This window comes from Cucumis sativus, chromosome 5, assembly GCF_000004075.3.
Source record: "Cucumis sativus cultivar 9930 chromosome 5, Cucumber_9930_V3, whole genome shotgun sequence".
NCBI classification, from domain to species: domain Eukaryota; kingdom Viridiplantae; phylum Streptophyta; class Magnoliopsida; order Cucurbitales; family Cucurbitaceae; genus Cucumis; species Cucumis sativus.
The window spans coordinates 5,190,402-5,262,277 of NC_026659.2; the positions used below are offsets into that span (position 1 = coordinate 5,190,402).

General features: G+C 30.7%; 7 protein-coding genes and 1 pseudogene across 10 annotated transcripts in view; 7 read left to right on the forward strand and 1 right to left on the reverse strand.

Moving 5' to 3' along the window:
* The first annotated feature begins 333 nt into the window (after window positions 1-333).
* Window positions 334-9,867, forward strand: LOC101216830 (cucumisin). The gene is made up of 10 exons (XM_011656668.2): window positions 334-484; window positions 681-784; window positions 931-1,025; window positions 4,287-4,533; window positions 5,648-6,161; window positions 6,783-6,886; window positions 6,998-7,219; window positions 7,349-7,460; window positions 8,386-8,599; window positions 9,103-9,867. The coding sequence occupies exons 1-10, from the start codon at window positions 389-391 to the stop codon at window positions 9,636-9,638; spliced, it is 2,244 nt and encodes a 747-aa protein (XP_011654970.2). The 5' UTR covers window positions 334-388; the 3' UTR covers window positions 9,639-9,867.
* A 2,473-nt stretch (window positions 9,868-12,340) lies between these two features.
* On the forward strand, window positions 12,341-17,283 carry LOC101215626 (cucumisin). Its single transcript, XM_004149899.3, has 10 exons — window positions 12,341-12,466; window positions 12,944-13,032; window positions 13,160-13,254; window positions 13,369-13,615; window positions 14,077-14,590; window positions 14,859-14,962; window positions 15,299-15,520; window positions 15,639-15,750; window positions 16,066-16,279; window positions 16,576-17,283. The coding sequence occupies exons 1-10, from the start codon at window positions 12,344-12,346 to the stop codon at window positions 17,106-17,108; spliced, it is 2,253 nt and encodes a 750-aa protein (XP_004149947.2). The 5' UTR covers window positions 12,341-12,343; the 3' UTR covers window positions 17,109-17,283.
* Window positions 17,284-23,469: 6,186 nt separating this feature from the next.
* Window positions 23,470-30,563, forward strand: LOC105434397 (annotated as a pseudogene).
* Window positions 30,564-33,778: 3,215 nt separating this feature from the next.
* LOC101216595 (cucumisin) lies at window positions 33,779-40,894 on the forward strand. Its single transcript, XM_011657881.1, has 9 exons — window positions 33,779-33,858; window positions 36,318-36,412; window positions 36,494-36,737; window positions 36,999-37,509; window positions 37,622-37,725; window positions 37,884-38,102; window positions 39,044-39,155; window positions 39,234-39,447; window positions 40,252-40,894. Exons 1-9 carry the CDS (start codon window positions 33,779-33,781, stop codon window positions 40,785-40,787), a joined length of 2,115 nt encoding a protein of 704 aa, XP_011656183.1. The 3' UTR covers window positions 40,788-40,894.
* Window positions 40,895-41,033: 139 nt separating this feature from the next.
* Window positions 41,034-44,233, forward strand: LOC105435461. Of its 3 annotated transcripts, XM_031885031.1 has the most exons (7): window positions 41,034-42,050; window positions 42,176-42,376; window positions 42,752-42,818; window positions 42,990-43,159; window positions 43,471-43,546; window positions 43,627-43,680; window positions 43,886-44,233. In XM_031885031.1, exons 2-6 carry the CDS (start codon window positions 42,245-42,247, stop codon window positions 43,641-43,643), a joined length of 462 nt encoding a protein of 153 aa, XP_031740891.1. In that variant the 5' UTR covers window positions 41,034-42,050; window positions 42,176-42,244; the 3' UTR covers window positions 43,644-43,680; window positions 43,886-44,233. The 3 variants fall into 3 exon arrangements, with proteins under 3 accessions (XP_031740891.1, XP_011654972.1, XP_011654971.1); XM_011656670.2 differs by having other exon boundaries at window positions 41,034-42,376; window positions 43,794-44,233; XM_011656669.2 differs by having other exon boundaries at window positions 41,034-42,376.
* Window positions 44,234-64,884: 20,651 nt separating this feature from the next.
* On the forward strand, window positions 64,885-65,868 carry LOC101215391 (thioredoxin H-type). Its single transcript, XM_004149898.3, has 3 exons — window positions 64,885-65,092; window positions 65,203-65,325; window positions 65,545-65,868. Exons 1-3 carry the CDS (start codon window positions 65,006-65,008, stop codon window positions 65,674-65,676), a joined length of 342 nt encoding a protein of 113 aa, XP_004149946.1. The 5' UTR covers window positions 64,885-65,005; the 3' UTR covers window positions 65,677-65,868.
* Window positions 65,869-67,870: 2,002 nt separating this feature from the next.
* On the forward strand, window positions 67,871-70,404 carry LOC101216349 (pentatricopeptide repeat-containing protein At4g18975, chloroplastic). 2 transcript variants are annotated; one of them, XM_031885062.1, is made up of 6 exons: window positions 67,871-68,134; window positions 68,221-68,327; window positions 68,430-68,517; window positions 68,624-68,767; window positions 69,578-69,790; window positions 69,901-70,404. In XM_031885062.1, the coding sequence occupies exons 1-6, from the start codon at window positions 68,084-68,086 to the stop codon at window positions 70,099-70,101; spliced, it is 804 nt and encodes a 267-aa protein (XP_031740922.1). In that variant the 5' UTR covers window positions 67,871-68,083; the 3' UTR covers window positions 70,102-70,404. The 2 variants fall into 2 exon arrangements, with proteins under 2 accessions (XP_031740922.1, XP_011654973.1); XM_011656671.2 differs by having other exon boundaries at window positions 67,873-68,134; window positions 68,430-68,526.
* A 1,251-nt stretch (window positions 70,405-71,655) lies between these two features.
* The window catches only part of LOC101215147, a 2,038-nt gene continuing 1,817 nt past the window's right edge, over window positions 71,656-71,876 (reverse strand). Inside the window, exon 5 of the mRNA XM_004149897.3 lies at window positions 71,656-71,876. This exon is cut by the window's right edge and continues 292 nt beyond it. The gene's annotated coding sequence lies outside the window, so the exon portion shown is untranslated.

Genomic DNA, 71,876 nt, shown 5'->3' on the forward strand with positions numbered 1-71,876 from the left:
CCATTTGCGATTCAAAAGAACGTCTTTATGAGAACGTGGTTCAGTATGGTTCAAATCAGATAATACAGTAGCAATTCTCAAGGGGGGCTGTTTCTTCCATCTCTCTAAGTCTAGAAAGTTTAAGTTCTTCAATATAATATGATAGACTAAAGCAAACAATAATGGTCGAAAAAGTTGGCTAAAGTTATACCAATTTAATTGTAATAGACCAAGAATTTCGAAGATGATTCGGCAAGAATAATGTTTAGTCATTAATTGGATATACGACTTTCTTCAAGCTTCAATGAATGCCGTCATTATTTTCTCTTTATTTCCTCAAATTTCTTTTTAAACTTATCATATATATATACATAATTTTTCCAGTTATGACAAATACAAGAAACGCATCATGTGTTCTTCTCTTATCTTCAAGCTCATTGTCGTCCTTTGCCTCATTTCTGGCCTACTCGTTTCTTGCTCTGGTTCCGACCATGATGCTCGAAAGGTACAAAACATTGCCATGGACGCATACTTTTGAATTTATATAATTTTGTTTTGTTGATACTTTTGTGAGAGAACTAGGCAATTCAAATAATGAATTAAGATCATTTTTTTAATAAGTTATAAAGTTTATATATATATATATATAACTTTATGTTCTTCAATTAAGATGGCGAGTTATGTCAAAACACTCTGTTCAGGTTTATATTGTGTACATGGGGGACAAGCTACATGATACAGATTCCGATGATACAGATTCCGCTCCTTCCCATCATAAGAGAATATTGGAAAAAGGCACTAGCAGGTTCATATTCGATCCTTTTTATGACTGCCATCACAAATTTCACGCTATTTTTAAATGAACCAAAATATTTACAAAAATATCTAATTAGTTTTGTCATTTAAAATAACTTTTCTAATTTTCAACTTTTTTTTTTTTAATGTTTTTAGCAATTTCGCTCCAGAATTCCTACTACACAGCTACAAGAGAAGTTTTAATGGATTCGTGGCAAAGCTCACCGAAGAAGAAGCTCAAAAGATTTCCGGTATATTTGAATTTATTGGTATAGGATTAAAGTGGAGTTGCACAAAGAAGGGTGAAAAAAAAAGTATTTTTATGCATTATGAGATACACCCATCTTTTTTGCCACTCATCCAAACATCCAACCATAATTTATCAGGCATCTTTCTAGCATCAGGGTATGATAAAGGTGTTAGAAGGGAAAGAGTGTGAATGAAAAAAGTATAGAGAAAGTAATTTTTTATTTAACTAATCATGCCTTTGTATAGGCTTACAAAAAGTAACTATCAAATTTCAACGATAAAGAAACCATAAATATTTTAACTCTTATAACTTTTAAAAACTTCCAAAGAATTCAATGGACATAATTTAATATAAAAATCAAAAGTCACAAATCAATTTAATTCCTTATAACTCTTCAAATGCTTGCTAATAATGAGTCTTTTATATTCTCAAGACCCCCTTCAACTTGATTTGTTACACCTAGGTAAACTCCTCATAGACCAATTTCGTTCTTTGAATTGTTTGAAAGTGCCTCCATTTAATTGAGCAATGAGGAACCTTGAGCTGACGCCTGATCATTTAACTGAGATGATAATGGAATGGTCAAAATTTCAGCCATTTCATTTTTGATCCGTTATTTCTTCTTCAAATTCAGGAATAATATCATACTTCTTTTGTATATTCCAATCCCAAGAAGATTCTTCATGGAAAACATCTCGACTATTAATTACCTTTCCATTAAATGGATTATAGAGATGATAACCCTTCAAACTTGCATAATAGGAAATGAAGATGAGTTCCTCGCTTCCATTGTCAAGCTTGGTCCTTTTTTTCTTTGACACATGAGCATATGCAACACTTCCAAACATCTTAATTGAGTGACCAATTTTGGATTTTCTTGCATTTCATGCTTCTCGAGGTGTCTCATCATGCACACTTTTAGTTGGTGATCGATTTGTTAAATAGATCATACAAGCTATGGCTTCCTCCTAAAATTTCTTTCACATCTTTTTTGTCTTTAACATGCTTCGTTCTTGCTATGTTTAAGGTTGTTCTATTTTTCCTCTATGCCACACCAATTTTTTTGTGGTATCCTTGGCACTGTTGAAGGATGTGGGATGCCTTTTTCATCACAAAATTGTTTGAACTTCATTTGATGTGAATTCACCACCTCGATCTGTTTTCATGGCCTTAATTGAAAAGGTTTTGCTTTCATTTTCTACGTGCACCTTAAATTTCTTGAATATTTCAAATACTTATGTTTTTTCCTTAAAAAGGTACAGCTATATATGTTTTTTCTAGAAAAATCATTAATAAAGAGAATGAAATATTTACTTTTACCGTGAGACTCCAGTTTGATTGCTCCACACACACATCAGCACAAATGAGTTCTAGAGGCCTATTGGCTCTTTTCATAGACTCCTTAATTAGGAAAACTACTCTAATGATGTTTTCCGAATAAAGCACCCTTCATATATTTGGTTCGGCTTGTGTATGTATGGTAAGCCTCACACCATTTTCTTCTTTGATAAGTACTCTTCTAGACTTACAAAATTGAGGTGTTCGAACCATAAATGCCATAGTCAAGAAAGACCATCCTAGCACAATTTCAAACATTTTTGGAACATCGTTACAAATATTGAGAGGAAACATTCGGTTTTCTTTCATGAAGACTTTAGCAACAAGTCTCTGATGGTTGTCTCTCAAATATAAACAATTGTTTTTCATTTGGACTTCAAACCCTTTCTCAAACAATTGTAATATATTGATTTTCTCCATTTTCTAACTGAATGAGAATTTTACCTATTCCTTTGATGGCGGCCAAGGAATTTTCTCCAAAGGCAATATTTCCTTTTTCCATCTTGTTTAACCCTGCAAACATCTCATGATTTCCACACGTGGTTTGACGCTCCAGTGTCAAGATACCATTTGCTATCTTGACTTTCTTCTCCTCCCTTTGAAACCATGAATAATTGGATTGCCCTTTATGACCTTTGGATGTATCAGCAGTTGACCGGTCTTGTTGCTTCCGACCCATGAGTAACACTTCTTTCACATAATGTCTATATTTGTTACAATTATAACATTTTATCTGAGATTTATTTCTCCAAGACCTTGCGCCACGTCTTCCACGCGATTTTGACCTCCTCTTCCTCTTGAGGGTTCATTTAAATTTTGAGAAATGCCAGTGTTGACTTCACCTCTGCCACCATGGCCTTGATCACCGTGACCTCTTCCATGTCCCCGACTATTCTTGATGAGTTTGAGTTGGAGAAGTTGTTTAATAGTCTCTATTTCATTTCTCTTTTTTTTTCTCCTCATAAGCTTGCAATGAGCCTGTAAATTGTTCAATAGTCATGGTCTCAAAATCTTTTTTGTCTCTTCTATTGTCGTAGCAATGATCTCAACTTGGTAATTAGGCTGCACAGAATCTTTTCCATGACACGAACATTATATCCTTGATTTCTTCGTCTTTCTTTCTTGTCTCTTTTAGCGCGTCTCTTTGCACTTGGTCAACTCTAGCTTCCACCTCTTGGAAATCGTTCTCCACGATCTCCCACAAATCTCGTTGCTCCTAGTAACGCTTTTATCTTGATGTTCCAACGGTTATAGTTATGTTTGGTAAGCATCAATAATTGAAGCGAATTCATCCCACTGTGGCTATATTTTTTCTCTCAAATTTGTTGCAGAGCTTTGACATCACTTTGTTAGAAGAGAAAGGTTGTGGATGACACAAGAGTGAAGAAAGTAATTTCTTTATTCATCTAAACATGCCTTATATTGCTTAGAAAAAGTAACAATGGAATTTCAATATGGTTAATAAACTAAATATTTTAACTCTCATAACTTCTAAAAACACCTAAGAAACTAGTCAATGGACATAATTTAATATAATTAAAACCAAAGGCCACAAGTCAATTTAATTCGATAACCCTTCAAATTTTCATTAATAATATGAACCTTTTATATTCTACAAAGGGTGTTGAAGAGTTGTGAAGTCCGTTTAGATGTTTCAGTGCTAATGGTTTCACTTATCTAGTATTTTTTTTCAAATAAATAAATAAAACTCTCCTTTATTTTTTTCTGTAAAAGATATTTTAAAAAAGTTTTTCCTGTCATGTGGTTGGAGTAAACCATATGAAGGTTTGGGTGGACTGCAAGATGCACTGAAGCATTGATCCACATATAATAATTACAACTAATTCATCCTATTTAGGCCTCAAATAAGTTGTATTCCATATAATTATTTGGGACATCTATATGTATGTGTATGAATATTCAGCAATGGAGGAGGTTGTATCTTTGTTTCCAAATGAAAAGAAGCATCTTCACACGACAAGATCATGGGATTTCATTGGTCTTACAAAGGATGCTCCTCGTGTAAAGCAAGTCGAAAGCAACTTGGTGGTTGGAGTTTTTGACACAGGAATATGGCCAGAAAATCCAAGCTTCAGTGATGTTGGCTATGGCCCTATACCTGCTAAATGGAAGGGCACTTGCCAAACCTCGGCCAATTTCACTTGCAACAAGTAAACACACTTATTAAGGTTTCTTAAAAGCTTTTTAATTTCATTTCATAGGCATCTAATTCTTTTCAACTAATTTCTTAGGATCATTAATGGTGTTATAATAAATTAGGTTAAATAATTTCTCAATAGATTAAGTTTAAGTTTGATGCTGGTGTCTATTTGATCATATTAATCTTCCAAAACTGTTTAAAAAACGTTGAAACTTACGCTTTTGTGTGTGCTAGCACTATCTTCAACAATCAATTTTGGGATGTGACACCTAAACTTCTAAATTGTGTTTATGTTTACTGGATTTGCATAGTTTTTAAAAAATATCAAAGTTAGAATATGTAATAATTAAATGGGTCATTTAAAATAATTTTTCAATTGTATTTTCAATTACTTCAATTTTTCTTAATTTTTATTTAATAAAAGTAAAATTGGGGTCCTTGCAAAAATAGCAAAAAAAAATTATGATAATAGATCTCATGTCACTTACATTTTCTAAATTGCAAAAATAGCAAATTTAAAAGTCGATAACCCTATTATTATCCATTGATAGCCTTCCAATAATTTTATTATTACCATTTAATAGCAGTCTAATATCATAAATTTTATCATATTCGCAATATATAAAAAGGTACACTTACAAAAGTGGCAAAACAAGTTATAATAATTAAGTTTGTAGCATATACACTTTATTATTTGCAAAAATGACAAAAAATAAAGTTGAACTCACACATATAAAAGTCTGGATTTGATTATTTTTGCTATAATCGCAAAATCACAAAGCTTAAAGACATTTTTGTAAAGTACCTGACTAATTTACCATCTAATACAATTTTCGATAAAAAAATAAGTGTCCTAAATTGTTTTGTTCTAAAGGATTTTGTCATTTGATGCCATTTTTGTTCCAGTAAACAAACTAGTGCAATATATATGATGGCGGGACTACTTCGTCTTTTTCATCATCAAACTAAAATGTAGAAAAAGTCAGTGCATATAATACATTGTTTAGAAAAGAGAAAGAGACTCAGATTTGATATTGGGAACTAAAATATATGTTTTGATAAGCTGGTTGAATCTTATGTTGGAATAACTAATTAATTAAAAATACTTCAAACTAATTGTTTAGAAAAATCATTGGAGCTCGAGCATATCGCAGCAACAACGATTTTCCTCCCGAAGACATTCGAAGTCCAAGAGATTCCGACGGTCACGGGACACACACCGCATCGACAGTGGTCGGTGGTCTTGTGAATGAAGCAAGTTTCTATGGTCTTGCAGGCGGCACAGCTAGAGGAGGGACTCCTTCTGCATGCATTGCTGTGTACAAGATCTGTTGGTCCGATGGGTGTTACAGTACTGACATTCTTGCGGCGTTCGATGATGCAATTGCTGACGGTGTCGATATGATATCTATTTCACTTGGGTCACCCCAATCGTCTCCTTACTTTTTAGACCCAACCGCCATTGGAGCTTTCCACGCCATGAAGAATGGAATATTGACCTCAACCTCCGCTGGGAATGAAGGCCCTAACTACTTCTCCGTCTCAAATGTCGCTCCATGGGCTCTTTCTGTGGGTGCAAGCACCATAGACAGAAAGTTGGCGTCCAAAGTGGAGCTTGGCAATAGGAATATTTATCAGGTCTCTCTCTTATTACCTAATCCTTCAACATGAATTTGAAAGCATAGCTCATAACATCCTCTCTCATGAAGCATGCAAAATGTAATTGTTTTTACGGTAGATTTGATAAATGATACGAACTGTTTTTTTTTTTTTAAATAACTAGGAGTATGAGATGATTTGTAGGTGGATGGAGATATCTCAAAAAGTAAAAACAATTAATCTGAGCTCAATAAATTTCCATATTATATTTGGTTTTAACGATATTTTTTCTTTTCAAATTGTCATGAACAATTGTTCTTGATATGACTGATAATTAGACTTGTGAATACAACACTTCAACAACAGGCCAACCCACAAATACTATAGTATGTAATTAAGTAATTGTATAGAAATTAAAGAAAAAGAATTAGAGAAAACAGTTTGTGTAGATAAATAATCAACGATAATTTTATTATTAGATATTTAATTACAAACAGTTTGTTCATTGTTTTCAGGACAATTGTTTTAAATGACAATTATTTTTTTAAAAAAATTAATGTTAACGTTATATCCTGTGAAAGTAAAATTTGTAAATTGTTGGTTCGATTTGAAATATCTTGTTTTTCTCATAATATATATTTGAATTAATATTGAACACAGGGATTCACAATTAACACATTTGATCTTGAGGGAAAACAATATCCTCTAATTTATGCTAGAGATGCACCCAATATTGCTGGAGGCTTCACTGGCTCGATGTCTAGGTATCCAAAAAAGGGACCAAAAAATTCATGATTCTAATTTACAAATATCATTATGGGAATGAGTACTTTTAAAATTTGTTTTACTAACATTTCACACATTGTTCAAAATAGATTTTGCTCTGCAAACTCAGTGAATGCCAACCTTGTGAAAGGAAAAGTCCTTGTTTGTGATTCCGTATTGCCCCCTTCAAGATTCGTTAATTTCAGTGATGCAGTCGGCGTTATTATGAATGACGGCAGGACGAAGGATAGTTCAGGATCCTATCCCTTGCCTTCTTCCTATCTTACGACGGCAGATGGGAACAACGTCAAAACCTACATGTCTTCAAATGGGTGTGGATGCATGCTTCAACATTTTCATAAAATGGAAATCTTGATATTAATGTTAACATGGTTAAACTCTTAACAATACTGTAACATATATGTTCTGATATTGCCTTTGATTGATCTTGTGATTGACAGAGCTCCGACTGCAACAATTTATAAGAGTAATGCAATTAATGATACATCTGCTCCTTTAGTGGTTTCCTTTTCCTCTAGAGGACCCAATCCCCAGACATTTGACATTCTCAAGGTATGTGTATCTCTTGATTTTTTTAAGTATGCTTGTAGAGAGCAAGGAGTGATTTGCAACTGTTGAAAATTTTGTATAATAGTTGAATCATGTTGGGAACAACCTCCCACTTCAAGAGGAAAAAGTAAACTCCCAACTTGATTTTTTTTTAACCTTTTGACTACTCATACATAACTAGAGAAAACAAAAGAAATATAATCAAATTTAGCACACTAACCTCAAAAGTGTCTCTAACTAGATAACTTGAAACTAAAACATAAGCTCTTTATAGACTTGGAGCTCATCCTCAACTATACAAATTTTGGTTCCATAATTTTCTTCCTATAACTAAAAAAAATACTCACCATTCTTTTATTATAATTCCATTGAAAAAAAAGGAAAGGAACACTTAACAATACTCCATAAATAAGTTACTCCTCTCGTATCCCATTGATTTTGGAATAAAACATTTAGATGCACTTGTTTTATCTGATAGGATATCATTAATAAATTTAACGATGAGGGTTCTACAAAGATGTACACTAAATGAAGAAGTTCTGGTGCACCTATTGATCTAACCGTATTTTTTTCTTAGAAAAAATTGATAATAGTATCAGCCCTCATACAACTCAAAAGTATAGCATGTAAAAACAATTAGGATCCAACCTAAATATTATAAATATAAAGAGACTTCATCATGAAGATGTGGTTTACGATCAGGATCCCAACGTTGAAAAGATGATCGGTTCAAAATTTTAATAAGATGCATCTCACATCATTGTAGATGAAAATATCTCACATTCTACCACTATTTAACTACTTCTCTTATTTTTAATTAGTAGGCATTGGATAATTAAAACTCCATGTGTGCATTATTGTTCCTATAAATTTTATCATATTTTGCTTAAGATCCTTATTTGTTCTTCACCAACTTGTATGTATGCAGCCGGATTTGACAGCCCCAGGAGTTCAAATCTTGGCCGCATGGTCTCCTATTGCACCGGTCTCAAGCGGAGTAATAGATTCGAGAAAAACACTGTATAATATAATCTCAGGAACATCAATGTCTTGCCCGCATGTCACTGCAGCCGCTGTGTACGTTAAAACATTCCATCCCACTTGGTCTCCCGCTGCAATCCAGTCAGCTCTCATGACTACCGGTAATGACAATAGCATTAATTTTCATAAAAACATCCATTATTTGTTTTAACTCACTTCTTTCAGCTAAAGTGGTGATATAATGAAATTTACCATAACTAATGATCAGCTTGACAACTTTAACTTTTGTTGAGAATTATAGATTCATATTACTAATGCGAATTTGAAGGGTTATAGAAATTAAATTGATTTGTGACTTTTTGTTTTTAGATTAAATTGTCCATTGAGTTCTTGGGGAGTTTTTTGAAGTTACGAGAGTTAAAATATTTATGGTTTCTTAACTATTGAAATCCATTGTTACACTTTGTAAGGCTATATAAAAGGCTATCCAAGACATGTTTAGTTGAATGAAAAAATACTTACACCACACATTTGTTTCATCCACACCCTTTCTCTTCTGACAACTTTTTGGGTCAATTTTGATTTTGATCATCTTAGCACATGAGATGTAGGTCTTATGTTTCTAATAATATGTGATTTAACGACCCATTTTCTTTTTCTATAGCTACTCCTTTGAGTGCTGTACTCAATATGCAAGCAGAATTCGCATATGGTGCAGGCCAGATCGACCCAGTAAAAGCAATAGATCCAGGGTTGGTTTATGATGCCGGTGAAAGCGACTACGTGAAATTCTTGTGTGGTCAAGGTTACACCACTTCCATGGTCCAACGTTTCTCCAACGACAAAAATACTGTTTGTAATTCTACTAACATGGGTAGAGTATGGGATCTAAACTATCCTTCCTTTGCACTTTCTTCCTCTCCTTCAAGACCCTTCAACCAATACTTCACAAGAACTCTCACAAATGTTGGATCAAAAGCATCGACATATACATCTACGGTTCGTGGCACTCCACAAGGACTCACAATCACAGTGAACCCTACCAGTTTGTCATTTAATAGCACTGGACAAAAAAGAAATTTTACGTTAACTATCCGGGGAACTGTTAGCTCATCCATAGCCTCTGCTTCTTTGATATGGAGTGATGGTTCTCACAATGTGCGAAGCCCTATTACAGTATTTAAGGTCGCTTCAGCTTGATTTGGAAGTTGGAACTTGTTTGAAAAAGTCTTTACTTTTGGAGAATAAATTGGTCATTTCTCTTTTGTGGTGAAAGATGTAGAACTTTCTTTTCTTTGTAAGTTTACTACAATGGTTATTATTGCATGTATTTGTCATACATCTAGAGAGTGGGGAGAGCCATACAAGTGCACGTTTGTACACAATTAATATCTAATAATATATCAAAAAGATCCCCTCTTCTCATCTATCTTTCTTTTTTACATTATATATTTTACAATATGTGATCTCAGACATTATTAGTCCAAACTTTATGTTAGTTTAGTTAAAGTGGAAATTGATACCTGTCGACACTTCTTTCTTTCTTTATTTTTCCAATAGAAAACTAATGGAGAGGGATTGGGGTAAAACAGAACATCTAAACTAAGTTGGAAACATCTTTAGTACCATCATCGAAACCAAAAGTGATACAAAACAGTGTTGAATACATAGAGAGATAAAGGAGAGCGCAAAATAAACAAAAAGCAAAGGAACCGCAAGAGAAAACGATTTTTCTCCTATCAACAATATTCGATGAAAAATGTATTGTTATTTCTTTTTTCTTTCTTTTTTTGATGAAAATTTTAAATCTGCATATTTACGTTACAAAAAATGGGACATTTTTAAAAATAGCAAAATAAATTAAAATATTTACAAACTATATCAAAATTTTAGATTTTATCACTGATAGTCTTCTATCACTATAACATATCAATGACTATCCGTGATAGAATTTGCTATATGTTATAAATATTTTGTAAAATCTACTATTTTTAAAAATTTTCCGATCATGTTAAAATAGTTTATTGCTATAAATACAGTAAATGTTATTGGAACATCAGTGAAAATTTGAATATTTTCTTCTTTTACTAGAAAAATTGAATATTTTCTTCTTTTTTTTAAATTCAAATTGTTCTTTGGCAAATAATTATGTAAAATTAGTCAAAATTACATATTTTCTTTTTTAAATTCAAAATATTCCTTTGGAATTAATCATATAAAAAATTAGTAAAAAAATTTAGAAAATTTGTCAAAAAATAGTAAATTTGACAGAATATTTACAACATATAACAAAAATTTCAGATTCTATTAATAATAAACATTGATAGACATTTATATATTTCTATTAGTAATATTATTGATAGACAGTGATAAAAGTTTATCATGGATAGAATTTAAAATTTTGCTATAGTTTATAAATATTTTAATTTATTTTGTTATTTTTAAAAATGGATCAAAATTTTAACCACTTAAGTTTTATTATTTTCAATAATAATTTAATAGTAGTTATTTAAACTAATTGATTTTATTGGGTTAAGAAAATAGAACTGAGAAAAAACTGTTGCGAGGAACCTGATCCTGCCAAATTAGATGAAAATTTAAATTTTCATAGGGAAAGACATGTGTGAGAACAAAACCTTCCAAGCACAAATATGCAGAAAAATAACAAAGAAATCAATAAAAAGTTGAAAACACACAATAATTTTATGTGGAAAAGTACTTCCAGACTCGAGCAAAACCGTAGACTAGAAAAATACTTCTATTGTGAACAAAACCTTCCAATATTACATTATCTGTTCTCAATTACAAAATCACTCTCTTCAAAAGTTTTTAACTATCTTTCTCATTTTTCATTCTCAAATTAGAAAATATAAAAGAAAATTTAATTTGAGTTAATATACAACCACTTGAATATATTGGATTGAAAGATGTATAAACAAATGAGGTGAACTCTTTGGTATAGGTTTGGAACCACCCAGTTTCTTGCCAAATAACTAGTATGTGGGAAGTTTCGCATCCCACATCTTGGCAATCGCAACAATATGCAAATCACGAATGGGATGAGAAACCAACCCCAGCCCCGCCCCGCCCCACCCCACCTATGAACATCTCTCATGGACCAAGTTATGTAGTTGACTGAGCCTTTTTATCAAGATCGAAGCAGATCAGCACGCTTTCTTGTTCTCCAAATGTCAATCTCGATCGAGTAGAGCAATCCATGGCCCCAAAACACGACGAATGAAATAGGTGGCAAGATTCTTATATGATAAGTTATGTGGTATATAATTTAGATAACCTCAAAAATAATCTTCAAGTTGTAATGTGAAAGGGGAATTGTTAAATTAAGTCAAGTATTGAGGTTTTGGATCAAACCATGGATGTGTCCTCCATATTCTCTCTCTGACTTTCGCTAAGTGCCATAGTTTTTTTTGTTTCTGTCTCTTTTTCTTTATTTTCAAGTCAAGCCTCTACAAAGAGAGAGATAGTGTATGATTATATGAAGCTATCAACGCGTAAAACTAGGGCTACAAAGAAGATATCCACATGCCGAATCATTAAACTTTGATACATATTTGGACTAATTCAAATCCTAATTAATTATTTAAAACAAGTTCCATAACGTGCAATTTCGTGCTTCTGTTTTTTTATTTTCTTTAGAACTTCTTATCCTCTAAGTCTAGAAGAAGGAACAATTTGATTGAAGTAAAAAGGATTGAAATCGTCAGTTGCTAGACCTTAGATCTTTTATGTTTAATATTTTTTTGTTATAGACAAAGACTTTGGGAGATGATTCTTAGAATGTTCAATGGTTGGAGAGCTGACTTTTTTTATATATCTTTTTGGTATAAAAGAATGTTCCTATTCATTTTTCAAATTACATCTAAATTTTTCATATGTTTCCACTCATGAGAATGATAAGTAGAAGAAGTATATCTTCTTCTTCTCTCATCTTCAAGTTCGTTTTCTTTTCTAGCCTTTTCTCTAGTTTGCTCGCATCTAGCTTGGATTCTGACAATGATGGTCGAAAGGTATAAAATGATATTTTGATTTTAAATATCATGAAACATGTTATTTGAATATATTTTTTTTGGAACAGAAGGGTGAAGGAGCTCTGGTTTTTCATTTTTGTTGGTTGTTTCTTGATTTCTGTCCAATAAATATATGTTCATAATTTTTCTTTCAAATAAACTATAATAAAAAATAGTTGAGATATTGGAATGCACCTACAAATTCAACTCCCTCTTCAAACTATTTTGAACGAATGAAATTAATCAGGGTGGTATGAATGTAACAATCCAGTTGATATTTCAGTAGGCCTGTTCATCCCTCTTCCTTCTTATTCCTGTTAAAATACAGTCACAAAAAAAGATTATAGTTTTCAAACACCAAATAATTATCAAACCACGGACAGTAAATAAGCTTCTAGCTCCACCCTAGCTAGACCGAAAAGATAACATTATTTTCATTTACATTTGTACTTATATACGTAAAATGAAACCTTGCAGATTTATATTGTGTACATGGGGAACAAGCTGGAGGATTCAGCTTCCACTCCTTCACATCACATGAGAATGTTGGAAGAAGTGGTTGGCAGGTGTTCATTTTTTTTTTCACAATTGATTATAATTAATTAATAAAGTTTTTCACTTAATTTACCATGGAAACATACACTAATTAACTAAGCCGATGTAATAATCAAACTTTTAATTCATGTGTTCCAGCTCATTTGCTCCAGAAGCTCTACTCCACAGCTACAAGAGAAGTTTCAATGGATTTGTGGTAAAGCTCACTGAAGAAGAAGCTCAAAAGATTTCTGGTAAATATGATCAGATCATTCCAAAACATTAATGAATTTAATTTAATTAGCCATCAAATTAAAGATATTTTCCATATATATAATTAACTTTTTGGGATTTGTGTATATTTTCAGCCAAGGAAAACGTTGTGTCTGTGTTTCCAAATGAAAAGAAACATCTTCATACCACAAGATCATGGGATTTCATGGGTTTTACACAAAAAGCTCCTCGTGTAAAACAAGTTGAAAGCAACATTGTTGTTGGAGTTTTGGACTCTGGAATTTGGCCAGAATCTCCTAGCTTTAGTGATGTTGGTTATGGCCCTCCACCCCCTAAATGGAAGGGCGCTTGCCAAACCTCTGCTAACTTTCATTGCAACAGGTAAAAAGGGTTTTTAAGCCTTTAGAAAATCAGTTAAAACAAAACTTTGTGATTAAATAATTAAAGCTTTGATCATTCTTTTTTTAATTTAGTTTGCAAGCTTTTTTAAAGTTGTAATTTCATTTTTTTTGTACTCAAGATTCTTTCAACAATTAAGTCCTTCCAATCATTATGTTATAAATATTAATTAGAGGTTGACTTTGATTAAACTAATATATTTTGGAATATCAACTCACTACGTGTTAAGCTCTATGAATTTTATAGTGAGCTTCTTTTATTTTATCATGAGTGGCTTATTTGTTATGTTATGGAGTATTTTCAACTCAATTAATATGTAAAAAAGAAGATAAACTTAAAATCGAAGTCTTGAAAATTGATTCAAACATTAAGGATCAAAATATATATATTTTTTTGAACTTAGTATAATTACTGATTGAAAATATTGTGAACCGAATTGTTAGAAAAATCATTGGAGCTCGAGCATATCGGAGCGACAAATTCTTTCCTCCTGAAGACATTAAAAGTCCAAGAGATTCAGACGGTCATGGGACACACACCGCATCGACAGTGGCCGGAGGTCTCGTGAATCAAGCGAGTTTGTACGGTCTTGCACTCGGCACAGCCAGAGGAGGGGTTCCCTCTGCACGCATTGCAGTGTACAAGATATGTTGGTCCGATGGGTGTTACGATGCCGACATTCTAGCGGCATTCGACGATGCAATCGCGGACGGTGTCGATATCATATCTCTTTCAGTTGGAGGGAGCAAACCCAAATATTACTTCAATGATTCAATTGCCATTGGAGCTTTCCACTCGATGAAGCATGGAATATTGACCTCCAACTCTGCTGGAAATGATGGCCCTGACTATTTCACTATTAGAAATTTCTCTCCATGGTCTCTTTCTGTGGCTGCAAGCTCCATTGATAGAAAGTTGGTGTCAAGAGTGCAGCTTGGCAACAAGAATACTTTTCAGGTGACATGATTTCTTTTCTTGTCTTCTCTTATATGTCTTAATCTTTATCTCCATAAAACATTCCCTCCTGAAACGGTGCAAGTGCTAAACTTTTGCTTAGATTTGAATTTTGATTAATAACACAAAATAATATGATCTTAGTGTCATGGGTGCAATCATACTAATTAAATTTGATTTTTTTTAAAAAAAAAAAATTCATAATAATGTAAGATCAGGATTCTCAACAATTAATTTTGATAATTATTAACAAAGTAATTTTGGGGTGCAGGGATATACAATTAACACATTTGATCTTAAAGGAAAACAACATCCCCTCATTTATGCTGGAAGTGCTCCCAATATCTCTGCAGGATTCACTGGCTCTAGCTCCAGGTAACCAAAAGGGAACCAAATCAAAATTATAATTCTACTCTTACAAATATGATTAATATTATGAATTCGAAAAATAAAGATGAAAAAAAAGCCTAAACAGTAAAGAATTGACAGGTTATTCACATAGGTTGTTCTCTGATCTAGGATAAGAGATTCACAGTGTTTATATATAGTAGTTATCTAAAACCCTAGCGTCAAAATCATTACCTGGTACCTGGTTGTTCAAAGTGTTAAATATCAGATTCAAAGAGATTCGAACGACTAATTTATAGGAATTAGGTTCGGGGGTTAATTCCTTATACTAACATTATTTTTCTCTTATTATTCAAAAAACAGATTTTGCTCCAGAAATTCAGTGGATCGCAACTTGGTGAAGGGAAAAATCGTTCTTTGTGACTCTGTATTGTCTCCTGCAACGTTTGTTTCCTTGAATGGCGCAGTGGGTGTTGTTATGAATGATCTTGGAGTGAAGGATAATGCAAGATCCTATCCCTTGCCTTCCTCCTACCTCGACCCGGTCGACGGGGACAACATCAAAACCTACATGGATCGAACCAGGTACGTTTCGATGACACAATGCTTTCATAAATTTGACATATCGAAATATAATCAAGTCCTTATAGATCTCTACATGTTTTGATATTGACATCGCTTCATATCATATTTCAATTGACAGATTCCCAACTGCAACCATTTTGAAGAGTAATGCAGTGAATGATACGTCTGCTCCTTGGATTGTTTCTTTCTCCTCTAGAGGACCCAATCCGGAAACCTACGACATTCTCAAGGTTAATTGACATTCCATTTAGTTAATGATTTTGTCTTTAGTTTTGTTTTGAAGTTTGTATTTCTTTCGTTATTATTTCTTTAGTACGGTTCTCACATTTTTTTTAAAGCTAAAGAAAAGTAATCTTTAAAAATTTCTTTTCTTTTAACGAAGATAAAGTTAGTGCACAAAATATGAGAAAAACAATCCAATTTTTAAAAAATTAAAAACTAAAAATGAAATAGTTATTAAACAAAAGTGCACTATTTTATATATATATATATATTGGTCACAGTTTGCTTAAGATCCTTAGTTTTTGTGAATTTGTATTATGCAGCCGGATTTGACTGCCCCAGGAGTTGAAATTCTTGCAGCATGGTCTCCAATTGCAACGGTTTCCAGCGGTGTTAGAGATTCGAGGACGACGCTCTATAATATAATTTCAGGGACGTCTATGTCTTGCCCGCATGCCACTGCAGCTGCTGTGTATGTAAAAACATTCCATCCCACATGGTCTCCTGCTGCCATCAAATCAGCTCTTATGACAACTGGTAATGACAAACAAGACATTTAACTCAAAACTATATTCTTAGAAAATATGGTGCATCCTAGACTGTACTCGTTCTTTTTTTCTTTTCAGCTCATACAGCCATCCAACTGTATTTTCCTTCATTAAAATATTTTTAGTTGTCCTATTGTATGTGGTTTGAGTGAGCGGTAAAACCTCATAAAAATATTCAGTATGCATCCAAATATTATTGAATAATCTTGACATTACTCATGGGTTGGTCAAGCAAATTAAACTTCCCACTTTTAACATATGTGTCAATTCATTTTTTTTTTTCAGCTACTCCACTGAATGCCAAACTCAATACCCAAGTAGAGTTTGCATATGGTGCAGGCCATATCAACCCACTCAGGGCAGTACATCCAGGGTTATTGTACGACGCATATGAAAGCGACTATGTTAGATTCTTGTGTGGCCAAGGTTACACCACCGCCATGGTTCGCCGCCTCTCGGGTGACAACAGTGTTTGTACTCGTGCCAACTCCGGTCGAGTTTGGGATCTAAACTATCCGTCTTTTGCTCTTTCTTCCACCAGTTCACAATCCTTCAACCAATTTTTCAGAAGAACTGTCACAAACGTTGGATCGAAAGTTTCGACATATAGAGCTAAGGTTGTTGGCGTCCCCCGCGGGCTTTCAATCACCGTGAACCCTCCAGTTCTGTCATTCAATGCCATTGGACAGAAGAAATCTTTTACGTTGACAATTCGCGGATCCATCAGCCAATCTATAGTCTCTGCTTCTTTGGTGTGGAGTGATGGTCATCATAATGTGAGAAGCCCAATCACAGTATTTGTTGTTGGTACAGCTTAAATTTTGTTTGTATTTTTAATTCAAAGTTTGAAACTTTGTGTGTCATTCTTTACACGTTGGAAAGGTGAAGAGAATAAGAATTTGTAACTTAAACTTACTTTGCAAATCGTAACTTTTGGTTTTCCTATCCTTGTATAAGTTAATTATTTATTATATTATATTATTTGTTACTGCATGTTCTATAGCTATATCAAAAGTAAATAAATAAATAATATATTATAATGTACAGCAAATAGATCTCCGAGAGGGTTTGAACCTCTAACCGTCCTAAAACGAATTAGCACATAGCTAATAGTTGTTCAAACTACACTCTTTTATTTGTGTTGCTATATTGGTATATCAATTTCATTGTCCAAGTTTGTGTCAAATAAATTACCGAGTTCACTCGAAACACTAGTCTTAGTAGTAAGTCTGGACCGAACTCAACGAGCACTAATCTCTCAAACAAAATAATGTCCAACCACGGTAATCAAAGTGGGGGTTTCATGAAGTTGATTTCAATTGCGAGAAAGCTAACTTGCATGAAACCAAAGAAGATTATTCGTAAATTATTAATAAAAAAGAGGTCTATAGCTTGGGTTATAATGATCTCTTCCTATCCAAAAAAATTAACCATTGCCATATATCACCTAACCAATTTAATTACTTGATACAATTAAATTGTCACAAGATTATTCTTATTGTTCTAATCTATGCATAATTGAATTTTCTAATAACATTAAGATTAAGAGATCCTTAGATGGAATGCCTAATTTCCATGCGTGATATTCATTAAGCTCAATTCTATATTGGTTAAAATTATGCTATAATATAATATTGGTTAAACTTGTTTATGTTCTATGTTTTCTTATAATATATCTCATGATATTCTGTACTGTTTAAATCTCTCACCTTTATTAAAACAAGAAAATGAAAATTTATGTTATTATTTAATTTTATCTATATTAGTTCTTTTTTGTTTTTTCATTTTCAAATGTTCTTCTAACACAAAATTTGAAACAGAAAATAAAAAAATAAACAGTTATCCTATATGATATTTAGTTTCCATTTGGAAACTTTCTTGTTTTTTTTTTTATTTAATTTAAGATTAAATGTTATTAATTCAATCATTCTTAATAAAAAAAATTTGAGTTCTTAACAAAAGTTTGAATTTTTTAAAAAACCTATATATTTAAGAATGGTAAGTTTTCAAAAACTTGCTTGATTTTTAAAATAATGCTAATCGAAATAGATTAAACAATAAATTAACCTAATCTATTACTTCTAACTAAATCTTATCAAATTGTCACAGGCCAAAGATTCAATCTAAAGTAAAAGTTATATATCTTCCATGCGCCGTCAGAACATATATGACAAAGTACCATTCAAATATAGAATTAAAACCAGATATTATTACATCAAACAAAGGAACAAAAGGGAGATTTCTAAAAACCCAAACTAAAACAAGTACCTTAGTCTTCCGTGCACACGTAGAATAAGTACCTTAGTCTTCCGTGCACATGTCGAATGATGAGAAAGTGTTCAGAAACTAAACTAGATTGAAAGATGTCAGAAAATAGAAGAGAAATGGTTCGAATCAGAGAAAGGGTTGGTTGGCAGCGAAAAAGAGCATTTATAAATTTGTAGCAGCACTGGATGGTTTTCAGGTGTGCATACAAATAGTTTAGAGTGTCGGAACACTCTAGGAAAGCGTCATGGGGTTTTTGCAGATCTATCTTACGCGTCATGGGGCACCACAGTGCTTCAAGACATGCCAAAAGGCTTCTTTTCTTCAGCATTTGTTTCGATTACATTGATGTTAGATGACCTCATCCTTGCCCAAATTAACTCTAAATTGAGATCAATTCCAAAATCTACCTTCAAATTGCTAAACAACAATAAAAATAATCAATCAAGAATGTCAAATCATGTATCAAGATTTGAACTAAGCAGAAATAGATAGCGTATTTTTGACGGTATCATATATCTCTAAGAACTCACATGCGTATACTATCTAATACTAATGATTACTACGTTTGTTGTTGGTCATTTAGCTAGATTGTTTTGAGTGAAATTAAAAGAAAAACCATGAGCTAAGAGTTTGTTTAAGCTATACAATATATCGAGTCAGTGAAATTAATATTAATTTGGAGAAGAAAATAACATTACAAAATTTTTCAACATGATCAAATCCTTCCTTCACTCAAACACTTGGGTTAAAGTGGGACAATGACTTGTTACAACCTAAACTATACCTGATCTCATGCATCTCATTTTCAATAGAAAATAGAAAAAATATTGTAAAATTATGTTAATAAAAATGGTCACACACACAGATATATATATATATATATATATATATATATATATTCTTTTCTACTTTGCACACTGGATAGTGTATTGCTAATTTTATGAAGGTTTCAAGGTTGTTTTGGATTAGATTTTAAAGCCTATTTAAATTTGAAAAAAAAATTGATCATTTAAAAAAAAATGAAAGTGTTGGGTAACATTTCAAAATACATTAAAAAATGAGACAAGAAAACATTCCCAACTAAATTTTGAGAAAACAGGTTTTTAGATAAAAAAATATATATATATAAACATTTTTACAACCAAATTTTGAGAAAACAGATTTTTAGATAAAAATATATGTATAAACATTTTTACAAAGATCTAACCTAACCTACATCTAACCTGTAAGTGTTAAAATTTTAACTCATTTTAAAGAAAGTGCTTAAAAGAAAATATATTCTTAAAATACATTTTTTTTCTATATATAATCCAAATTTACTTTAAAGACTAGTGAAATTAAAATCTATATTAATTGAGAAGAAAGTGACGTATAGAAAGGTTGAATAATGAATTGTGGAAGCCCAACATTATATGCTCCTAATAACATGTTACATTATCAATAAATCCAAAATCAAAACTATGATGATCATTTTATTATGGCATTACTTTAACATTATATATATACTAGGACAAAAATGTTAGTTTTTGATTAAAATGTTGTCGATATTTCAAAAAAGAATCATGGATGTTATGGAAATTTATAAAAATACTATGATTTTTTTTTTAAGTTTAGAAGAAAAAGTTATTTAAGTAATAGAGTTTAAACGTAAATAAATAATTAGAAGCAAAATATGATTAGCAATCAAATAATAGTGAATAGTGAATAGCGAAAAATGAATATGTCATTCATGAATTCTTTAATGAATGTTGTTTAATTCAAATATAACAAAATGAATTAGAATATTTACGTCTACTATAATAAAATATTATTGATAAATATTGATAGATATTAATAGATTACTATCATCTATCACTATTAGATGTCGATATACACTGTCTATGTCTATCACTAATATGCTATCAAATTTTATTTTATTTATAAATATTTTCAACATGTTTCTCATTTGAAACAATTAGTTTGAAATTCAAAGACCAGTTATAAAAAAACAAAATAGTGACCTCCTACAGCTTAGAAATAATTTTATTATTAATGTTAGAATCTTAAAATATTTATGAAAATATTATAGAGTATTTTTCTTAATTTCTAAATCTTTTCCTTTTTTATTTCTTTGTCTATTCTATTTATTCTCCTTTACACCTATTGTATTATTCATGAGAAAGTAATAACAAGAAACAACTGTGGTTTTTCTTTCGATACGACTTAGGTTTTCACGTAAGTCGATGTGTGCTCTTTGTCACTCCTTTCAATGTGGTATCAAAGTGGGACAATGAACACATCCTAGAAACCTTAGAAAACACAATCAATGACGGAAATCAAACAGAAGAGGTAGTTACCAATTTTAGTGTTGGCGTCGTCGATGCTCAGATGAGTGCTGTCATGAACGAATGGTTCAGCCACCTACAGAAAACGTTTGAAAATACATTTTCGTCAATTCTGCAATCGTTCGCACAGAAGAACATATTTTACGCGCTGCCGCCAAACCTCCACGTGCCATCGCATGCATCGCCATCAGAGATGAACACACTAGCGTTTTTCCTTCTCAAACAACGCTAGCCATTCAATCTGTGCAACCCTTTTCTTCATTTGCGGCCTATATTGCTCCCCATGTCCCGATTTATGTATTGCCACCTAATTCCAGCCAGACACCACCGCTTCTACCGTCAAATCTGTATGCACTACCACCTACTAACCCAAGTTATCATCTTGATGTTAAGAATTCTCAAATTCACTCAACATTTGAGGTTGATGAATCTTCAGCACATTCCAACCCTAACGTGCAAGCTTCCTCAGGAATAGCTCAATAGCAATTGGAAGGGCTTCGACAATAGATAACAGCAGTTGAGGCTACCTTAGGGACGACATCCAATATTTTTCTACTGGTGTATTATGAGAATCTAGTGAACTTGTTTCATAATTTATCCTCTTCTTATGTGATTAATACATTGACTCAATCTTTGTGTATCATCTTTCAAAAGAAATCAACACCTAGTAAAGGGTTGATGTTTAGAAAATTAAATAGACAGAAAGAACATTAATGCATATACTGACTCAGATTGGACATGATATGTTGTTGACAGAAAGTTTACCTCTGGTTATTGTACCTTTGTTTGGGATAGTCTTGTAACTTGGAGGAGTAATAAGCAAAGTGTTCTGGCCAAAAGCAACACTAAAGTTGAATACAGAGTTATGAGAGTTTGGGAATATGTGAGGAATTTGGCTCTAGAAAGTCATGTCGGATCTTCATCAAGAATGTGAGACACCATTGAAGTTTTTTTGTGATAATAAAGTCACTGTTAGTATTGCTAACAATCCTATTCAACACGATAGAACTAAACATGTTGAGATTGATCGGCATTTCATCAAAGAAAGACTTGATAGTGGGAGCATATGTATTCTTACATCCATTCGAGTCAACAAGTTGCTGATGTTCTTAATTACCAAGGGTCTTCTTAGACCCAACTTTGACTTTTATGTTAGCAAGTTAGACCTCATTGATATTTACATCCCAACTTCGGGAGGAGTTGAGACGTAAATAAAGAAAAGATTATGGGAGTGTTTTCCTTAATTCCTAAATCTTTTCTTTTGTTATTCCCTTACATATTCTATTTATTCTCCATTATACCTATTGTATTACTCATTAAAAAATAATAACAACAAACAACTGTGATTTTTCTCTCGATACTCGGATTTCTACTAAATCGATGTGTGCTCCTTATCTCTCCTTTCAATAATGAACTTAAACACAAATCAATCAGTAAAAGACATATATCCTTGACAAAAAAAAAAAAAGAAGAAGAATATAACTACTTTATATACTGTTAAGATAAAAACAAAGAATATATCTACTCTCATATCATGACATATATTTTAATAAATTTAAAAAATCGATATTTTCCAACTAATATCAATATCATTTAAGTAATGATGGGAGAAATCGATGTTAGAGCTTATGCGGCAAAGCTTAGTTTCTTCACATATATGGCTGACATCGAACATACAACAAAGTACACTGTTCTGAAGTTTATTTCAAGGTTTTTTTTGTCAATTTTCTCTGTACTTTTGTTTCTTTTTGCTCTTTGATTTGACTAAATTAATTAAATCTTGTAATGTTGGATAAAACATTGTTGTTTTGCCGGCTAAAATGGATTTCATTGGATCAGCTGTTTGAGAATACTCCAAAGTATATTAATTAAATCATGCCCAAAATCAGTCTCTTTTTTTTTTTTGTTTCTATATATATATATATATATATATATATATATATAACCAAATCATCATCAGAATGTAAGAAAGTCAGATTAGGGTTCTAATTATAAGCTTAAGTATTAGGTGTGGTTCGAAAGTAGAATGGAATGTTGCCATGGATTATTGTTCTCTATCAATTGGAGGCTTTTGCTAATGACTTTTGCTTGCACTTTGCTTTTCATCACCTCCCAAGCAACTGATGATGATAGAAAGGCATACCATTTTTCATTAGTCATTTCATTTCATCAATTTAATTTGATTTTGGTTTTGGTTTTCTGTTTCCTTTTTAAAAATAGAGTTAGCTAACTATAGTTTTGCGAAATATTTTTCATTTTCTGCTTTTGCTCCATTTACATGAAAATATAGTTATGTGTTAGATAAACCTAGAGTTATAACTAAAAAATAAATTGATTTTGAGATACAGTCAATATCAAAATTCATAAAACCAAAACTAGTTTTAAAGAAAAGAAGAAAAAGTTTACCTAAAACTAATGGGCATGAGAACATCTTATAAAAGATTGTGATTCTTCTGTTGAATAATTAACATTATGATATATGTAAGTTTTAAACACAAACATAAGGTTAAAAGAGTATTTATGTTAGTTTTGGAGAGGGTAATGAAGTTTGTGTGGTTGGAAGAGGAAGCAGGTTTATGTTGTGTACATGGGAAAACCATCTGGAGGAGGTTTCTTGGCTGCGTCCCAACTGCACACCAGCATGCTTCAACAAGTTCTTACCTCAAGGTTTCATTTTTTTTTATTCCACAGTTAAACAATAACAATCCATACTTAAATTCGTTGAATTATTTTCAACTTGACAACTATCAAATTGTAATTGCATTGAGATGTTAAGAACATGTTTGGCAGGTGGATTTAAAAACACAATATTTAAAAGAATCCATTCAATGAAAACGTAGGTCGTGTAAACACGATTTTGATACTATATATTTAGAAATTAGAATGATTTCCAGTGTGTTGATAGTTACACACTAATTAAAACATGTTATTCTATGGCATAATATTAGATAAAAGTATAATTATTCTATGGTATAAGATTAGATTGCTCATCATTTATAGTTATATACTAAACAGTACATGATTTGATTTTTTTAAAACTAATTGGACTTTTAACATAATATATATTGTACTTCTAAACATTTTTTTAATCTTTATTTAACATAGTCATACATTTTAAAATTTATTAGATAAAATGAAAACATATAAAAGTGTTATTTTCAAAATCTATACTTATTTAAGTCACATAATCCAAAAATAATTTTGAAAAACATATTTTGAATGGCCTTCAAAATACATATAGATCTTTGAAACAAAGGTTATTATAGCTGTAAGTTATAATTATAAGTTATTGTAGTTAAGTATAACCGTTTGTGTTTAAGATGAAAATTATTTTAGATTTAGTTATATTAGTATAGAAAATTGACAAAACTAACACTTTTTTATTATGTATTTCAAAAGTAGTATAATTTTAGAAAACTCTGAATTTTGTTTTTCTCGAGGTCAATTTCAACGAAGCTAGAGATGGGCTCCAAGATTCTTTCCAAATTAGAAAATCTATTTGAAAAAGAATTTATCCCGGTCTCTTGGCCGATTGCATCACAGAGATCATATTACATAATGCTTATCTAGGTATGATATTGAGGCCATTTCGAGGAAACATTGACCTGAGATCATTGACATAATGCTCATGTAGTATGATCTCGGGACAAAGTTGTCCCAAGATGACCCTGAGATCATACTACATAAGCATTATGTCAATGATATTGTCAATTTCAAGCATTATGTAGTATGATCCCGGGTCAAAGTTGCCACGAGATCCTCCAGGATTATAAGCATAAGGATATATATATGTTGATAAACTCGAGGCAAAGTTGTCCTGAAATTTCTCAAGATTGGAAACATAAGGATTTATGTGAACAAACTCGAGATAAAGTTGCCCCGAGATCTTCCAAGACTAACATGAATTTAAGTATGGAACTTGCCCCACTTAGCATTTCAAAATATTAAACCAAAATTGTGTCATTTAACATGAAATCTTAGAGCTATTTCGGTCGAGATTGCCCGAGAAGAACAAAAATATAATGCAACTTTCTTAAAAGGTGCCCTACTTTTGAAATATGAAACTAAAATTTTATCATTTTTTGTCATTTTTCCTTATAGCATGTGTATGAAGTAACTATATTTAATGATTAGTAGAAAATAGTAGGTAAAATAATAGAAAGACGATGAATGTAACTAAAATAGTAAAAACGATAGCAAATAAGAGTTTTGATAAATAGAATTTACTATAGCTAATTAAAAACTTTTAAATAGTATTTATTGTAGCAAAGGTAAATATTATAGTCTTACATAGTCCTTGTCCCGAACGTCTCCCTACCATGATTGTTTAACTTAATGAATTAAAAACATAAAATAGAATTTGAATGGTCAATCAAACATATCATCAATATTTAATTTTTAGAAATTGATCAACAAGAATTATGATCATGTTTTAAAACTTCTAATAGATAGTATCGTTGGAATTGAAGAATAAATTTTGCTATGGACATAAAAAGAGAGAAATTAAAATTGAATTTTTTTTTGTTACATCGGAATTTTTGTATGATATATTACCTACTACAAGTTTGTTTCTTCTTTCTTTTAATCGGATGAAGTATAAAATGCATTTTGATATTTGATAACACTTTAATTTGTTAGTGACAATGGGTTCTTAGTTCTAGGTATAGAGAGGGCAAGTTGGTTTTTAATTAATAGATTAAAGAAGATACAACAATATGAGTATATGGAATAACATTTAAATGTTTGTGTTTGTTTAAAGAGGGAATATAATGTAACTCAATGTTTTGGAAAGGCAAGCTATAATTCAAAAGAAAAGAAAAAACTTATTCAAATGTTATTATACGAAAAAAAAAGTGAAAAATATGTAAAAAATTGTAAGATAACCACAAATTTTAAAAAATCAATATAACAAATAAACACACACGGCTATCAAATGGGTGTAGGAAATTCTAAAATTTTTCTTTAAACATTGATGTGAACATAATCATCAACATGTAATTCATAAAATTTGATCCAACTTAATCATGCATATTCATACTAAAACAATTTGGCATATTTAACTAATTAACTTTTCACACCAACTTTGTTGACGTCAGTGATGCATCAAAATCTCTAGTGTATAGCTATCACCGGAGCTTCAGCGGCTTTGCAGCCAGGCTCAACGATGATGAGGCTCGAAAACTTGCTGGTAGGTTCATCATCTTCTTCTTCTGCTATAGAAAAAATGGTTAAAAATTTAATAAAGTTCATTAAGGGGTTTTCTGATTTTGGATTACCAGAGATGGATGAAGTTGTGTCTGTGTTTCCAAGTGAAAAACACCAACTTCACACTACAAGATCATGGGATTTCATGGGCTTCTTCCAACAAGCTTCAAGAACAACCTTGGAGAGTGATTTGATCATTGGAATGTTGGATACCGGAATTTGGCCGGAATCTAAAAGCTTTTCCGATGAAGGCTTTGGCCCGCCGCCGTCTAAATGGAAAGGCGAATGCAAACCCTCTTTAAATTTCACTTGCAACAAGTAATCCTCATTTTACTTGCATTTTCAATATATTAGGCTAAACAAGTAATTTCCTTCTTCATTGTTTTTTTAATTTAGGGTTTAAGAAGGTTTTAATTATTGAAAATGCTTAGAATATTTATACTTTTTTTTAAAAAAGAAATATCTCTAAAGTTCGGAACGTTTTGAAAACCTAAAACAAACTCATATGATATATATATATCTTTATTTTTGGTTTAGTCAATCATAACTTCCATCCAAACTTTGTTTAAAAACTAAACTAATTTCTGACCAATGTTTAATTAAGAGAAGTCTGATCGTTGCCTATTTTTTTATTATATAATGAAAATATTGATTCATATGACATTTTGAATGAAAGTAAAAAAAAAATTGTGTTAGAGCTGTTTTTTCTAAATGTTGTTTGATGCATTTGCTTTGTTTAAGTTATATATTTGTTAATATTGTAAATTTAATCATTATATATTTGAACTTGAAGTAAAATAATTGGAGCTCGATTCTTCCGGAGCCAGCCTCCCTCTCCCGGCGGAGCAGATATTCTTTCTCCAAGAGACACAATAGGCCATGGAACCCACACCTCTTCCACTGCCGGCGGCAATTTTGTTTCCGACGCCAACCTCTTCGGCCTTGCCGCCGGCACCTCTAGGGGTGGCGTTCCCTCCGCCCGCATTGCTGTCTACAAGATTTGCTGGCCCGATGGTTGCTTTGGTGCCGACATCCTCGCAGCTTTCGACCATGCAATCGCTGATGGTGTCGATATCATCTCCATTTCCGTCGGAAGTATTTTCCCCAGGAATTACTTCAACGATTCAATTGCTATTGGAGCTTTTCACGCAATGAAGAATGGGATTCTGACTTCAAATTCCGGTGGCAATTCTGGCCCTAGCATTGGTAGTATCTCTAATGTTTCTCCATGGTCGTTATCGGTGGCTGCTAGCACTATCGATAGGAAGTTTGTGACTAAAGTGACTTTGGGTAATGGAGAATCCTTTCATGTAAGCCCTGGAATGCTTTATTCTTTCATGAACGTGTTCTGTTCTGCTATGTTTGAGTTATTGATTAATTATCATACCACATGTTTGTTAGGGGATCTCTCTAAACACATTTGATGCTGGAGATAAGTTGTTTCCACTTATTCATGCTGGTGAGGCTCCTAATACAACTGCAGGTTTCAATGGATCAATATCAAGGTAATTGAAGCTAAAAGATTTCTTATTATGGAGTTGTTAGTTGCTGCTGATGTTACTCTGCTACAATTTTATGATAAATCGAAATGTGCTGTGTTTTACCCAAGTTGGTGACAAGTTTTGGGTTTAGAGGCATTGAACTTTGGTGTTAAAATGCAGGTTATGCTTCCCTGGTTCTTTGGACATGAACAAAGTTCAGGGGAAGATTGTTTTATGCGATTTGATCAGTGACGGAGAAGCAGCCCTGATTAGTGGTGCGGTTGGTACAATAATGCAAGGTTCTACCCTCCCAGAAGTTGCCTTTCTTTTCCCTCTACCTGTTTCCTTGATAAACTTCAACGCTGGAAAGAATATTTTCCAGTACCTGAGATCAAACAGGTATGGTGGTACATCGCTGAAAGGATACATAGTATTTAGTCTCTATTTTAGATTTTAACTTCATAAACTCTCTATGAAAAGATACTTTCAAAAGTTCTGTATAGGTAGGCACATACTATATATAAATTCATTTATCTCATCAATTGATGTCGAAAACCCTAAAAGCCAATAGACAGTTTATAAGAAACATTTTTAGTTGGAGACTATATATAAGAAAGACTGAAATGATTAAAAGCTTGCTTGTTATTGCTCCAATAAAAAGTAGTAGATAAAACCAAATGCATAAACCTTGAAAACCCGACCATTGCCCTCGCACCAGAGAGTCTAAAAGAAAGCACTCATAAGGCTAACCAATTCATACTTTTAGTAGCACCAAAAAGATGACCCACCACAAGGGGTCACCAAAATATCAAAATAGAATTAGAGACCAACCAAACTCGAGCATATTTCAATGTTCAAGAATTAGAGCCCTCACCTCTTGTAGAGATTTTTAAAAAGGCCATTTGAAAAGATGTTTGTGTTTAAAGGCATATATTAGTATTTAGTTTCTAAATATAGATGAACTATTTTTAATGATTAACAAAAGTTAATGCTAAAGGTTACAATTATATTTTATGTAAAGCAAAGTGTCTAACGCACGATATTTGAATATTGATAAACTAAAACCTAATATTTGAAAGTTTAGAGTCTGAAACATTGATTGACTAAAATAGAATTTAATCCTTGCAAATTCAATGACCAATTTTGATCTTTTTAGCATAAAATGCTTTGAAATTGTCCTCTTTCATTGTGTGTTTTTATTTTGACAGCAACCCAGAAGCTATCATAGAAAAGAGTACTACCATTGAGGATCTGTCTGCTCCATCTGTAATTTCCTTCTCATCAAGGGGTCCTAACACAGTTACACTGGACATTCTCAAGGTAACACATCTGACTAAGTTAACTTACGATTTGTAACCCAAGTCCTAATTGATTTTGACTCTTAGAAATCTCTTGTAGCCTGATTTGGCAGCATCAGGAGTGGATATATTAGCATCTTGGTCTGAAGGCACACCAATCACAGGTATAGTAGGGGATAAACGAATAGCTCCATTTAACATAATATCTGGCACATCCATGGCTTGCCCACATGCAACAGGAGCGGCTGCCTATGTCAAATCCTTCCACCCAACTTGGTCTCCTGCTGCTATTAAATCAGCACTTATGACAAGTGGTAATAGTTTGAGCTTAATTTTTTTTTTTAGTACAACTTAAATCATGTCTTTTATCTGTTTTTTCTTGTTTATTTCATTTGTCTTAAAATGCATGGTTTTAACCGATTGCCTTTGAAATCTTAGACTGTAGTCTCTAAACTTGAATTAAAAACTATTTTAGCTTCACTATTAATATCTTATGTAGTAGTACGTACTTATATGCTTTCATTTCATTCTCAATTAGAGTTGTTATAATGTCAAAGAAAAAAAAAAACATGTAGTACTTTAATTTTTTCTACTGGAACACTACTTTAGACCTCACAATTAATCGTTTAAACAAACATTCATATCCATTTTTGGAAACTTTATACTTAACCTATTACAAGTATGATTTCAAACATTTGATTATCCAAATATATACCGATTAGGTAATTCAACAGTAAGATGAGCAAATAATTAAGTTTCGTAATTTATTAAAAGACTATAGTAGTTCATATGCAAAGTTTGAGTCTAAAATGCAATGTTTGGAACATCACATCCATTCAAAGAAAATAAGTCAGAAAGATTTTGATAATAAAATAAAATTTAAGTCAAATAATGGTTATATTAGACTTTAACGTCAAAGTTCTTAAGCACTCCTTTATCAAACTTATCAATGTCACTACTCCCTGAGAATATTAGAACTTATCAGCGTCTGTGTTCTTAAGCACTTGCCTAACATTAATCTTTAATCTTTTTCAGCTTTTCCCATGAGTCCAAAGTTGAACACAGACGCTGAATTCGCATATGGAGCAGGTCACTTAAATCCATCAAATGCCATTAACCCTGGTTTAGTCTATGATGCTGAAGAGCTTGACTACGTAAAGTTCTTATGTGGGCAAGGATATAGTACAGAAAAACTTCGTCTTGTTTCGGGTGATCAAAACAACTGTTCGGATGTTACAAAGACAGCTGCATCAGATCTAAACTATCCATCTTTTGGCCTAGTAATAATTTCTCCAAGTCAAAGATTGACTACTCGTGTCTACCACAGGACCGTCACAAATGTCGGGCTGCCAGTTATTAAACTATCCATCTCATAAGGCAGTTATTAAAGCTCCGCCAGGGCTCAAAGTTACAGTACGCCCTGCTACTCTTTCTTTCCGTTCTCTTGGACAAAAGATATCCTTCACTGTGACTGTGAGGGCTAAAGCAGATGTTGGTGGAAAGGTAATCTCTGGTAGCTTAACCTGGGATGATGGAGTGCATCTGGTGAGGAGCCCCATTGTTTCATTCGTTATTCCATCATCGTGAGAGTTTCATGTACTTGTTTAGTATTATCGGGAAGTTCCTTTCATTCCAAGTGATTTGATAATACCTTCTTCGAACTTAAATCTCATGAATTTACTAAGACCTTATTTTTCTTTTTTTGGGTGACCAATCACACCCTAATATGGTTGGTGGCGACTCTAAAACTATTTATTTATTAAAATTAAGGCAGTAGCCAAATGAGTGTCAAATAATTAAACAGATACAAAACACTAATTAATCAGCGCAGCAATCAAATAGTCATGTCAAATTAATTAACCAGATGTAGAACTCAGCATTCAAAATAGTCAAATTGCCAAATAGATGTCAAATAATTAATTCAAGATGCCAAAAATTAAAAAAATTAATTAATAGGCCAAATGAAAAATTGGTATTGTCAAATACATGATGTTAATTAATTAATCATAATTATTAATGCAGAAATAGGTGTAAGTAATTTACCCATAATGAATATGAGATGGGTGTCAAATAATTAAAATGATGCAAAATAATTAAAAGAGATCAAATGGGTGCCAAATGATTAACACAGTATCATCTGAATAAAAAAATGTTTTGTGTTGATCCTCTTCCCAAAAAAAATTCTTTTACGTGTTCCCCACAAAAAATCCCCCAATTGAATTTTCTCCTTCTCTTTTTATAGGACAATGTCTCATTTTTTTAGATAGTGAAGTGAAGTGCAACACAGAAAGGGGAGTGGGAGAATGTGAGAGATTGGGAGAAAGTAGGAGCGACCCTGGAAAACAAGGATGGTTGAGAAAAATAGGGAGAAAGAAAAAAAAACTTTTACTCTTAATTTTAAATATGTTTTTGTTTTAAAACATAAACTTAAAAATTAAGATTTAAAATTTAAAATTTAAATTTAAATTCAAATTCAAATTCTTTTAAAAAATAATAAATAAATGAAAAATAAAAATGGCCGAACAAAATACGGTATCTACACCATGGATAAAAAAATTCAAATCAAATGTCCACGAAGAAATAAACCATGAAATGAGAAAATTGTATTGTTTTCAAGTAGGGATAGTTGCAAATTTAGCAATTAAATTCAAAATAATTAAGTATATAACAACATTTTAAAAAAATTGCAAATATAGCAACATTTGTAAAATTCTATCAATGATAGAGTCTATCATCACTGATAGACCATGTTGTAAAAAATGATATATCACCGATAGATCATACGAGTCTATCAGTGATACAAGTCTATCAGCGATAGTTTTGCTATATTTGCAATTTTTTTAAATATTGCTATATTCTTAATTATTATTCCTTAAATGGTCATTCATTACAATTACTCTTTCAAATATGAAAATGAACTAGAATATATATTAGTGATTGATATTGAAATAAATTAATAGATTGCTATCATATATTACTGTTAGATGTTGATAGATACTATCGTTATTGTCTATCACTAATAGACTATAAATTTTTTATTATATTTATAAAGAATTTTAACATTTTTTCCATTTGAAACAATTAATTTAAATTTGGAATATTAATAATAAATAAAAAATGTAACCTCTTATGACTTAGAAGTTATAACATTTTTTATCAACTTAAACACAAATCAATAATTAAAAAGACATCTATCATATTATCATATTTACTTTTATATGCGGTTAAGTTAAAAAAAAAAAGAAAAGAAAAGAGGGATTTTTAGAAATGAAAGAATTTACAAACTATTTATAATTATAGCAAAATTTTAATTCAAATCCAAAATGGATTACTAAAATTTTAACCCAAGGTCAAAGTATTCATCTTTTTTGCTATAGGATATTAATATTTTTCGTTTTCATTTTAATTTAAAAAAAAAAAAGAATATATCTATTCTCATATGCTATTAAGCTCAAAAAAATTAAAAAGAAAATGTTGCAATAATTATTAAGGATAGTTACAAATTTCACAATTAGATTCAAAATAATTAAATATATAGCAACATTTAAAAAAATTAAATATAGCAAAATTTTGTTAAATTCTATCAATGATATAAGTTTATCACCAATAGACCATGTTGCAAATATTGGTCCATCAGTGATAGACCATACGAAGTCTATCAACAATACAAGTCTATCAGTGATAGTTTTGTTATATTCTTAATTTTTTTAAAATGTTGTTATATTTTTAATTATTATTGCTAAAATGGTCATCAATTGCAATTTCTCTAATTATTATTATTTTAACAAAATATATGTATTGAAGTTAGTAGATACATCCGAACATCTTAACTAATTATATGCATATATTTTTGAAAAGATTCTTAAAAAATGGACATATATATTTTAATAAATTCAAAAAATAGATACTTTCCAACTAATATCAATATCATTTAAGTAATGATGGGAGAAATCGATGTTAGAGCTTATGGAGCAAAGCTAAGTTTCTTCACATATATGGCTGACATCGAGCATACAACAAAATACACTGTTCTGAAGTTTCAAAGGTTTTTTTTGTCAACTTCTGATCTGTATTTTTCTTTCTTTTTTCTCTTTGATTTTGACTCAATTAATGAAGGGTTGTTGTTATATTGGATAAAGCATTGTTGTTTTGCCGGCTTAAATGGATTTCATTGGATCACTTTGAGAATACTCCAAAGTAAATTAATTAAATCATGCCCAAAGATTCAGTCCTTTTTTTTTTTTGTTTTGTTTCTATATATATATATAAGCCAAATCATCATCAGAATGTAAGAACATCAGATTAGGGTTCTAATTATAAGCTTAAGTATTAGGTGTGGTTCGAAAGTAGAATGGAATGTTGCCATGGATTATTGTTCTCTATCAATTGGAGGCTTTTGCTATTGACTTTTGCTTGCACTTTGCTTTTCATCACCTCCCAAGCAACTGATGATGATAGAAAGGCATACCATTTTTCATTAGTCATTTCATTTCCTCAATTTAATTTGATTTTGGTTTTGGTTTTCTGTTTCCTTTTTAAAAATAGAGTTAGCTAACTATAGTTTTGCGAAATATTTTTCATTTTCTGCTTTTGCTCCATTTACATGAAAATATAGTTATGTGTTAGATAAACCTAGAGTTATAACTAAAAAATAAATTGATTTTGAGATACAGTCAATATCAAAATTCATAAAACCAAAACTAGTTTTAAAGAAAAGAAGAAAAAGTTTACCTAAAACTAATGGGCATGAGAACATCTTATAAAAGATTGTGATTCTTCTGTTGAATAATTAACATTATGATATATGTAAGTTTTAAACATAAACATAAGGTTAAAAGAGTGTTTATGTTAGTTTTGGAGAGGGTAATGAAGTTTGTGTGGTTGGAAGAGGAAGCAGGTTTATGTTGTGTACATGGGAAAACCATCTGGAGGAGGTTTCTTGGCTGCGTCCCAACTGCACACCAGCATGCTTCAACAAGTTCTTACCTCAAGGTTTCACTTTTTTCTATTCCACTTCAACAATAACAATCCATATATACCTAAATTTTCCTTCAATTATTTTCAAGTTGTATCATATTAATACACATTTTTATCATTGAGTTGCTAAGTACATGTTTGGTAGTGGATCTAAAAACAAAATTTTTTAAAAAAATGCATTTATTGAAAACATAGTTTAACCAAGGGTTTCAAATATGTTGAAGCAATATATTTATTAATTAGTAGTCGTTGTAGTTGCCCACTAAATTTCAACGTGTTGAAAAAAGTATAACTATTATATGATGTAATACTATATTACATCATTAGTACAATGAAATGAGAATGATGATAGTGTTACGGAGGTGTCAATTTAATTGAGATGTTCTAGTGCATCTATGAATCTAAATTCATATTTTTTTTTAAAAAAGAATGTACTTTTAAATATTAAAAAAAATGGAAACTTTTTACACAATATAACAAAATCTATTAAGTTCTCCTTGACTCATTTTAAGTTTTAAGTTTTTTCTATATGTTGTAAATATATTCACCAAAATTTCTCTTTATAAATACACTATACAATACATGTTTTAATTGATTAAAAATAATTGGACTTTTAATTACATAGCATATTCTACTTCTAAACATTTTTTTAATCTTTATTTAATATAGGTAGACATTTTAAATTTTAAAATTTAAAATCTAGAGACAATAAAAAAAATTGTTGTTTTCAAAATTTATATTGTTTAAGTCATGTAATCTAAAAATAGTTTTAAAACAAATTTTGAATTGTCACATAGTATCGTTTGAATCAAATAGCGAGTTATTATAATCTTAAGTTATTGTAGTTGAGTTATAATAATTTGTGTTTGAGATATAGTTTATTTTAGTTTGAGATGTAAATTCTTTTAGTTTGAGTTTATAATAGTATTTATTTGAAATGTAAAGTATTTTTTAGTTTGGGTAGGATAACAAGTAAACAATAATTTTATAATATGAATAAAAAATGACGAAAGTAAAATAATAAAATCGATAGCAAATATGAATTCTGGAAATATTATTTACTATAGCTAATTAATTAGGGTTTCTAGATAATATTTACTGTAGGAAATAGGGTTATTATAGGCTTACGTAGACATGGTGTTAAATGTACTTGAAACTTAATGAATTAAATACATAATATAGTATCTGAATCTTAACCAACACATATAATCAATACTTTATTTTAAAAATTGACCAACAAGAGAATTCTGATAATGTTTCAAAAATTCTAATACATTGTAGTTGGAATTGGCAAAAAAGAAACTAAAATTGAAAAAGTTTTGTTATATTGAAATTTTCTTTATGATATCTTACCTACTATAGGTATGTTTTCTTCTTTCTTTTAATTTGATGAAATATAAAATGCATTTTGATGTTGAGAACACTTTGTTATAACAATGGGTTCTTAATTCTAGCTAGGAGGTAGAGGGCAATTGGTATTTTTAATAGATTTAGATACAATAACATAACTATATGGAATAACATTTAAATGCTTTTATTGTTTAAAGGGTGAATGTAACTCAATCTTTTTCTAGCTCTCTTTTTTACCCTTTTTTTAAACAATAATGCATCATTTTTTAAATTGAAGATGATCAAGATACTATAAATGTGTCAACTTGTTGAGATATTTAGGTGTACTTATTAATTTCTCCATTAATTTCTCCAACGTCAAGTATATATATATATATATATATATCATTTCATAAAAAAATGTAACTACAAGTTTACGTACCATATGGAATATATAACTAAAAATTATATATGAAATATATAATCTTTTTTAAAATAAAATTACAGTGATCACTCTACCCTTATATTTTTTAAAATTTAAGCTATTTTCATTCAATTTCTTATAGTCACAAAAATAAAAAGACAAAATTTGTAAGAATCATTTTTAGTTTTCAATTTTTTTTGAGTTTGAAAATACACTTAAAATTTAACCAACAAAACTTATTCTCAAAAAACTAAAATAGTTATTGAATGGAATCTCATTATCTATTTTCTAACTGATCTAAATCTAAAGTTTATTAGTCGAATCTAAAGTTTATTAGAAAGTTCGACCCACATTTTTTTCTTCAAAATTAGGTAAACAAACTCTTACTTAATAAATTTCTTTGGGCATGTAATCAATATTTTAGGTTTGTTTTGAAAAGCCGAGGGAAAATTCAAAAGAAAAAAAACTTATTCAAAGGTTATTATACAAAAAAAGAATTAGTGAAAACATGTAAAGAAATCAGTGTAACAAATAAACATACGGCTACGAAATGGGTGTAGAAAATCCTAAAACTTTTCTTTAAACATTGATGAACACAATCATCAATATATATATATATTCATAAAATTTGACCAACATAATTAAACATATTCATCGTAAAACACAATTTGGCATATTTAACTAAGTAACGAACTGTTAAAACCAACTTTGTTGATGTCAGTGATGCATCAAAATCGTCTCTAGTGTATAGCTACCACCGGAGCTTCAGCGGCTTTGCAGCGAGGCTCAACGAAGACGAGGCTCGAAAACTCGCGGGTGAGTTCATTTTCTTCTTCTAAAGAAAAAGTTGTATTTTATTCAGTTAATGAAGGGGTTTTTTGTTTCTGGATTTATCAGTGATGGATGGAGTTGTTTCTGTGTTTCCAAGTGAAAAAAAACAACTTCACACAACAAGATCATGGGATTTCATGGGTTTCTTCCAAGATGCTCCAACAACAAGATTGGAGAGTGATATAATCATCGGAATGTTGGATACCGGAATTTGGCCGGAATCTCAAAGCTTTTCCGATGAAGGCTTTGGCCCGCCACCATCTAAATGGAAAGGGGAATGCAAACCGACTCTTAATTTCACATGCAACAAGTAATAATCCTCTTCTATACATCTTTAATTAATATATTAGCCTAAACAAGTAATTTCATTGTTTTTTTTAAAATTTTGTCTTGATAGTAAATATTGGGTCGCATGAACATAATTTTGCTATATTTATGAAAGTTGCATTCTTACTTATTATTCCTATCAATTACAATCATGCGAACAAATTCATTACACTTTTCTAAACAAATTAGTGTAGGCTAACAAATTTTATCACACTAAACATATATTTGTTGAAATTTATGAAAGTAAAATAATTGGAGCTCGATTCTTTCGGAGCGAGCCGTTCGTCGGAGGCGATCTTCCTTCTCCAAGAGATGTAGAAGGCCATGGAACTCACACCTCATCCACCGCCGGCGGTAATTTTGTCTCCAACGCCAACCTCTTCGGCCTCGCCGCCGGCACCTCTCGAGGCGGTGTTCCCTCCGCCCGCATTGCTGTCTACAAGATTTGCTGGTCCGATGGTTGCCCCGACGCCGACATCCTCGCAGCTTTTGACCATGCAATTGCTGATGGTGTCGACATCATCTCCCTTTCTGTCGGAGGTTTTGGCGCCAGCGATTACTTAGACGATCCCATTGCTATTGGGGCTTTTCATGCAATGAAGAATGGGATTCTGACGTCAAATTCCGGTGGCAATGATGGCCCTAACCTTGGTAGTATCTCTAATGTTTCTCCATGGTCGTTATCGGTGGCTGCTAGCACAATCGATAGGAAGTTTGTGACTAACGTGGCGTTGGGTAATGGAGAATCCATTCAGGTGAGCCCTGGAATGCTTTATTCTTTCATGAATGTTTCATAAACGATAGAATCCCTTACCCACTAGTCTATGTTTTTGTCATTGATTAATTTACACACCACCTGTTTCTTAGGGGATCTCTGTGAACACCTTTGATCTTGGAGATAAATTGTTTCCACTTATTCATGCTGGTGATGCTCCTAATACAACTGCGGGTTTTAATGGATCAACATCAAGGTAGTTGAAGCTCAAAGATTTCTTATTGTGCAATTGTTAGTCGCTGACTGATGTTACTCTGTGACGATTTTATTATAACTCAAAATGTGACGTGTTTTTCCCAAGTTGAAGAACAAGTTTTGGGTTTAGAGGAATTGAACTTTGGTGTTAAAATGCAGGTTATGCTTCCCAGGTTCTTTGGACGAGGATAAAGTTCAGGGAAAGATTGTTATATGCGATTTGATCAGTGATGGAGAAGTAACCCAGAGTAGTGGTGCGGTTGGTACAATAATGCAAAATCCTAACTTCCAAGACGTTGCCTTTCTTTTCCCCCAACCTGTTTCCTTAATAAGTTTCAACACTGGAGAAAAACTTTTCCAGTACCTGAGATCAAACAGGTATATTGGCACATCGCTGAAAGGATGGATGGTATTTAAATTATATTTTAGTTTCTTAACTCTTTTGTTTGTTTAGTCTCTACAATTTTTAAGATTCTGTTTTAGTTTTTAACTAATTCATTAACTTTCTATGAAAAGATACTTTAAAAAGTTGTATATAGGTAGGCACACACTATATTCATTTATCTTATCATTAGATGTATCTACATTAAGGCAATTCGATCGTTTCTCAATGTTTTCTTAGAAGAAACAGTTCATTGATTAATGGAGTAGAGGAAACCTTAAAAGCCAATAGACAATTATAAGAAATATTTCTAGTTGGAGACGATAGAAGAAAGACTGAAATGATTAAAAGGTTGTTTGTCCTTGCTCCAGTAAAAAGCTGTAGATAAAACCAAATCCATAAACCTATCAAAAGAGGAGAAAGAATAATCCTTGAAAACATGACTATTGCCCTCGCACCAAGTGTCCTAAAGAAAGGACTCATAAGGGCCAATTAATTCATACTAAGTACTCATAATCGCCAACCAATTCATACTTTTAGTTGCACCAAAAGGATGACCCACTATAAGAGTCACCAAAATATCAAGATAGAGTTAGAGGCCAACCAAACACGATCATATTTCAATGTTTAAGACTTCTATTACCTTCTTTGAGGTTGAAGGTACATTCCTCCCCCTCACCTCTTGTAGAGAATTTTAAAAAATGTCTATATGAAAAGGTGTTTGTGTCTGAAGTAGTATTTAGTTTCTAAATGTATATAAACTATTTTTAATGATTAACAAAAGTTAATGCTAAAGACTAAAATCATATTTTATGTAAAGCATAGTGTGTCTAACGCAGGATATTTCAATATTGATAAACTAAAACCCAATATTGACCATTTGAGCATAAAATGCTTTGAAATTGTCCTTTTTCATCTTGTGTTTTTACTTTGACAGCAACCCAGAAGCTGCCATAGAAAAGAGTACTACCATTGAGGATCTGTCTGCTCCAGCTGTAGTTTCCTTCTCATCAAGGGGTCCTAACTTAATTACACTGGACATTCTCAAGGTAACACATCTGAGTAAGTTAACTCATGGTTTGTAAGCTAAATCTTCATTGATTTTGATTTCTAGAAATCTCTTGTAGCCTGATTTGGCAGCACCAGGAGTGGATATATTAGCATCTTGGTCTGAAGGCACATCAATCACAGGTTTAGTAGGGGATAAACGAATAGCTCCATTTAACATAATATCTGGCACATCCATGGCTTGCCCACATGCAACTGGAGCGGCTGCCTATGTCAAATCCTTCCACCCAACTTGGTCTCCTGCTGCTATTAAGTCAGCACTTATGACAAGTGGTAATAGTTTGAGCTTAATTTTTTTAGTACAAACTTAAATCGTATTTCTTATCTGATTTTTCTTGTTTATTTCATTTTAGTCTTAAAATGCCCGTTTTAACCGATTTCCTTTGACAGCTTAGGCTGTAGTCTCTAAACTGTTATTAAAATTTAATTTAGCTTTACCATTAACATTTCATGCAATAGTCCTTAAATTATTCTGTAGGTTATATTTTACACAAATTGGAGCCCTCTCTATTAGACAATTTTGTCTTTTTGTATGCCCTTGTATTCTTTCCTTCATTCTCAATTAAAGTTGTTATAATGTTAAAGAAAGAAAAAGGTTTTCCATAATTTGTTTTTTACTGGAACACTATTTTAGACTTCACAATTAATCGTTGAACAAACATTCAAATCCGTTTGGAAACTTTATACTTAACCTATTACATGTATGATTTCAAACACTTGTTTATCAAGATATATACCGATTAGGTAACTCAACACTAAGACGAGCAGATATTTTAGTCTCTGAAGTAAATTATTAAAAGACTATAATAGTTTTTATCCAGAGTTTTTAGAGACTAAAATGCAATGTTTGGAACATCATACATTCAAATAAAATAAGTTGGAAAGTTTAGAGACAAAAATAAAATTTAAGTCAAATAATGGTTAACTTGGACTTTTGATGTCAAACAAACACTAAAAGCTGATGTTTCTAGGCACTTCTTTATCAAACTTATCAATGTCACTACTCACTGAGAATAGTAGTGCTTTAAATATTGTTCAGTATGCACTTGCCTAACCTTAATCTTTAATCTTTTACAGCTTTTCCCATGAGTCCAAAGTTGAACACGGATGCTGAGTTAGGATATGGAGCAGGTCACTTAAATCCATCAAATGCCATTAACCCTGGTTTAGTCTATGATGCTGAAGAGCTCGACTACATAAAGTTCTTATGTGGGCAAGGATATAGTACAAAAGATCTTCGTCTTGTTTCGGGTGACCATAGCAACTGTTCGGATGTTACAAAAACAGCTGCATCAGATCTAAACTATCCATCTTTTGGTCTAGTAATCAATTCTACAAGTCAAAGATTGATTAGTCGTGTCTACCACAGGACCGTCACAAATGTCGGGCTGCCAGTCTCAACTTACAAGGCAGTTATTAAAGCTCCGCCCGGACTCAAAGTTACCGTACGTCCTGCTACTCTTTCTTTCCGTTCACTTGGACAAAAGATATCCTTCACTGTGACCGTGAGGGCTAAAGCAAATGTTGTTGGAAAGGTAGTCTCTGGTAGCTTAACTTGGGATGATGGAGTGCATCTGGTGAGGAGCCCCATCGTTTCATTTGTTCTTCCATAATCATGAGAGCTTCATGTACTTATTTAGTATTGTGGGGAAGTTCCTTTAATTTCCTTTTATTCCAAGTGATTTGATGATTCTAACAATAAATTCTTCTTTTTGAGCTATTTTGAAATCTAAATGGTATTTTGATATAATAACATGATTTGGTTTGAGAATTTCCTTAATGTGAAAAGAGCACAAAAACACCTGCACTTACTAAGAACGTCTATCACTTTTGCTTGAGTAATCGTAGATTTTCTACGATATTAAATCTTAGTATTACATCTATTTAATTAAAAAAAAACAATCTGAGCAGTGAATAAGCCAGTGCTTCTAGTGATTGGATTACCATTGTTTTGCTCAGATTTTTATTAGGTTATAAAAATAAGATAATTTCAAGCACTACATTCTAAAATTTGACATTCACATTTCTGTATCAAATTATCTCTCATCTATTGAATACCCAATTAATGAATTAAAAGAAAAAATGTTGGCAACTATTCCCTTAGGAAGTCTCTTGAATAAGATAAAATATCCTTTCCTAAATTATTCTCCTGGATTTGTTCCTCAGTATCTTTGTTCAGTTATCATTCTTGCCTTTGAATCTTATCCCTGAATCTGAATCTGAGCCTTCATCTTCATCCGATCACCACAGCCACCTAAAAATTCTCTACGAATTTAGCACAACTTTCCCAATCACAAAACTTACAGATACTCAGAAGTCAAAACAATAATTCATAGGGAATTGAAAATTCTTCCACAAACTCATCTCTTTCTTACTGCTATTCCAAACCATATCTTCCACTTCCCGATTCTCGGAATATTTGCTCCCATAGATATTAGAAGGAGATGCAATAGGGAGTATTTTTTATTTATTGAAGAATTTAGCATATCAGAAGAAATGGGATTCTTTCAAGTTGGTTTGGGAGTTAACCCCCTTATCCAACGAGGCCACCACAACCCCTTTTCTTTGAAGGATCATTAAGGCACGGTTCGTGAGGACAGGGGAAAACCGGGGGATTTTGTGAAACCACTGATGTATTTGGATGGGACAATGAAACATGCACATCAGACAGAGATAAGACACAGGTCAAAGAGATTGTTATGGGACATGTGGCAGATTGAATTCAGGGAATTGCAGAAGGACCACTTGGAACCATATTAGAAGAATTGAATGTGGGCACATGGAGCTGAAGAATCATCGATTTGCATTGCCTTTTTGGGGCTTATAAATGGGATTGAACTGTTTTCAGGTCTTATGTGTCTGAAATCTTCACGTGGGTCTGCTCCATCTCTTTCTGTTTCTGTCTGCATATTATCTGTTTGTTTGTCTGACTGGAAAATCTTATCGAGTTCTCTCTTTTGTTTTCTTTTTCTTTTTATGTATATGGTTGTGGGCCGTTAAGAGATAACTATCAGGTCTAGGGAGTAGTTTTGTTCGTTGGCTGACAGAGAAAGTTCCCAGTGTTAGTACTATGGAAAACAAGAAGCTGCAAGTTGCTACGTCTTCCTCTTCAAGTTTGGATCATATTTTTGGTCCCATGGACTCAAATTCAGCTTCTTCAACATCCACAACTGGATATTTTGGCTCTATGTTCCCGCCACCGGTTGGTACTTCAATTTCAACTACTTGGATTTGTTTTTTTAGTCTCTCCCTTTCAATGTATCTCTTTCTCTGTTTTTCTCTTTCTTTCTCTTTAGATATGGATTTCCTGAACTGGGTCATTTTCATTCTTTAGCAGTTCCTTGTTGGTTTTGCATGTTTCAAGTTGTTGATGATATGACAACTTAAAATTAGACAGAACTGGAATAAGAAAGCTTCTTGGTTAAGAAATCAAAGTAAAATGCAAGTTTGGTTTCTTTCTAATAAAGATAGAAAGTACTTGTTAAAGGAACCCAAAAGTGGTCCTGTACTGTTCTGTTCTATATGAAAAATTTCATGGGATTTTAAAGTTTACTTTGAACTTTGTCTCTGATTCTAGGTGGTAGAGAGAGAGAGAAAAAAGGATGTTGGAAATCAAGTTAGCATTGCTGAAGTTGGGAATCCAGGTTTTTCTAACCTTCTAAAACATGAACTTGATCACATTTCTCTCACAAAGGAAAAGAAGACCATGTCTAATCTAATCCTATCCAATCTCTCATACAATTTTCACTGTTGAATAATTTTACAAATGATATTAACTTCTCCATTTATTTAAAACTAGCTTTTGTTCCTCTCAGATAATGCTACTATAAATGGCAAAAAAGGAACTGGTGGTGCAAGTGGGAAAGATGAAAGCTCCATGTATCAGAATGAAACTATGGAACCAAGTTACTTTAGTTCTTCCATCTTTTATGGCGGCCAAGAAAATTACTCCCCAAGAACCAATGCCTCACAGTCCCATCCTAATGTAAGCATTTCAAAATGCTCACGTGCTATCTTTCTTGTAGTTTACTTTAGTGTTTGGATAAAACTAGAAGCCTTTTGGTTAAAATACCCTTTTTGGTCACTATACTTTGTAACTTGTTCTATTTTAGTCCCTATACTTTCAAATGTCCAATTTTAGGTCTCATACTTTCACAAAATCTAAATATTAGTTCCTACCTTTAATTCATGATTAATATTTCTGACATGAAAAGATTTGATAATGATGCGATATTGCTTTGTAAAGTGTTACTGTTGTCTTCATATACATACTGATATTACTAAATCCTTTATCAGTTTAAGAAAGAAGTGAAAGACAATGATGCAAATGAAAGCAATTCAAACCCTGCTTCAAGAGGAAACTGGTGGAAAGGTATGCCATGGATTTGCTATTTGACAAAGAAGAGTTACTGATGGTTAGACAATTTTTTTAACTCAGCAATCTGTTTTCAGGCTCTCTTTATTACTAACGCTCCACCTATATGATGGGATTTGTCACCTGCATAGGTATACCAAAATATCCTCTCGGTTACTCCTAGGCGTACGTTGTTTATTTTGTGTTTTTTCATGAATGTTTTCTTCCATTTTCGATATATTTCAGATCATTATATTGATTTCAGGCAATCACTGATGTATTTTTCACCATGGATTTGCTCTGTTCCTATCCCATCATCCCAGTTTACTAACATTCAGTTATTTGATTATGTTCTAGGATTTGGTGACAGTATAATCGACATTATATTATCATTTACAAGCTTAGCTACCATATTATAGTAGTAATAAAGAAGTAGAGTTGGAAGAGGTCTACAGGATTTTGATTAAAGAGTGAAGCTTGTATGGTTCACTTTGTTCGATGTTACTCAAGTTTGACTAGCTTATGTTTCAAAGCTGAAGAGTGTTGATGTAGATTTCTTCTGGTAGTGGAACTCTTTTAATATATCCATCTTAGTTTGTTCTTGTTATTTAGTACTGCAATAGCCATGTTCACTCTATATAATGAGTTTAGCTTAGTTTAGTATATTTGGTGAATTCGAGAGGTAAAAGTGTCTACTTTGTCCAATTATTCGTGCTGCTTCTTGTTGCGTTTGAATGATGTATAAAATCCTTGAACGTAAACAGTTTCAAGAGAGCAAGGAAAAGAAAGAAACGGTAAACATATATATTGGCTTTAGACAGAGAACATGAAGAACTATGAAACTGAAAACGGTTGGCTAAGAACAACCACATAATGGTGTAAAATTTGAAATGCAGAAAGAAAAGCTCTTTAACGATAATGCTTCCACATTGATAACCATGGGAAAAATCATCGATGATCATCGATGTGACAGACGTCGTAGTATTGCAGACAGACGAGACATGTATTGAACAATTTAAGCAGCCAAGAACAACATTGAACGAGACTTGGATCATTCTACTCCATTGAAGAGGAGCACGATTCAAGCCTCAATGTCTGCTTCTTGAGCGTTGTGTGGCTTGGACACTTGCCTTGTCCATATATTATGAACAAAAGAATTGATGGGTCACAATGAAAAAGATAGCTAAAAAACTGATGATGTTGTGAAAACTAAAAAGCTTCCGTATGTTGAGTGTGATAAAGAAACACCTTTCTTTCAGGACAACAAATTTCCATGAAACAAATTAGAGTTTTTATAACAAGTAATTGATTAAACTAATTAAAATTGAATGATAAGAACTTATAAAATATCTTTTATAACAAAATAGTTGAAGAAACAAAATATTTCATAAGGCATATTAAATATTGAAGAACTAAAACATATTATAACAAAATGGTTGAAAAAACAAAATAAAATTTGAAGTTTAGAACATAATGTAGACTTTATAGTATTTGAAAAAATATTGGAAAAAATTTAATGATAATCGGGCAATAATTGATCAATTTCTTATTATATCAATGGAGTTAGCTCTCACGTCTCTCTCAATCAATTTAGAGAAAATACAAATTAAAGTGATGGAAACATATTCCAAAGTAGAGAGGAACCTTGAGCTTGAATTCCAACACACAATCCTACATTTGGTTAAACATTTTAATTAATGTTTTCATTATAAAGGCAAAACTATTAGGATGTAATTCCGTCTGCCAACTTCACAAGTTGTAGTTAAATAATATCTCAATTTCATCAAATTCAATTGTATTCGCCGTTGAAGTTTACACATTTATCGAGAAATTCAATCTCATCCTCTTTCTTTATCACTCTGTCTAATGACCAATTTTGACCACAATCATAGCCAATGACATGCTCCACAACCATCACTTCCTCTCCATTCTTCAACAACTATCTCCGGCAATAAAACTACAACTAATTCTAATGACGACCACCTTCGACAACTACCTCCGACAATTTTCTTCAACAACCATCTTCAATGTCCTACTCTATGTGATTATCACATTTAGCTGCGAACTTTGACGATCATCTTCGGTGACCAATTTCAACTACCAACTTCATCGATCAACAATCATCTCCATCGACTAACTCTAACATGCAACTTAACTGATCATATACTAAAAAAAATTGGCCAATGTAAAGTGTTCTTGGATACAATAGATGTGCATGTCTAATAGTAATTTAACATTAATTTACTTTGAGTATAAACCCTCGTGACTATATTATTGGTTTCACCCGACCTCATACAATTTGTCTCTTATATATAGTCAAATCATTCACTTACCTAACGAATGTAGGACTTTGATGGCACTCTCATCGCTAACATCAGCTGGCAGGCAAATTTTGTTCCCCAAATTCATGCCAAATATTTTACCGAACCACTCACAAAGCACTAGTCTTAGTGGTAAGCCTGGGTCGAACTTAGAGAGCACACTAATTTTTCTAAAAAATAATTTCCAACTTGAGGTAGCCGAAGAGAGGTGTTTTGATTTAAAATTGATCGCAATAAAGTAAATTGTAAAGATTTAATAAAAAGAAAAAAGGCGTAGCTTAAGTTATAACGATCTCTCCCTATCCAAAGAATTCATTCATCGAACGATCATTACTTATTTATATGCAACCTTAACCTAACAAATTTAATTACTTAAATAACTAAATTGTCCCAAGGCTCTAATTTTTCTAATCTAATACGATTAAAACATGCATAATTGAATTTTTCAATAGCATTAAGATCAAGAGATCCTTAGGTGGAATGCCTAATTTCCATGCGTGCAATATACTTTCATTAGGTTTAGTTTTAGATTGGTTAGAACAATGCTCATCAAAGTAGATTAACAAGCTAACCTAACCTATTGCTTCTAACTAAATCTTATCAAATTGTCATGTGTCAAAGATTTAGTCGATAACGTATGAAATATGCTATCGATATTCGCTTAACTTAAGCTTATTTTGTGATTTTACGTTCTTGTTTGAATGTTTTATAGGTGACAGCAATTCATAGGCGAAATTTGGTGCTAAGGCTATTTTGGAGCTAATTTGGACAAATACAAAGTCTTTAGGCTTAAATCGTTGCAAATAGAGGTGAAAGAGGAAGCAAAAGAAGCGACATCGTCCCACAGTGCCCAGCACGATGCTGTAAGGCAGAGAACTTGTGTTTCGCTTAAATGATCAGGCACCGAGGTGCTCTGAAGTTGAGGCGTGCTCATTCAATGGTCAAAGCCAGACATTGTCCTAGAGTGTTGCAGTGTCGCACCTCTTTTGAAAAAGAGTTGTTTTGCCGCCATCTCGAAACCTAACTCTTTCTAATCGATTTTAACTTATTTTCTGTCTACTTTTTATGAACTTTGAGTCCTCGAACATCACTTCATCATCCAACATGTAGATGAGAGGCTAAGGTACTCGTTTCTAGCTTAAGAAATTTATGAGAACTTAAACTTAGTTTTATTGTAATCTTTGGTTCTCTGAATTTAATTGAATATTGTTATTATGTTGGACACATGAGAATGTATGACTATCGATTTGCACTAAATTCTTTGACTCAGCGATAATTAGATAAGATTTGGTTAGAAGCAATAGGTTAGGTTAGCATGCAAATCTATTTTGATGTGCAAAAATTATAACCATCCTAGAATTGAACCTATTGAATGTCAATTAGACGTACAAAAATTAGACATTTCACCTAAGGGATCTGAAATTGATGCTTTTTAGGAAATTCCATATTGCATACTATCAAATTAGAACAATTGGAACCTTAGGACAAATTTAACTAGCAGTTCCAATTAAATTGGTTAGATGAAGATTACATATTGATAAGTAATGATAGTTCCATGAATGAATTCTTTAGATAAGGAAGAAATATATTAACCTAGGCTACATTCTTTTGTCATTGATATTTTCTTTGTTTTACTTTCCTTTTTGCAATTTATTGTCCTAGTACAATTTCCACTCAAAACCCCCCATCAGTTACTTCGGGTTGAGAATTTTTTTGTTCGAGAACCATTGAGCTCCCTATGATCGACTCAAACTTACTACTAAGACTACTGCTTGGTGTGTATTTCGATAATTTATTTGACATGGATTTAGGCAACGAAGCTCGTTTGACCATTAGTGTAAAGGAAAAGTTGTACATTTTCAATGTGTCCGAACATACAACATATAATTTCATTCAAATGCAGAATTGAAACCAAAAGTTACACTAGACAAGTTCAATTTCGCATAAATTCAAAAGAACAAGTGGGGATTTCTAAAAAAACCCAAGCTAGAACAAGATGATGAAGAGTTGTTCGGAAAGAAAAACCACATGAAAGAACTAAAAAAACTGGGAGAAAATAGGAAAGAAACAAATGGAATTTGGGTTAGGTTTAGCTGGCGGTGGAAAAACATGCTTTTATATAACAGTGATTGCGACGCCACGACACTAGGGACAACGTCACGACGCGTTAGCAGAATGTTACATGCATGCGGAGTTTGAAGCGCTGCAACACTGGGCCTTTGATTGCAGATAATAGCTTTTGCCTTCGAGCACCCTGCAAAGCGTTGTGGGGTGCCACAAAAACTGCAAGGTAGAAGCCAAAAAGCTTCTGTTTATAATCGACATCAACTCCAAAATCACGAAATGAATTCAAATTAAGCAGAAATAGATAGCATATTTTAGACGCTATGATATACATATATTAAGCTCTAACTTAAAATGCCATAATTACACGTATATTATTCTTTCACTCACATGTGAAACTATATCGTAATCTCGTTGTTTGTGTGAACAAAGAGAATTTTTTTTACGTCAAGGACAATTATTACATTAGAAAAATGGTAAAATATATGTGAAGATTCAACTTACCATCTCAAGTAAGTGTTAAAAATTTAGGAAAGTGGGCACAGTTTAAGGTAAACATAATCAACCACTGCTAGAAAATCAAATTTTACAAATTAATTAAATACTCCAAACTAGGTGCACATATTTCTTTTAACGGACTAAACAACTTTGGAGGTCTCCAACTTAGAAAGTGTTCACACGGTGATAACAGTTCCCGAATTTAGAAGGTGTTCACATAGTAAAAATGTTCGAGTGTGCACCCTAACTCATTCTATTTTTTAAAAGAAATCTTAACATCTCAAACATTAACTTCTTGACTTTCACTAACCATATTATTAATTCTTGTCTTTAGGAACTCAATTTATCGTTTGAAACCAAAAGTTGACGAGTTTAATGAAATTGTTGTTTCATAGAAAAAATATGTTATGAACCATGAAAGACGTGCTAGATTATATTTTTCATCTCAATCTTACTAGTTTTAATAGATCGTTTAGTTTTGGTACAAGATCATTTAGATTTGTGTACAAGGTTGTTTAGATTTGATATAAGATGTTTAGATTAAGTACATGAATACAAGATTGTTCAGATTCGGTAAAAGATTATTTAAACTGAGTAAAAAACTGTTTTTTTCATGGGTGTATAACTAATTAATTGTATACGTATTTTTGTTATTTCATGCCGTGGGTTTATGGTCTTTTTTCGATGTAATATTGTTATATTTTTTTTAAAATCCCTTATACTAATCTAAAATTATATTTACTATCATTTCATGACAATACATCTAAATGTAATGTGTAGTTAATAAAAGAATTATGTTAATAACGTACCCATGATACAATAAATTAAATATGTTGTACAATTTTTTTATAAAGGTTATATTACAAATCTTTATATTTTAAAATTTATATTTATCTCGTCGTCATGTTTAACAAGTGTAAACTTAAAATCTAATAAATTTCGTAATAACTTTTAATTTTGCAATTAATAGAATAATATAGTATTTTTAGCTATCCACAATTTTTTAAAATTATTGATCTACTAGACAAAGATCAAAAGTTGAATTTCACTATACATAAGTTCACTTTTATATTTTTTTTAAAAAAATTAAGTTAAATTATATATATAATGATCAATTAATATATTTTTCTAAAAAAACTTATAACTCAAGTAAATATTAAACATGAAATAGAAAATAGGATTTATAATTTGAAAAAAACAAATAAATGATATAAGATATAAAATTGAATTTTTTTAAAAATGACTTCGAAATTTGATTTTTCTTTTACTTATTTTAATATTTTAATATTTTTAGAAGCTTTAAACTGAGGCTGTGAACAAAAATTGAGAATTTGCCACAACAATTCCCCAACCTCTCTATTTACTCTTCAATCAAAATAATATCTTAAAATTCATACTCAAACCCATTATGCTCACACTATGTTTGGCTCACATCATGAAAAATAATCATCCAATCATATATACTAACCAATAATTGATTTGAAATTTCATTACTACTCGTGAAATAATAAATAGTGTAGGACACCTCCAAAAACTCTAATCGAATTAAAGAAGAGGGAGAATAATAATAAGAACTTGAACCATTATATTGCAATATACTTTGATCCTACTTTGGAATAGGGATATATATATATACTTGATCAAAAATAGGGAACTTGTCATCGCTAGGCACATGGGCATAGGATTGCTTTTGTCTATGAATTATTTGGCAAAATTTGTTGACACCAACAATAAAAGATATGGGCATATAGAGAGAATTAATTAGCAAGTGGGAGTTTAGGGATAGAGATATATATATAAAGGGGTTGGTTTTGAATGCCTCCCATTTTCAAATTGAAAGAGAAGAACAAATGAGGAACCAACCAAGCACTAATTCATTTAAGATAAATTATGGAATATTTTTGTGGTTAAGAACCCATTTTGAGTGGCTATGATCTTTTTGGAACTATTTCCCATTTAATAAAAATATGCACTTTTTTTTTGCCATTTTGCCCAACTTGGTGCAACCCATACACGTGTATATATATATGTAGGTATGCATATGTGTATATATGGGTAAGAGATATCACGTATTAAAATGGGCATGTGAGATTTTTGTAGTGGGTATACAGTTCCATCAAATTCTACATAAATGGTTTCTTTTGTTTTCCTTTTTTTTTAACTATGATCAAACATGTTCCAATGTTAGTTTTCGATCTTTAGACTACACGTATACTTGTTTCTAACTATTATTTTAGGTTGGGGTTTACTTCAATTTTGAAAGCGTTTTTTAATATGGTTACGTGAAATCAATTAATTTATTAGTAATTAGTTTCATTATTCACCAACTTTACATAAGAGTCTCAACGTAAATTAAATAAATAATATACAAGGGGAAAAGGAAATTCTAACTTACCCCTTAAACTTGGTTAGGTGTATCAACTTTCAGCATCATCAACTTAAATACAAAATTAAAATATTTTACATAAGTGAGGTAATTTGTATCTTGTTTGATCTTTGTAGATGAATGAAACAAAAACTTGTATTAATTTCAACCAAAAGTCCTATAGTGTTATCCATTTTCTGTCAACACACACATATTAATAATTGATTACATGATTGTGAGAATTTTTCTTTAAATAGAATCAAACGACATATTTTCCTAAATCACAAATAAAATATCTAAATCAATTAATTTAAAAAATATTAATTATAACTTAAATTGGTACCAACAAAATAGTTTAATTCACAAATGATACAACTTATACACAAACTCCCAACATCCAAGTGTATAGCTTTTTCTTATTGATTATTCCAACTAAATTTTATGAAGGAAAATTAGTAAACAATACCAAAACTGATAAAAAATTTAAACATATTATCTCCAAAATTAAAAAGATAAATATTTTAACTCATCAAAATTAAAGAGTTGTTTTTAAAAATAATAAAATAAATTAAATATTTACAAGCTATACAAGATTTTTTTTTTTTTTTCTGGCAGTACAAAAAGATAGGAATTGTAGTATTTTTATTTAAAATTTAATAATATAGTGTTTATGTTGGTTGAATCAGAGTCACTTTACCTGTCACACATATGATATAAAGTGAATAACTTAATAATACACCTTGTAACAGTGCACCATGGCTTGTCCAATCAACAGGCCAATTATTTTACACTTAGAAGTACCAGACAAAAGCTGGTATTAGGCTACTGAATGGGACTGGATACTTGCAAAGCCAGAAGCTTTAAATTTAGTATAAATAAATAAATTGCAAAATCGAAAAGATAAGATAAAGAAAAGAAAAGCAAAAGGGCTTCATATTTTAAAATCCATATAGAAAATAGTCTGAATTATTGGGATTTGTAAAAGCAAACAGATCATAATAAAGCTTGTGGATGAGATGCGAATAACTCACAAACTTTAATATGTATAGAGATATATTTAACTAATTTCATTCATTTTTCTTATTACATTCATTTCTTTTAAGAAAGTTACAATGTAAATGGTGACAGTTGGTGGTTCGAATAATACGATAACTTCCTTTTTCTTTTTGAAGGATGGATATATGTCACTTAAGATTTAAGATTTCATATTTTCCAACCCCTTTCTTTTGTTTTTTGAGAAAGCAATAATATCAAAGGATCTCGACATTGATATGATAATTAATAAGCTTCAGGTTGGAAGGTCCCCATAGTTTCCCTTTTGGTTTTAAAGTTGAATTTCGGATCATCATATGATCTTTGAATTACAATATCCATTATTATTCAAAATCCTATATAGGGTCTTCCACCAAGATTGTAGTTGGTTGGCCTTTTAAATTATACATATAATCAATGTCTTTCATTTTTCATCCTCTTGGGTCGGATAGGATCACATAACAAGTAGTTTGATGAAAATGATACATTGGAAACATAAAAGAGATGGTTGAGTTTAATAATTAAAATAGCTTAACTTGGGTCGAAATGAGTTTTCTCTATTCAAATTAGTAGTATATATGATTTTCATTATCCAACTCAATCTATTGTTTGCACGTAACTAACTTAGTTAATTAGAGAAATCTAACTAAATTATCTTAGATTCCTAATTATTCTAATTCAATAGGGATGAAAACATATATGCAATAAAACTTTCTTAATAGCCTTAAGTTTTAGAGATCCTTAGTGGAATGATCAATTAAAATATGACAATGATTCATTGAATATCGTGGAGATTATTCACTTATTCTTCTTCTTTTTCTTTGTGATTTATTCATCTTCTTTTCATATCATTGATTTCTTCATATTATTAGTTCTTCTTCATATTAGTACTTGTAATTGTTTGTGTTTTTTTTATTTCCTCTACTATATAATTTCTTCCTTCTTCGTCATCTCTCATATTTCTTTCTTTCTGTTTTTTTCTCCTTCAAATTTTCACTTGGTAAACGATCTTCGTCATCTCCCATATATATCATCTTCTAGATCTAAACGATTGTGTACCAAAATCTAAATGATCTTGATCTTGGTTCAAGATCATGTATCAAATATAAAAGATCTTGGAACATGATCTTGAACAAAAATTGTTTAAATCTTTGTTACACAATCGTGTACCAAATCTAAACAATATTTATACATGATCGGTAGATTGTAATGTATGCTCAATTGTATCGTTCATATATATACTTAATAATAATACAATAAACTACATAAAATTTCAAAAAATGAAAAACACGTAATAAGTATGTCAACCAACTAATACATATAATATAAGTAGATCACAACATTGATATACAAAACCAATACAAAGTAAATTAAAACAAAACTAATGTAAAAAAATAAAAATAAAATAATTTGAAATAAGATTTAACTCAAAATACACCAAGGAAAGTACAGAAAAATCACAAATGAAGTTAAATTACTCTAATCAACAACCATTATATTTTATATTGGAGATAATGTGTCATTGTTATCCTAAAATCAAGATTAATATAAAAAGAACAAATGGTTTTTCCCATATAAGAAAGGATAATTAGAGCCTTGAAAAGGAGAGAAGAAACATGTACGTTATTGAAGAAACAAATTATTTTTTCTATAAGAGAAAGAATGAGGCCACCTCCAAGGATACCAACAAATGCAAAATTACAAATACAACATAATAGACAAAATCAAATAGAGCTTATGAAGAATATGTAGGAAAAATTTACTCGAAGAACAACTAACCCTAAACCATTTATCTTTGTAAAGTCATATCACACAACACATCAAAATCTCATACTGAATAAAGCAAAGAGAAACATTTATGTACCCCTAAACGTTTAGAAAAAATGAGAGAAAGTCTTTGGTAACAACATGAAAAATAATGTTTAGAAGTATCCAAGTCATTGTAGTCTAGTACTTTCTTTAAGGTTACTAAACACCTCATAATTAGAATATAATGTTGTATATTTTTTTCACAAACCAATCATTATCTTAATTCTTCAAGAAATTTAGCAAACAATTGGCCAACGATATCCTTCTCCCACCTTAACTCGATATCTGGAACCCAAATCAACATCCGGATCATCTATTCACAAATAGAACATCTCTATACAAAAACCAACCCATAAAAAACCAGAACTATCAGAACCAGTACTTCTCAAAGAAAGTCGAGGGTTGAACCAATTTCAAAAGGCCAATTACAATCTACAGATAAAACTAAACTAGGTTTAGAAAGCTACAATAAAAAAGATGTTAGAATTAAAGTTAAGATAGTAATGCCCAGTAAAATTAAGTTTTGAAATAATGTTAGCATTTCTAGAACATGAAAATACAAGGAAACCCTTATGCAAATTGTCATGTTTGAAGAATAGCTAGCAATTGCAGAGAATGTTCTAAAGAAACTTGAGATAAAACGGTAAAAATGTCTAGTTGATGCAAAGGAGTTACTTAATTTGAAGTTAAGGGACAATTTCAATACAAGAATACTGATTTTTGAGAGCTTTTACTAGTATCGCTATCCGATTCCAAAAGTCATAAAAAATAACTTTATTTCCCAATCTTACATTTCAATTTAACCAGATAATTAACGTAAAGATGTTAAATATCACTCCAAATCTAAAAGTTTCAAGTCATTATTATCACAAATCTTTATAATCACCTTAAGAGTGTCTTAACTATCAAAATGAAAAATGTCTAAATACCAAACTCCCAACAAACTACAAGAGCTCTAAAAAGTGTATGTCTCAAAACATGGTTACAAATACTTTTGTATAACTTTCAAACTATGAAATCAACTAAAAATAGCCTCCAAAAGTGTATTCTTGCTTCAAACAACTAACTAATGTTTAAATGTGCATTCCTAACTCAAAATCAAACACAAATTTCCTAAACAGGATCTAAATGACACTTACACTATCGAAAGTTAATGCTACCTTAGTGTGACTCTCAATATGAAAACCAATTACTAAAAGTCACTTAAAACATGTCTTTAACTTTCAAAACAACTTGAAAATTTTCTAATTATGTCTTCTAATAAACCAATTAAACCTAGAAGAACTCTAAAACGTGTCAAAGGTAACACTTTATATCTCAAAATCTGTCACAAATACTTTTGTATGACTTTGGAACTATGAAACTGTAATGATTCGAATTTTTCAAAACCAAGTCAAGGTCATTGTTAATCTAATTATCTTAACTTTCTAAAAACAATAGTGGAAACATAAACCTCGCAGTTCCCATATGGTCAATAGCGGATTCTTTTTATTGTCGCTCCCTAGTTTGCATTTTCCCTTGTAAATGGTGTATACAATATACCTAGTAAATAATAATCCTTATGCTGGAGCCTTTTGGATGAGTTGTTAAACTCATTCCAATGTAGGCATAATGTATGAATGATAACATGACATAGGTAATGACCCTGAAGGATCACAAATCACAATATATAGGTAGTGAATCCGAGGAAACACAAAAAATAGCATAAGTAGTGATCAACTCGAAGAAACACAGCTTATGGCATAGGCAGTGATCTAGAAGAAACACAAAACATAAGATGTACATAGTCTGTCAGAAAAGTAGTAATCACCACTAAACTTAGCATACATTCATCAATCAATAGGCTTTAATATGACACCCAAAGTTTTCCACTATTCATACAATACAAATCATATAAATTTATCTATTATACAATGGAAGAATCACTTACCGTAAGCTTAGAGTTTAACTCTTGGTTGCAAAATAATTCTCAAATCCAACCAAGACACAGTGTATTTAATCAATTATCAATTATAATCCTTTAATTTCTAACTTGGACGGAAGTCACAAATTAGAACCAAAAAACCCAAATTAATTCAAAAAATAAACTCAACATTAGAACCTTAATTGTATTTCAAAACCCATATGAAAAGATCCAAAACCACCCATCAAAACTCACCAAACCAAGAACAGTCAGTGGTGCTGGGGATTGTTAGGGAAGACGATCATGAAATACTTTTCTTTTTTCTCCTTAAATCACAAAACTCTAGGCATTTATAATTATTAATAAGAATTCTAATCATTATTAGTTCTTTTTCCTTTTACAATAAATATGTGTATATATATATATATAATACAACTCATATACATATATATATTTTTTTTTATTCCCATTTTCTTTCCTCAATCATTTCCTTATATGTTCTCAGGCCACCAATCAATTAACATCAACCATTTCTCTCCTTGTTAACTATTATATTTTCCAACGTTATAATTATATTCCATTAACTTTACTTTACTTTACTTTCCCTTATTAACTATTTATATAAAACCAAATAAATAATATCATATGGCAAAAAAAGTTAAAACTTTTTATTAAATATACATACCCATATCTATATACTTAATTAATTTCAATCCCACCAAAACTATATCTTTTGCTTTGAATGTACAACTCAAATCCTCAATTCTTTTAATTAACAAAAATTTCTTCAATAAATAAATTATTTTAAAATTTTATAAATTCTAAGATAGAATTATCTTAACTAAATAATTCAATTTTAATTCTCAATATATCACCCAAATAATTTAAGATAGTTAATAAAAATTCTCTAAAAATATAGAATGGTAAATGAAACCAAGTAAAGCTACAAAATGGAGGTAGTTGAAGACGAATAAATCACTGTGCATGAGTCAAATACCAACAAGGACAGGGAGATTTAATCAAGAGGAATTAGAAGAGGAGCAATTTTGTTCCTTCTCAGCTTTCGTTCCCAAATAAAATTGGTTAAATTTATGCTCATGCAAAACTGTTCTTTTTAGTCCCAAATTTTAAAGAATATTTGTGTTTAGTCTCCAAAAATACTTTTTCTATTCTCTGCAATTCATAAGAATGCTTTTGTTTATGGTGGTAAGTTCTCAAAATGACCTTATTTGTCAAAAGATTATTCTTTTTAAAATTAATTTATCAATTTAAAAGCCTGTAATTATTTATAACCAAAACAAAATCAATTCAAATAATCTTTAATTTTCAGACACCCAAAAGATAATTAATTTCCTCTTTTTGTGAATGGAAAGATTGTTCCTAACTTGGTTCACATCCAAATGATGTATAAATTGATAAGAAGTGATCTTTTGGATTGATTGGAAACAATTACTTTAACGAATATAAATCTTGTGGGATGATGTTGAATATTTGCTAAAAGATGGATCATTGTTTACAAACGATTACAAATTAATTCAACCAAGATTTTTGGTCCAAGTAATTAAGGATGAGATACTTTGTGATTAATTTATATGTATCAGATTCAGCACATTAAAATAATCCTTACAGTTTGTCGACATAAATGATAATGAACTAAATTTACTGTAACTTATCGTCCTAACCTTCATTTATTATGCTTATACATACAAGTTTCTTAAATATTCCAGGTTTTCCATGGCCAATTTTGAATTATGTACAGCTTCCATTTTCTCTTTCTCTTCTTCTTCTGCAATTTCTTTTTATATTTTTTTGAAATTATGATCATTCTTCTACCGTTATTATTTTTCTTTTTCATTATATTTTTTATATTATTATTTTTGTTTTAGGTCAATCATTAATCTTTTATTATTTTTTTTCAATGCGTTATGGATAGAGATGAACTACATGATGGTTTACCATAGGACTTTTCAATACAATCGTTTATTTTGAACTACACAATCGTACATCATAAACTACACAAATGTGTATTATGATCATCTACATGATCGTTTACTAGTATTTTTTAAAAGCATCGTTTATCATGAACTACTTGAACATGTATATCATGAACTATACGATCGTGTATCATAAACTATACATGATGGTGATGAATCATCTACACAATCGTTTATTAGCGTTTTTCTAGCTTTAAAAAATGCTTAAATTAAATGTGTTCTATATATTATATATTTATAAATTAGAGTAGTCTTACTAATCTCTTGAGATTTAGTTGACAATAAACCATTATTAATTTATTTATGAATATAACTTATATTTAAAAAATTGGTTAAATTACAATTTTAGTGAGAAAGTTAGAATTTAGCCTATAGTTATAATAAAATGTCATATATATAGTTCTTATGATTTGAAAACCTTTATAAATAGTTCCTATCAACCAGACTATTTCCTACGATTTTAGCAAACCAAAAAGACCACATTCTAGTCATAAACCATAGAGACTATATTCTATCATTTTAAAAGTATAAGAATCAAATTTTTAACCTAATCTAAAAATTTATTAATTATTATTTTGTATTATAAATATGATTTATAATACATTACATAATACGTGTTATATTTAAGAATATGAATTGAGCTTTTGACGTGACATATTGTATTTCTATTTTTTTTTTTATCTGTATATATTTAATATAGTTCTTTTTTAAAAAAGGTAAAATTCAAATTCGAGATACAATAAAATGATAAAAAAGTTGTTTCCAAAATTTGCACTACTTGAATCAAAGAATTCGAAAAACAATTTTCAGAAACAAAACCGAATTCGAAAAACAATTTTGAGAAACAAAACCGAGATTATATTGTATGTCAAAGGCATTTCAACTAAATTCCAACCAGGTCTTAAATATCTGCCAGTGTGTCATCAACCCAATCATCAAAATAATAAACCACAAGAAACAAGAGCAAGCATCAAGCACAAGAAGACAATAGCAAAAGCTTAGATGTTCAAGGGTTCCAATAAGAACATAGACACATACCTCGCTGTGTCTAATAATATGATAAAAAGATAAAAGACAAGGGACAAAATAAAAAGGAAACAGTGAACTTTCTTGAATTTTGACACAAGACCGGATCGGAAGAAGACATTTAAAGATATATCTTAGGGTACGTAATTCTTCTCCCTGTAATTTAGTTTTTATAGTATATGCTTCTTGGACTTTGTTTTATATATCCTACAAAATCCATTCATGGTGTAACGAAATTGGGCAAAAAGCGATCATTAATTCACTTCCACATAAGCTAAGGAATTTGATTCCTTCAGTAACACTGTTGGCAGGGTTATGACATTGTTCCTTTGTCTTCAATGCATTGATCATCCTAAACATTTGCACATCATTGTAATGTTATTTCACAAAAGGATATGAATATGAATTCACCTCCAAACCCCCTTAACACTCTCCAAACATATCTTTATGCTCGATCTACTACAAATATGAATATAACACTATTGGAGAATATATATATATATAGCTCATTTAGACAGATATCATGACATCCATTTTAGGTGCTTATTTTTTTCTTCTCTCTCTTCCCCTTCTTTGTTCTACTTCATCCCATTCCTCATATATCAATGGCTTCTACTTTTTTTTCTTGTTTTTATTGTCCTTTTGCTTCTTTATTTCTCACTCCCCTTCCCTCTTGACCTTCTTCCCATATAAATAATACCTTATCCCTTTTGACCTTCTTCTCCGTATAAATAATAGAAACATTTACAATAAACACAAAAACAAGTTATAAAAATTAATTAGTTCATACCACATAAATTTAATGTTTGCAAAACTGACAAAAACAAAGCTCAACCCACATATACAAAATATAAATTGTCACAAATTTTCTCGTTACTTATATACATTTGATATACTTGATACACTCAATATCTCTTAATACACCTAATACTTCTTTATATATATTTTATATACATTTGCTACTTCTTGATAACATTTGAACCTTGATGCACTATGATACTCTTTTGATACATTTGATAGCGTTTGGTATACTTGAACCACTTTGATAGACCTAATATTACACTCGATACCCTTTAGGTCTTGATAGACGACTTAAAGGTTTCACTTATAAGTTTGATACACTTGATGCACTCTTAATAAACTTGTTATACTTCATTGGTACACTCAATAAATTTGATATGCTTGATGAAAACAAACTTATACCAATATCTAAACGATAATATATGTACCAAGATCTAAACGATTTTCGTTCATAATCGTGTATCAATATCTTTTATATTTTTGAAAATAACAAAATAAATTAAAATATTTACAAGCTATAGCAAAATTTTGGATTCTATCAATGATAGAAACTGATAGACTTTTATCATTGTCTATCAATGCCACTAATAAAAGGATATCAGTGTCTATTACTGATATAATTCGAAAATTTTACTATATGTTTTAAATATTTTATCAAATTTGTTATTTTTACGATTCTCCAATATTTTTTATCACTTTTATAGATTTATATATTTTTTATAAAAATAAAATTGGACTTTTTCTTTTGTATTTTACCACAGAGTATACATACTTATTTGTGTGTATTTATATTTTGCTAATCTTTTCTATTTTATCATTTTTTTATAAAAGAATATCGTTATTATAATAATTTTTAATAATTAAAAATTTTGAAAACATCTTTTTTCTGAAATACTTAAAATATTTTTCTTTTTAATCTATCTATACTATACATAAAAGGCCTACACGGATAAACTTTTCCTTTCCATTTTGTCCCAAGTACTTCTAAGTATAACATTAATAGTAATTTTGTCGATTTTAAAAATTTGTTAAATAAAAATTCATAAGAAATTTATAAAGTCAAGTTAATTAACAATTAAAATCTAAATACATTAATTACATATTAACTATACTTTATTCTTTTTCATTCCAAAAGCCTTTTACAATTCATAGGTAATTTAAAATGATAATTTTAAGTATAACATTAATGGTAATTTTGTCAATTTTAAAAACTTGTTAAATAAAATTTAAAAAGAAATTTGTAAAATCGAGTTGTTAAGTTAATTAATAATCAAAATCTAAATACATAATTAGATATTAATTACACTTTATTCTTTTAAATTCCAAAATATTTCCTAGATTTTCATTCATTCTTTTTAAAAAATGATTTTCATTAAAAAAAATTATCGCTACAAAACCATTCACTGACTAAATTAATTAGACACTTCACACTAATAATAAATATTTTTTTTTTACATCTAAGATTTCTTCTCATTCTACAAATATCATTCTCTCAAGCGTGCAATGATGGACAATGGTATAGAAATATGAGAATGTTTGAGGTCACACCATTGGAGTATCAAGTCACGTACAAGCAAGATAAAGTGGTGAATCTAGGATTTCTTTTTATTGTATTTCATAATCATGGGTTATCTTTAAAAAATAATAGATAAATAATAACTTATGGTTATTAGTATAAAAAAGTTTATTAGCAATACCTAAAAAATCATACACAAATACTTCAAAAAAACTTTTCTTCCATCACCACAATTTCTATGATATTTTTAACTCTAAACATGTAATAACTCAACTTTTCGAACTAAACTGAGGTAATTACTTTAATACAAAGACACTTCTTTTAAACATAAAAATTTATAAAATCTGTTAAAATCAATAAGCATCGAAAAGTTTTTATTCGGGCCCTATTTCAAATAAAATTAAATGTTCAAAAGTATCGTTTATAAAATCAAGAAATAAACGGTCGTTCTAAATATGAAACTCATTTCAGCCACAAATGCTGAAATAAAACAAAAATGATAAAAAGAAATTGTAAGCGGAAACTATTTGAAGAAAATTCCCCCGATGGTGATCATGTCTCATTCTTGTCCCTCGTCGGTCGGCGTCTGTATTACATTTTCCTGAAAAGTTAAACATAAAATGGTGAGTATAAACATACCCAGTAAGAGACCCACTATTGGTCCCACTAAGGGTAAAATTATTAATTTTTACCCTAAACCCTAAACTAAGTTTACAATATAAACTATCATCATGTCATCATTTCTTTCAGTTCAACATATATACAGTCATTTTACCCAAACCAATACATAATCAAACATCATCAGAACGGTACCTCAAATAATTTAACTTATACATAAACGTCACTCACCACAGTTCAGTCAATTCGATCTAGTTCGTCAATTCAACCTACAGTACACTACCTATACCTTAACATAACAGTCAACAACCCACATTTTAATCAATTCAATGTCCTCAATTCAGCCATCACAACTAAATTTTACAAATCAGTCAACTCATCGCAGTTCAATAAAATTCATATATTCAACAGTCATCAAATATAAATTTGCTTATCAGTCAATCAATCTCAGTTCAGCGGAATTCATACAGTCAATACATCTCAATTTCATCATTGAGTTCAGTAGTAGGAACTCTTACCTTAAAGTTATCTAAGTTTCCTGATCAAGCTAAAATTCAACAAAGCAACCTAAACATAAGCAAACAGAAGTCAAAAAAATTTTCAACTAACTTAATCTATCCAATCCACCCCAAATGTGAATTTGATAGCTTACCAAAGCAAACGGAGGATCGAACTCCAACCCAAAATTTATTGGAAATTCAAGGATTCGCCCGTTGACTTTAATCAGTACCTTCAAGAATCAAGTATTTCTCCAAATAATTAGATCCAACAGTAGTATTTATCAATAGCCATGAAACCGACCAAAAACTCAAAATTTGTTCTTACTCAAACATGAACCCAATGGTTCATCGCAAGGCGGTAGCGGCGTACGAGAGTAAAGCGAAGGAGAACAAGCAACAGATCTGAGTGTGGGTCGACTTGAAATCCGTGATTCAAAAAGAAAAGATCGCGTGCGGCTTGGATCCTATGAACCTTCTTCAGATTTTTGTGATGTCTAGCTAGGAGCAAGTAACTGGCCTAATAAAAAAGATGCAGAGAAATTGATGATGATTCAAAGATGAAGAATGTAGAAGTGGAGACTAAAGAGAGAACGGTAAGAAGTGTCATTTCCAAAAAATAACAAAGTGGCATGATGATGCAAAAGAACTGGGTTTTTCAATTTTTAGTTTTTTTTTTTTTTTTGCAATTACGTATGCTTCTTATGTAAAAAAATGTAGGATGTACTTACCAGTATAGTATATTATGGATCTTATAATCGGGGGTCGAAGAAAAAACTCTTTCTGTATTTGTACTATTTCAATAATATATTTTTATTTAAATTTAATTATGGAGCCTTTTGAAAAATAAAAAAATAAATTCAAATATTTACAAGTTATAGTTTTCTATCACCTATAGCATATCAATGACTATCACTGATAGAATTTGCTATAAATTGTATATATTTTGTAAATTTTAATATTTTTAAATTTTTTCTTTTAATGGAACATTTTTAAAAATAGCAAAATAAATTAAAATATTTATACTTATTGAATAGGGTAGAAATACATAAAATATATAGAATTAGCACAAATGTCTAAATAATAATGAAGACAATGTCAATGTCTAAAATATCAATCCATTTAAACATTCAATATGTAATTGATACATATATATAAAAAAAAAAAAAAAAAAAAACTACTCATCGATCTAAAGTTTGATTGAATTGATTCCGTTTCATAATCATACTATCAAATTCTTTATATTTTTTAGTTAATTCGATTTATACACACATGTATAACAAGTCTTGAGGTGAGCAAGAGGTCTCTCGAGAAAATGAAGCTGAAAATGTATTTTAAAAAATCATGAATAAATAAATATAGTTTCATACTATTAGTGTAATTAATTACTATATTTTTTATTTAGTCAAATAAAATGAAAAATTGACGTGCATAGCACGTGTTACCAACTAGTAAGTATATAAATATTTTTTTAAGTTAAGATGTACCTAAATAATTTTTAATATTTAAAACATTTTTTAAAAGAGGAATTTTCAAAAATAGCAAATTTTACAAAATATTTACAACCTATAGTAAAATTTTTAAATTTTGTCGTGGATAGTTACTGATATGCTATAGTGATAGTAGTCGGTCACTGACTATATATTGATATAATAAAAAAATTTGTCATAGCTTATAAATATTTTAAGTTATTTTGCTATTTTTAAAAATGCCTTTTTTTAAAAATGAAAATTGTAGAAGGTGATTTTTTAAAATATATTATAGCAAATATAACACATTATTTTAGAACTTTTCAAATATGGCAAAATTCTCATTTTATAAAAATACTCTTCATCTTAAATTTGTTATTATTCTCAAACTACCTTCCATAGCTTATGTGTAACGTCAAAAAAAAAACAAAGATAATTTTGAATTTAATTATCTTAATTTTTTTAAATTATATTGAAATCACTAAGTGTAAATATCTAGTTAATGGATCGAGAACGGATTGATTTTTGTGGAAACTAGAATTAATTAAAGGGCAATTTCTAAAAACAGTCAAATAAATTAAAATATTTACAAGCTATAGCAAAATTTTGAATTTATGCTATCACTATAGCATATCAATTAATATGAGTGATAGAATTTGTTATAGGTGGTAAATATTTTGTAAAATCTACTATTTTAAAAAAATTTCTTTAATTAATTTTTTTTTTTGAGAAATACTTAATTAATTACAAGATTGAAATTTTGGTGTTGTTAAATAATTTATTTAAGTTGAATGTTATTGGTTTATTTAAAGAATTTTTTTAAAATAATAGATTTTACAAAATATTTACAATCTATAACAAATTCTATCAGTGATATTCATTGATATAATATAGTGATAAAATACTATTAAAGATACAATCCAAAATTTTGCTATAACTTGTAAATATTTTAATTTATTTTGTTACTCATAGCTTGTAAATATTAAATATTTTAATTTATTTTGTTACTTTTAAAAATGTCTTTTTATTTAAATGAGTGTATTTTAAGAAAATTTGGTTATTTATATATATAAGTATATATATAATAATTATCCTTTCATATTTGGGAGGTAGGACTTTAATTGCATTTTCATTAAAAAAAAAAAATTACAAACAAGAACATTATCATACACAAGCTCAAAATGTATAAAACTGGTTAAGATTTATTGTGGGAATCAATGCTTTTGTGCATTTTAAGGTGGTAGAACTATTATACATAAAGTTACAACTTTAGTTTCATCGATGCGTACCTGATTCTTTGATTTCTGAATGATAAAAATAAAAGTATTGTCATATATTCTTTATTGACCAAATATATGGGTTTTTTACAGAAAAAAGAAGAAGAAATTTAGAGACTTTACCCCATTTTGTATTTTATATTCTTACTTCTCACTATAAATTCAGCCATTCATCTTTGCATTGTGTTCACAGTTGCTTCTCATTTCTCCTTAATTCAAATCCCTTTTCTCTAACCCTTATTATTCTTCCCTTTGCTTTTCTTCTATATCTGAAAATAGTTATCAAAATGGCAGAAATGGGAAAAGTTATAAAATGCCACACTCTTGCCTCATGGAACCAACAACTCCTCAAAGCCCAACAATACAACAAGCTGGTATAGTTTATTACTATTGTCATATATATATTATTACTTGTTTCTCTTTTTTGGACAGCTTAATTTTTGTTAAGTTGTTTATCTAAGCAATACCTATATTCTATGGACAGCTTGTCGTGAACTTTACTGCAAAATGGTGTGGTCCATGTCATGCCATGGCTCATGTTCTTGAAGAATTAGCAAAGAAGATGAACAATGTTATTTTTTTGAAAGTAGACATTGATGAACTGAATGTGAGTTTTATTCCATCAAGGCATGTTTGGAATTACTTTCAAACTACTTAAATATATATATATATACATACATATATATTCATTTAAAAGCTTGACAAGTCATTCTAAATAACATATATTCTGTAGGTATTTTTGTTTATGTTTATAATGATCATTAAAATTGAAGGGGGTTTTTGTCACTCAAACTAAAGTATTTTTTTTTTTTCCTCCTTTTTGGAGACTGTGGCGAATGAGTTTGAAGTGACTGCCCTTCCTTCATATCATTTCTTGAAGAATGGGAGATTGGTTGAAAAATTCGAAGGTGCAAAGAAGGATGTACTGAAAAGCACTGTATCCAAACATGCCACATGAAGTAGCACTCTACCAAATGGTTTACTTTTCTTTAATCGTTTTTGTTTTTTGTTTTGGGACACCTACAAAGGATTGATTTGATCAACCATCAATAACAATGCTACAAATTCAGACATCCATAAATGATAATAAGAATTCAGCCCGATTATGTATTGTTAGTTGATTTGGAATTGGATCTATAGTTTAGGTTTTATTCTTTTTTCCTTTTCTTTAAAAAGATATTTTGTTAAGAAACAAAAAAAAAAACAAAACTTACAAGTGAAGTGTTAGAGAAAAGCTATCCAATTCATTTGCAAAAGTACCAAGTGGGCGGCATCAATAAAGGTGGCATCTTCCAAAAGAGAAAAAGGGGAACTTTAGAATGGCCTTTGAAAATTATGTCCAAGAGAAAGGATATTGATCTACTTATCAAAATAGTTTGTAAGAAAAATGTTACAAAAATTGAAAAATATATAATACAAAAACGTATAATACTAGATGATCGATACACAAATTTATTTGTACTACTAACAATGTATTGGCTACATCCGAGAGTAATATTATTAAAAAGAATATGTTACACATAATATAAATGAATGTGTCTTTGAGAATTAGAGGGTGTTTGGGGCAATTATTAACCAAGATTTAAGGGGGAAGTATTATAACAACCACCTATTGTTACATTAAATATTATTTTGTGGACTTCTAAATTAGCTATAGGAAACAATATCTTTCACAGCCTCACATTTTTGCTACAATATCTACTATTTGTTATTACACTTCGGATAAGTACTCTTATAACTCAAACTAAAATAATCAACTACAAATACAAACTATTATAACATAAGACTATAATAATCAACTTCTTATCCTAAATGATCTTACGGTGTAATGCCCTGAATAACAAGATAATGAACATAAATTATATATAGATGGCAACAATACATACTTGGTGAACATAACTCCCTTACTTGGCCATTGAAAATGTCATTCAACATATTCAAACCATTTCAAGATTAAATAATTGTATGTTTGAACGTATTTAATTTAATACACTATGGAGATGTGAATCTTTTTATTTAGAAAAAAAAGAACGTATCAATTAGTAATATTGAGTTAAGCTCATATTTGACGGTTTGAGTTCATAGGATGCGGGATTTAAAAAAAAATTTATTACCCAATTTTACCCCTATCAAAGAAATTTTGTCACTCTCCCCTTTCCCTTCTATCACTATTTCTTATTCCCCCCTCTCCTTCCCTCTGCTTTCTCCTTGTCGATTCTTTTTAATTATTCAGTCATTGTTTTAATATAATATGTAGTTTTAATTATTCACTCTAATCCTCTACACCTCAAACATAGATTATTATAATCCCTAAACTATTATGAGATGTTTGAGGGAAGAGTTGGGTTATGGAGGATTGGGTTAAACCCCAACCTGAGTTTGGGAGAAAGGTTATCATAACTCTAGTTTTACCCCCAATGTCTCCCAACCTTTCTCCAACTCGTCCGCAATCCTTCTTCATTTATAATTAATCAATTTAAGTCTAAATACTATTTAATTTTTTTTCTTATTTATAATTTTTATACTTATAAGTTTTGTTAATTTTACTTGTTTTTAAGTTATGAATTTGATACAATTACATTATTAAAATTTTCATTTTTTTTTCCTTTGCTCTTGATCTAGGTATTTTGTTGATTAGCTTAAATATCTCGAATGTCAATTTTAACAAACTACCATAAAGACTATTTTGATTAAATTTAGTGGGACTATAATTTCAACAAACCTATTATTTAGAGGTTGTTTGTCTATATTTTTTTACTTTCATATGTTATTTTGGTTATTAAATTAAGTTTGGTTAAATTAACCTAACAAATCATTTGTTATAGAGATGGTAGGTTCATGGATTTTTTTATCAAATAATTGTTGCTGAACGACTAAAATAAATATTTTGAAAGTATATAAATCATCGTTAAAAAGAATAAAAATTAAAATTCATATTTTAAAAGTAATCTAAAATAAACGGAACAAAAACCTAAAACTAGATTTATTGTAATTTGTTGGTAAAAGGGTGGATTATTATTTTTTATATAGGGACTTAATGTTTTCAATTGTTATCTATATTTATTTACATGTTTATGTGTTGCGGGTCACATTCATATAAACCAATTTACTAAAACATGACGTATATAGTTATAAATGAAGGCAAACTACTATAATCCACTGGTTGCCCCCAAACGTCCTTATATATTTTCTTGACTTTCTCAGTTCACGATTAGATTTGCCTGCGCCGCTGGATACCTTCCCCTGACCAAAGCTCTAGCTTCTTACTCCACGACCACCAACCCATGTTTGTTTCATAAACAGAATGCCAAGTTTCATTAAACTCGATACCCATTACAAAGAGCGCTGAAATTTCAATTTTTCTGATGTTGGTTTTCCATGGAACCTCAACTGGCTTCGATGCCCTCATGCCAAAGGTAACCAATAGCCCTCAAACTTCCTCAATTTCGTTTTAACAATTTCTGAACTCTTTAATCAGACTATTTCCCCCTTTTCCTTATAGATAGATTGCATTTACTATCACAACAAGTTCACATTTACACCTTCCAGCGTCATTTGTGTTCACAACCAAGCTGCACAGCCCCTTACTAGTTTCACCACACCTGAGAGGTGCTCTTCTTCTTCTTCTTCTTCTTCTTCTTCTTTTCTTTTCTCTTTCTGATTTTCCTTTCAACCCCATGATTTTGATTTTGATTTTGATTTTGAATATAGACGTGTTGTTAAGAAGGTTGGGAAGGAGACACACCATTTATGGAAGAAAAGAGATTCTGCTGGCTCTGGGCAAAAGGCTCTTAATCTTGTTAGAATTGTGAGCTGCGTTTTCTTGAATGTCCCTCCAATATTGAGAGGAAAGAGTGATAATGGCAATTAGTTTGAAATTCAAATGGTTTTCTAATATATTGTAGGTTTCCCAATGTCCTAATGAGAAAGAAGCTGTATATGGAGAATTGAATAAGTGGATAGCTTGGGAGACAGAGTTTCCATTGATTGCAGCTGCTAAAGCTTTAAGAATACTGAGGAAGAGAAGTCAATGGAAGCGTGTCATTCAAGTATGAATAACTTTGGTTTTACTCGTTGTCTTTTTGGCCTTTGGCAAATCGGGGTGTTGATTCTAAAGGATGCAGTTGCTGTGTCTTTAAAAATCATCTTTGTCCGGCTTGTGCTTCTATTTCTTTGCTCGTTTTTTGTTCAGCTAATCTACTAGTGCGTTGGATTTTTGTTGTAATGTTGCATTTATTTGATAATTTTTGTGGCTTGTTAAGTTTTTATATTGAAGTTTGTTCTTAAACCTTGGTCCTTTAGACTTCTAAGTATGAATGAACAAGAGATGACACTTGGGATTTGGTTGATACATTAAATTTTATAATTTCTGTTTAAGATTTAGCTTTATGGGCAGCGAACCTATGGTTGTTGGTTCCAGGTTTGTGAATGATGAAACAACCGTTGTCTCTGTATCTTTGAGATAAATGTTTCTCGAACTAGAACACCAAATTACTTAAGGCGATGTAAACCTCAGTGTTGGACTTGCAAGTAACTTGGACTTTGACGTGTGAAAATATTCTCTCTGATTAACAAGAGAAGTTAGAAGAAGAAAAGTTTTCGTCTTTTGTCAAGGTCAATTGCTATAGTCCTTTCTGTGGTGAAGTTTGGGCTTATGAATATTTATTATGGTTTCTGTAAGCAATATTCAATAGTTTCCTTTTGTCCTTCCACAAGAAAATTGGTAACTTGAGACCTTTTCACCTATTGATATCACTTTCACATGTTGAAGTGCCTTGGCTTGATGAGAGTCGGTTTAATAGCTGCTTATTAATTCTCCCACCTAGTCTTTTCATTAATCAATGCTTCTTATTACTCAGGTGGCTAAGTGGATGTTAAGCAAGGGCCAAGGAGCCACAATGGGAACATACGACACCCTTCTACTGGCATTTGATATGGACAAGAGGGTGGACGAAGCCGAATCCTTATGGAACATGATATTGCATACACATACACGTTCCATCTCTAAGCGAGTATTTTCTAGGATGATCTCTTTGTACGAACATCATGACTTGCAAGATAAGATTATTGAGGTATTGGAAATGGGAAGTCCACATGTATTGCTTAACCTCGCTATTTTTCAATTTTCTCTTCATACGTTATCAAATGATCTCATGCTTCAATTTCTTCTCTCTTGGCACAGATATTTGCAGACATGGAAGAATTGGGTGTAAAACCAGATGAAGATACCGTAAGAAGAGTCTGTTGTGCCTTTCAAAAACTAGGTCAAGAAGATAACCGGAAAATGGTCTATAAAAGATACAGCTGCCAATGGAAATACATACACTTCAAGGGTGAGAGGGTTAGAGTGAGAAGAGATGGATGGGATGAAGATTATCAATGATAGATACATTAACATGAACAAGTTCATAAGGTATCTGTCTACTGATCCCCATTAATTATATGCGCTTAAGCACACTGAAACAGAGATTTGCAGTCTATTTTGTCCCTTTGCTCTGAATATTTAGAACAACTACTAACAGAGAAAATGTAAAGATTGTAAGTTCTGAAGAAAAATAGTGTATATGTTAACCAAAAGACGTCATCTATAACGTTTGCAGTAAGCTGTTCCAGATTTTCTTTTAGGCTTGGATTATTTTCATCGGGACATACAAACAACCCCGTTTTTCTAAGCGGATTAGATTTTGATGTCTTTTGCTTTTGCCTAGCTACTTATGAAAACAGTAGAAAAAGCAAGTAGACTGAAGGTTGCGTAAATTTCACATCAAGCTTTGAAATCTTCATTTTGAAGCATCAAAGACTAGACAATCTTTGAATGAAATCACTGCTTGAATTATGCAAAAAGAAAAGTGGAATGTAGTTTTAAGATAAGATAGATTTGATTTGAACAATCCCAACAAATTGAATAGATGACATGAACAATGAAATCCAAATTCACAAGGGTGGGTAGCAGCAGAAGATGGGTTATAATAAATATACTTCAGATTTTGATGTTTGTTTGAATAATTTGAAAGCAGTATTATTATATAATGAATGTGTAATAGTTTATATATATTATTTGAGATCTATAGTATAAAAATTGAAATCAAATCCAAGATCCAGATTGAAGTGGATGCCATTCTTGTCAAGTAGAAAGGACAGCCCCATAAAACTATTCATAAAATTGTACGGTTGGGATCCACGCATGGTATGGCCATGTCCATGCTCCCAATGTTCTCTTCTTTTCAAAACTTTTCTATTTTTCTTTAAGCTTCTTTTTGTGAGTAGATGTATTTTTTTAATGGATTAAAATACTATTTTAGCCATATTCTTTAAATTTAATCTTTTGTTTGCTTTTTATTGTGATTTTTTTCAGAATTTTTTATTTCTTATTTAAAATTCAGTCCCTATTTAACTCATTTTGTTGAAAATTAATTGATTTTTAAAGAATAAATTTAAGATTTATTGAACTTATACATTTGAAAGTATGAAATAATAGTTTAGCCTTTTTAGTATCATAAAACTTGCAAGTTTTAGTAATTAATATTTTAAACTTTTTATCAATCATCAATACTTTCAAAATTCTTCTCATAAGTATGTACATAAAACTTGTTGCGACTTAAGTTTTTTTAGAAAGGAAAAGTTTGTAAAACATTTCAACTTTAGTACAACAAAATTGAACATTCAATCTTAAAATTATTTGATGGATTGAGCTTACGAAGATACTTATCTATTGTTTTTGTTTGTTTTCTTTCAAGGTTTAATTTGAGGAAACTTTTCTTACGTTTTTTTAGGATTGAATATGATTCAAATTAAAGTTGATAAAAATTCAAAATTCATATAAAAGTTGACTCAGTTGGAACAGCTAGGAGGGAAGAAAAAAGTAGCCCAAGTTGTCACTTCGCATTTGATTGAACCATTCATATCAACCACCAAAATTTCAAAATTTAAACTATGCTTTTACTCATAAATCAACAAATAATTTTATTTATATTAGAAGGGTCTATAGCTACACTATATTAGCTATGTATTTCAATTAAAAAAAAAAAAAAAAAAAAAAAAAAAAAAACCCACAAAATTTATTACAATATTACCCTCTCTTTCCCTAAAACCCCACTTTCCTAGAAATTTCTCTTTCTTTTTTTTTTTTCCAATCTTTCTCATGAACATTTTACTATG

Excerpts from the sequence above, each read along its gene's own strand:
- LOC101215626 (XM_004149899.3), top strand. The coding sequence starts at position 12,344 with ATGAGAATGATAAGTAGAAGAAGTATATCTTCTTCTTCTCTCATCTTC. Across the intron at positions 13,033-13,159 it reads TTGGAAGAAGTGGTTGGCAG|CTCATTTGCTCCAGAAGCTC; the intron begins GTGTTCATTTTT and ends CATGTGTTCCAG. Across the intron at positions 13,616-14,076 it reads GCTAACTTTCATTGCAACAG|AAAAATCATTGGAGCTCGAG; the intron begins GTAAAAAGGGTT and ends CCGAATTGTTAG.
- LOC105435461 (XM_011656670.2), top strand. The coding sequence starts at position 42,245 with ATGGAAAACAAGAAGCTGCAAGTTGCTACGTCTTCCTCTTCAAGTTTG. Across the intron at positions 42,377-42,751 it reads GCTCTATGTTCCCGCCACCG|GTGGTAGAGAGAGAGAGAAA; the intron begins GTTGGTACTTCA and ends CTCTGATTCTAG. Across the intron at positions 43,160-43,470 it reads CCTCACAGTCCCATCCTAAT|TTTAAGAAAGAAGTGAAAGA; the intron begins GTAAGCATTTCA and ends ATCCTTTATCAG.
- LOC101215391 (XM_004149898.3), top strand. The coding sequence starts at position 65,006 with ATGGCAGAAATGGGAAAAGTTATAAAATGCCACACTCTTGCCTCATGG. Across the intron at positions 65,093-65,202 it reads CCCAACAATACAACAAGCTG|CTTGTCGTGAACTTTACTGC; the intron begins GTATAGTTTATT and ends TTCTATGGACAG. Across the intron at positions 65,326-65,544 it reads TAGACATTGATGAACTGAAT|ACTGTGGCGAATGAGTTTGA; the intron begins GTGAGTTTTATT and ends TCCTTTTTGGAG.
- LOC101216830 (XM_011656668.2), top strand. The coding sequence starts at position 389 with ATGTGTTCTTCTCTTATCTTCAAGCTCATTGTCGTCCTTTGCCTCATT. Across the intron at positions 6,162-6,782 it reads GCAATAGGAATATTTATCAG|GGATTCACAATTAACACATT; the intron begins GTCTCTCTCTTA and ends TATTGAACACAG. Across the intron at positions 6,887-6,997 it reads TTCACTGGCTCGATGTCTAG|ATTTTGCTCTGCAAACTCAG; the intron begins GTATCCAAAAAA and ends TGTTCAAAATAG.
- LOC101216595 (XM_011657881.1), top strand. The coding sequence starts at position 33,779 with ATGGGAAAACCATCTGGAGGAGGTTTCTTGGCTGCGTCCCAACTGCAC. Across the intron at positions 37,726-37,883 it reads TTTAATGGATCAACATCAAG|GTTATGCTTCCCAGGTTCTT; the intron begins GTAGTTGAAGCT and ends GTTAAAATGCAG. Across the intron at positions 38,103-39,043 it reads CAGTACCTGAGATCAAACAG|CAACCCAGAAGCTGCCATAG; the intron begins GTATATTGGCAC and ends TTACTTTGACAG.
- LOC101216349 (XM_011656671.2), top strand. The coding sequence starts at position 68,084 with ATGTTGGTTTTCCATGGAACCTCAACTGGCTTCGATGCCCTCATGCCA. Across the intron at positions 68,328-68,429 it reads AGTTTCACCACACCTGAGAG|ACGTGTTGTTAAGAAGGTTG; the intron begins GTGCTCTTCTTC and ends TTTTGAATATAG. Across the intron at positions 68,527-68,623 it reads CTCTTAATCTTGTTAGAATT|GTTTCCCAATGTCCTAATGA; the intron begins GTGAGCTGCGTT and ends AATATATTGTAG.